General features: G+C 42.5%; 1 protein-coding gene and 1 long non-coding RNA gene across 2 annotated transcripts; both read right to left on the bottom strand.

Moving 5' to 3' along the window:
• Positions 1 to 8,953: 8,953 nt before the first annotated feature.
• LOC148149874 (uncharacterized) lies at positions 8,954 to 19,572 on the bottom strand. The gene is made up of 3 exons (XR_015757075.1): positions 19,435 to 19,572; positions 15,901 to 16,013; positions 8,954 to 9,166 (listed from the first exon to the last, which is right to left on the bottom strand). It is a non-coding gene; the product is annotated as an uncharacterized LOC148149874 (long non-coding RNA).
• Positions 19,573 to 32,981: 13,409 nt separating this feature from the next.
• LOC148149873 (ornithine decarboxylase-like) lies at positions 32,982 to 52,322 on the bottom strand. The gene is made up of 4 exons (XM_087986812.1): positions 52,199 to 52,322; positions 35,513 to 35,647; positions 33,576 to 33,657; positions 32,982 to 33,109 (listed from the first exon to the last, which is right to left on the bottom strand). Exons 1-4 carry the CDS (start codon positions 52,249 to 52,251, stop codon positions 33,011 to 33,013), a joined length of 369 nt encoding a protein of 122 aa, XP_087842938.1. The 5' UTR covers positions 52,252 to 52,322; the 3' UTR covers positions 32,982 to 33,010.
• Positions 52,323 to 60,468: the final 8,146 nt, after the last annotated feature.

Here is a 60,468-nt window from a genome sequence, read left to right as displayed (position 1 = left end):
ACCTAATCTCTCACCAACAACCCACCCACCCTTTCCAGGCACCTTCCCCTGCCACCGCAGGAATTGCAAAACCTGCACGCACACCACCTCCCTCGCCTCCATCCACGGCCCCAAAGGAGCCTTCCACATCCATCAAAGTTTTACCTGCTCATCCACCAATATCATCTGTTGTATCCATTGCTCCCGACGCGGTCTCCTCTACATTGGGGAGACTGGACACCTCCTAGCAGAGCGCTTTCAGGAACATCTCCGGGACACCCGCACCAATCAACCCCATCGCCCTGTGGCCCAACACTTCAACTCCCCCTCCCACTCTGCCGAGGACATGCAGGTCCTGGGTCTCCTCCACCCGACGCCTGGAGGAAGAATACCTCATCGTCCACCTCGGAACATTTCAACCCCATGGCATCAATATCGATTTCACCAGTTTCCTCATTTCCCCTTCCCTCACCTCACCCCAGCTCCAACCTTCCAGCTCAGCACCACCTTCATGACCTGTCCGACCTGCCTATCTTCCTTTCCATCTATCCACTCCACCTTCCTCTCTGACCTATCAACTTCAACCTCACCCCCATTCACCCATTGTACTCTATGCTACTTTCTCTCCACCCCCTCCCCTCTCATTTATGTCTCCACTCTGCAGACACCCTGCCTCTTTTCCTGATGAAGGGCTTTTGCCTGAAACATCGATTTTCCTGCTCCTCGGATGCTGCCTGACCTGCTGGGCTTTTCCAGCACCACTCTAATCTAAACCCGCCATAATCCTAGAATCCCTATGGTGTGGAAACAGGCCATTCGGCCCAACAGATCCACGCTGACCCATTCCCCTACCCCATTACAACACATTTACCCCTGACTAATGCATCCCTTACGGGGAATGTAGTACTTCTATCAGGAACAAAGAGATCTTGGAGTGCAGGTTCATAGCTCCTTGAAAGTGGAGTCGCAGGTAGATAGGATAGTGAAGAAGTCATTTGGTATGCTTTCCTTTATTGGTCAGAGCATTGAGTACAGGAGTTGGGAGGTCATGTTGCTGCTGTACAGGACATTGGTTAAGCCACTTGGAATATTGCGTGCAATTCTGGTCTCCTTCCTATCGGAAGGATGTTGTGAAACTTGAAAGGGTTCAGAAAAGATCTACAAGGATGTTATAGAACATAGAACAGTACAGCACAGAACAGGCCCTTCAGCCCACGATGATGTGCCGACCATTGATCCTCAAGTATGCACCCTCAAATTTCTGTGACCATATTCATGTCCAGCAGTCTCTTAAATGTCCCCAATGACCTTGCTTCCACAACTGCTGCTGGCAACGCATTCCATGCTCTCACAACTCTCTGTGTAAAGAACCCACCTCTGACATTCCCTCTTTACTTTCCTCCAACCAGCTTAAAACTACGACCCCTCGTGTTAGCCATTTCTGCACTGGGAAATAGTCTCTGGCTATCGACTCTATCTATGCCTCTTATTATCTTGTATACCTCAATTAGGTCCCCTCTCCTCCTCCTTTTCTCCAATGAAAAATGTCCGTGCTCAGTCAACCTCTCTTCATGAGATAAGCCCTCCAGTCCAGGCAGCATCCTGGTAAACCTCCTCTGAAACCTCTCCAAAGCATCCACATCTTTCCTATAACAGGGCGACCAGAACTAGATGCAGTATTCCAAGTGCGGTCTAACCAAAGTTTTATAGAGCTGCAACAAGATCTCACGACTCTTAAACTCAATCCCCTTGTTAATGAAAGCCAAAATACCATATGCTTTCTTAGCAACCCTGTCCACTTGGGTGGCCATTTTAAGGGATCTATGTACCTGCACACCAAGATCCCTCTGTTCCTCCACACTGCCAAAAATCCTATCCTTAATCCTGTACTCAGCTTTCAAATTCGACCTTCCAAAATGCATCACCTCGCATTTATCCAAGTTGAACTCCATCTGCCACCTCTCAGCCCATCTCTGCATCCTGGGTTGGAGGGTTGGAGGATTTGAGCTATAAGGAGAGGTTGAATAGGCTAGGGCTGTTTTCCCTGGAGCATCGGTGGCTGAGGGGTGACCTTATAGAGGTTTTCAAAATTATGAGGGGCATAGATAAGATAAATAGACAGGGTATTTTCCCTGGGGTGGGGGACTGCAGAACTAGAGGGCATAGGCTTAGGGTGAGAGGGGAAAAATATAAAAAAGGCCTTAAGGGGCAGCTTTTTCACACAGAGGGTGATATGTGTATGGAAAGTGCCAGAGGAAGTGGTGGAGGCTAGTGCAATCGCAACATTTAAAAGGCATCTGGATGCGTATTTGAATAAGTAGGTTTTGGAGGGATATAGGCCAGATGCTGGCAGTTGGGACGAGATTGGGTTGTGATATCTGGTCGACATGGGCCAGTTGGACCAGAGTGTCTGTTTCCGTGCTGTACATCTCTATGACTAATTCACCTGACCTGCCTGTTTGGATTGTGGAAAGAAACTGAAACACTCAGAGAAAACCACACAGTCAGGGAGGATGTATAAACTCCACACAGACAGTCTCCTGAGGAGGGAATTGAACCCAAGTGTCTGGCGCTGTGAGGCAGCAGTGGTATCCACTGAGCCACTGTGCCACCCAAATTAAACTAGTCTCACCTACCTGCCCCTGTCCTGAATCCCTCCAAATCTTTTCTATACAAGTATCTTTCCAAATGTCTTGTAAACGTAATTGTGTCCGCATCCATCACTTTCTCAGAATGTTCATTCCACATGTGAATGACCCTCTACGTTTGGATGTACAGGAAAATCTCTGCTGGATATGGAAAGAACTTTTGGGGACTTGGATGGAGGTATGGGTGCAGGCTTTACTACCTCCTGGAGTGGCAAGGGAAAGTGCTGGGTGCGGAGGGTGGGTTAGTGGGAGGAATGGACTTAACAAGGGAGTCATGGAGGGAAATATATCCTTGGTGGTGGGATCTGACTGTAGGTGACTGAAATAGCGGTTGTACAGGGCAACTCCCGTATCCGCGGGTCCTGTTATTGCGGTTTCAGTTACCCGCAATTTACCACAGCCCAAACATATTACAGGGAAAATTCCAAAACCAGGGGCTGCCGGGAAGGTAAATTTCCCATTTAAATGAATGGGTTTCCTACGATCTGTGGTTTCATGCTTCCGCGGTACGTTTTGGAACGTATCCCTCACAAGTACAGGAGGGCTTGTCTCCAGACAGAATTATCTCTGTGTTGGTATGTCTTGGACTGAAGTGTTCCCAGCAAACCTTGCTTTTTGGCAGATTTCTGTGCCCCGTTTATTTTGGTTGCTTTGCCTATATATTGGTGGCACGGTGGCACAGTGGTTAGCACTGCTGCCTCACAGCGCCAGAGACCCGGGTTCAATTCCCGCCTCAGGCGACTGACTGTGTGGAGTTTGCACGTTCTCCCCGTGTCTACGTGGGTTTCCTCCGGGTGCTCCGGTTTCCTCCCACAGTCCAAAGATGTGCAGGGTCAGGTGAATTGGCCATGGTAAATTGCCCGTAGTGTTAGGTAAGGGGTAAATGTATGAGTGGGTTTCGCTTCGGCGGGTCGGTGTGGACTTGTTGGGCCGAAGGGCCTGTTTCCACACTGTAATCTAATCTAATCTAATTACTTGCTTTATGATTGTTGTTAGTGGTTACATTTTAATCATTTTATTTTACTTGAGCCGTCAGAGGCTGCTACATTGCTCCTCCTTCAATGAAAAGAGCATTAGTGGATGTCATTTGTTATCTAAAGCTACAAAGCTGAGTTGGGGTTGTCATGAGAGTGAAGTGTTTATGAGGTAAAGGTGATCTGTAACAAGCTATTGTAGATGTGAATCAGGTACTTAAATGAGCATGTAAAATAAGTGTGGCACATCACAGCTACACATACTAATTTTACATGGTCACATGTAGCAGTAAGTCATTGCGATACTGCAATTATTGTAATACAGTATTCATAAAATATCACTCTATACTGTACATAATTTAGAATTAAAAAAAATCTAACATAATAAGAAGGATTAAAAAAATCGAGGGAGTTCCTTGTATCCTAGGATCTCCTAACTTTGGGCATATACACTATTTAGATTACTTAGATTAGATTACTTACAGTGTGGAAACAAGCCCTTCGGCCCAACAAGTCCACACCGACCCACCGAAGCGCAACCCACCCAGATCCATTCCCCTACATTTACCCCTTCATCTAACACTACGGGCAATTTAGAATGGCCAATTCACCTAACCTGCACATTTTTGGATTGTGGGAGGAAACCGGAGCACCCAGAAGAAACCCACGCAGACACGGGGAGAATGTGCAAACTCCACACAGAGAGTCGCCTGAGGCGGGAATTGAACCCGGGACTCTGCTAACCACTGCCCATGGTGATTGTGTCAAGCTTATGGAATACCTAGTCATTTGTCTTAATGTTTTTAAATATCAAATACACTGAATTATAATGACAGCCAGATGGGAGAGGAGATGGATCTGAATATCTGCATTCATTGATGAATAATTTGAAGACGGTTGTGCCGAGGACTGTACTTTGAGGAACCCTGGAGAGATGCCCTTCAATAACCACAACAATTTTTTGTGTCAGGGATGACTCCAACAGTGGAGAGTTTGCCCCCAATTCCCATTGACTCTGGTTTTGCTAGGGCCCCTTGATGCCATGCTTAATCAGTGCAGCCTTGGTGTCAAGGGCTGTCACTCTTCCCTCACCTCCAGAACTCAGCTCTTGTCTATACTTGAACCAAGGGTGTAACGAGGTCAGAAGCTGAGTGGCCCTGGCAGAGCCCAAACTAAACATCTCTGAGCAGGTTATTGCTGAGTGAGTGCTGCTTGATAGCACTGTTGATGACATCTTCCACCACTTTACTGATGCTCTAGAGTAGATTAGTGGGGTGATAATTGGTTGGATTGATTTGTCTTGTTTTTTGTGTACAGGACATATCTGTGCATCTTTCCACATTGTCATGTGAATGCCAGTATTGTAGCTGAAGTGGAACAAGTTGCCTTGTGGTGCGGTACGTTCTAGAGTATAAGATTTCAGCACTATTGCTAGAATGTTGTCAGAGCCCATAACCTTTGCAGTATCCACTGCCTCCAAGCATTTCTTGATATCACGTAAATCAAGACTGGGATCTGTGATGCTGGGGATCTTTGGAGGAGGCCAAGATGGATCATCCACCTGGCACTTCTGGCTGAAGATTGTTGCGAATGCTTCAAACTCATCTTTTGCACTGACATGCTGGGCTCCCCCATTATTGAGGATTTGGCTGTTTGTTGCACCCACCCTTCCAGTGAGTAGTATAATTGGTGACTAGCAGCAAGTTTCCTTGCCCAAGTTTGTCATAATGCCATGAGGCTTCATGGGGTCCAGCAGATGGAGTTTAATTTAGATAAATGTGAGATGCTGCATTTTGGAAAGGCAAATCAGAACAGGACTTATACATTTAATGGTAAGGTCCTGGGGAGTGTTGCTGAACGGAGAGACCTTGGAGTGCAGGTTCATTGTTCCTTGAAAGTAGAGTCACAGGTAGATAAGCTAATGAAGGCATTTGGTATGCTTTCCTTTTTTGAACAGGAAAGGAGTTGAGAGGGCATGTTGCAGTTGTACAGGACATTAGTTGGCCACTTTTAGAATATTGCGTGCAATTCTGGTCTCCTTCCTATCAGAACGATGTTGTGAAACTTGAAGGGGTTCAGAAAAAATTTACAAGAATGTTGCCAGGATTGGAGGATTTGAGCTACAGGGAGAGCTGAATAGGCTGGGCCTATTTTCTCAGTAACATTGGAAGCTGAGGGGTGACCTTAGAGGTTTATAAAATCATGAGGGGCATGGGTCGGATAAACAGACAAGGCCTTTTCCCTTGGGATGGGGAGTTCAGAATTAAAGGGCATAAGTTCAGGGTGAGAGGGGAAAGATTAAAAGGGACTTAAGGGGAAAGTTGTTCACGCAGTGGGTGGTGCGTGTATGGAGTGAGCTGCCAGAGGAAGTGGTGGAGGCTGGTACAATTACAACATTTAAAAGGCAACTGGATGGGTATATAAGTAGGAAGGGTTGAGAGGGATATAGGCCAAGTGCTGGCAAATGGGACTAGATTAGGTTAGTATATCCAATTGGTATGGACGAGTTGGACCGAAGGGTCCGTTTCCATGCTGGACATCTCTATGACTCTGACTCTTGCAGTAGTTCCCTTTTTACTGTCTACCAGGTCAGGACGGATGGTGATGGTGTTGTCTGGGATGTTTTGTGCATCATATGATTCTCTGAGTATGACCATGTCAGGCTGATTGACCCCCTTGCCATTCAAAAAAAATCTCTCAGCCTTGAAAATATATTCAATTTTCAAGTCTCCATTGCTCACAGAAGGAGAGAATTCTAAACTTTAACAACTCTCTAAGAGAAATTCGTCCTAATACACTACTTACTTGCTATATCTGCATGCTGACTTTTTGTGATTAGCATACAAGACAACCCAGATCTCTCTATGACGCAGGACTCCATAGTCTCTATAAATAATGTTCTTCTTTACTGTTCTTCCAAGCAAAATAGGCCATCTTTCACTTTCCCACATTACACTTCAGCTTGCACACTCACTTAACCTATTTTTGTTCCTTTGCAGACTCTGTGACCCTTCTAACGTTCAGACCTTTTCTCGCATTATCAGAAACTATGGGTACAATAAAGTTGGTTCTTTCATTCAAATTATTAACATAGATTGAACAGTTGAGGTGCCAGCGCTACAAGAATTCAAATCAATCTGTCAAATATGACTCCCTTTCATAAAGCCGTATTGACTGTTTCTAATTTTTGAAATGTTCTGCTGCTACAATGTTACTTTGGAATTCTAGTATGTCTCAATGACAGACATTGGGCTAAATGACCTCTCATAGAGACGATAGATTTGCAATTTTCTAATCTGTGAGGACCTTTTCAGAGAATTTTGCAAGATTACTAATGCATCCACCACATCAGCAGTCACTTCTTTTAAGAGCCTAAAATGTAGGTCGTCAGATCCAAGGGATGTGGCAGCTTAATATCCAACAGTTAACCCATTACTTTTTATCTGATGATAATGAATGATTTAATTTCCCTCTAAATCTCTACTACTCTTGAATAGCATTTTGTGTTTTTACTGTGAAGATGAAATCAAAATACTTGTTCAAATCCTCTTCTATTTCCTCATTTCCCATTAATGCCCACAAAACGAAAGACAAATGAGTAAAGTAACTGATGCTCATTGTTACTTAATGAAAACCTAACAAGATTATCGTCCTGTCTGAGCCCAAAGCACAAGGTTTCTGTGTGGAACTGAGGCACATTGTGCTTTTCTGGAGCTAAAACATGTACCAAATTTTAGAAATCATCTCATAAAGCCTTCATAATTATGACAAGTGGCAAAAAACATGCAAACATGAATATTTGTTTTGCCAATTATAGCATTTTGATTTGTATAAAACAGATGCAGAATACTTTCTTTCATGACATGATGTAATACAAGAACTTATGGGAACAATAAGTCATTGGAATCTTTACTTCAGTTGGTCAATAGGTTGCGAATCACCTTGTAGATTTGGATTATGATTAATACAGGGAGTAGGAAAATGCAGTACAGGAAGTAGGAAAATGCACAGTACTATCCTATTGACACAAGCACAATCTTGCACAAGTCTTTCTTTAAATTCTAAACATTTAGTAAAATCCAGAAATTGAATGCTTGATGAATAGAATAATCACTTCTACCTAACAACATAATAGAAGACAAGAGAATACTAAGCTGGGAAAGTGCTGGAGAAAGCAGAATTCTTTCAATCAGTTTGTTGATGATTAAATTATCCCATTAAAGTAACTTGAGTGTCCATTAACATGCATTTAATTTTGAAAACCAAACCGTGTAGCAGAAGAAAATTTATTTTTAGAACTGCTTTTGTGACTCTCTGACTATTCATCTGGAAGGTAAAACTCGGAAAGTAAAAAATTGCCATAACAAAGAAGCTAAACATTTAACATTGATTGTTAGCAATTTCATTCATCCCAGTATATCAACAAGGTGTAAATTCAAGCCAAGCTGAATATATTGTCTGTTTATACAAATGTTGGAGGAATAAGAGTTATTTTCATCATTCATATTGATGATAAAAGAGATTTGCATCACTGTTTCAAAAGAGAGAATTCTTGTTAAAACAGTGCAGACCACACCTAGAATACTCTGAACAGTTTTGATACCCTTATCTAAGGAAATATACCATGGCATTGGAGGCAGTGCAGACATTCACTAAATTTATTGCAGGTTTGGAGGGGTCACAGTTTGAGTACATTGAGTCTGTACTTATTGGGGATTAGAAGAAGGAGTGAAGCCTTATTTAAACAAAGTTCTTTAGCAGACTTGACACGGGAAATGTAAAAAGGTTGTTTTCCCTTGTGGGAGATTCTGGGAACAGGGCATAATCTCAGACTATGGGACATACATTTAAGACAGGGATGAGGAGGAATTTGTTTTGTCAAAGGGGAGTGAATTTGTGGAATTGTTTATCACAGGCTGGATCATTAAGAGTGTTGAAGGCTGGGAAAGACAAATTTTAGTCAATAAGGGAGACAATGATTTTACGAAAAAAGCAGGCAAATGGAGTTAAGGATTATCCGTTTAATCATGATCGCAGTAAGTATTAAAGCAGCCATGATGGACCAAATGGCTGCTTCGAACCTAAATCTTATTGTCTGATGACCAGATGTTGAGGGTCTACATCATCCTGTTCTTCCACTGGAGATTGTATTTCTCTCTTTATATTTTGAAGGGTTTCCCTGTATAGAAATTTCACAGATTAAATCCCAAATATTAATATACAATAAACATGTCTATGTAAATAAACTGTACAAAGGAATCTATTTGCAATATATCGTGACAATAAGATGTAACGTAATATCCAGCATCATATTTTCTAAATTTATGGGGTGACATTCTCTTTCCCTTACCAGGCATCCTCTGATATTGCATAGTGTGTTGGGACTGCATGAAAGCCATTGAACATGGTTGAGGTGCTGATGGTGTATGCACCATTGTTTCGAAAGAGCAACCAGTCTCCAATCTCCAGTTCAGGCAGCTTCCAAGTATCGGAAATATGATCCCATGCATCACAGGTGGGTCCCCAAATCCTGGTGTTATACAGCTTTTGGTCAAGGGAGTGTTTCTGTGAGAAATAAATACCAGGTCAACTTTCTTAAAAATGTAATCTGTGGGGAAGTGAATGGAAGAAATTTATGGAGAGCTGTAAAATGTAAGGCTGATTCACTACCACCCATTTTGGATCAGCACGCAAAGACAAGATCATGTATATGTTGGTCATTGCTATTTCCTTTCTCATTGCTATAAATTTATGGGTTCTCATTCCTTTGTTAATGACTGTATGAGCATGTTTAAGTTACAAAGCTAAATACAGATGGCAAAGGCTGTTTCCCAGCTGAGCTCAACTTTGCATTAGGTACCCATGTCACTTTAGAGCATTCTCCTAGCTCCTGAATACTCCAGAGGTTTTTTTAATGTCCCAAGTATCTGTTCATTGTTCAGATTATCATGAATTATTTTCACATATAGATCGGTGGTTAGGAAGGCATTTAGCATGCTTGCTTTGATTGCTGGGACCTTTGAGTATAGAAGGTGGGACATTACGTTGCAGTTGCACAGGATGTTGGTGGTTGGTGAGGTCTTTTCTGGAGTACTGTGTCCAGTCTGGTCACCCTGTTATAGAAAGGATATTATTAAGCTGTAAAGAGTTCAGAAGACATTTGCCAGGATGCTGCTGAGAATGGAGGACTTGAATTATACGGATAGCTGGGATTTCTTTCACTGGAGCATGGGGAGTTGAATTATGTGAGAAAGGTTTATAAAATAATGAGGGGTACAGATAAGGTGAATGGCAGGTTTCTTTTCTATATGAAGGGGGATTTCAAGATGAGAGGGATTATTTTTAAGGTGAGAGAAGAAAGATTTTAAAAAGACATGAGAGGCAATTCTTTTCCACAGAAAATGGAACATGTGTGGAATGACCTTCCAGAGGAAGTGGTATAGGCAGGTATAATACAGCGTTTAGAAGTCTTTCATGTAAGAACGTGAATAAGAAATGTTTGGAGGGATATGGGCCAAGCACAGACCGGTGGGAGTAGTTTAGTTTGGGAATATAGTGAGCATGAACTAGTTGGACTGAAAGGTCTGCTTCCCTGCTGTATGATTCTGTGATTCTATCTTTGCACACTAGATTCTTGCCCGTAAGTATTTTGTGCACAGGTTCCTTTGTCCATTGTTGTTGAATGCGATACGCTCAAGAGGCAGGAGTAGGCCATTCTGCCCATTGAGTCCACTGCATCATTCAGCATGTTTCTGGCTGATCTAATGATCCTCAACTCTACTTTCCTACCTTATGCTTCTAACTCTTGATTTCCTTTCTGATCAAAAATCTGTCTGGATCAGACTTGAATATATACTTAACAATCTAATCTTGACCTGCGTGGTAAAACTTTCCATAGCTTCACCATCCTCTGACAGAAAAAAAAATTCTTCCTCATTTTTGTCTGAAATGAGGATTCCATACTCTTAGATTTCACCTTCTGGTCCTCGACTCTTCCACAAGGAGAAAGAACCTCTTCATGTTTACCCTGCCAATCTGATATGCTCCGATAAGGTCTCCCCTTATTCATCAAAATTGCCAAGTGTGGGTGTCAAAAATGATGTATTGGCAAAATAGCCCTCACCCTGACGCAGTGCCCTCCATGCCTTGACATTATTGATGACTATTGGGCTATGGCAATATTCCTTAACTATTCTCATTTTATCTAAGAACAGCAGGCTAATAAGGGGGCATCTTCCCTGAGATGCTTCGATGTCCAGCCAAAGTGAGTGAGGGTCCCCCCGTGTCCAATCATTCAAGTAAGATAGCAATGAGCTTAATGGATATTGATATTTGCCAATCTGTAAAGTAACTGAAATGTAGTCAATTTAATTAGGGGCCGCTTGCGATAGCAGATAAAAGAATTAAAACAGCTGTTTCGTCTTCGAAATATTTGCTTAGTAAAAAGCAGAGGAAGCATTCACATAGGAAACAACAGGCGGGGCAGAATGTTCAGTATAATGATGGCTTTCTGACCTATCCAAGAGATTGGAAGTACCTCCCATTTATGAAGGTCCTGCTTGATTTTGTCGAATAAATGTGCAAAATTGGCTTTAAGTAGCCGATCAAAAACGGAAGTAATAAATATACATATATAGAGAAAGCCCTCCTGCGACCCTCTAAAGGGGAACCAAGATCCGCCTTCAGGACCAGGCACTCTCGGGAGACCACCCATGGGCATGGCCTCTGACTTCGCAAAATTGATCTTACAACCTGAGAAGCCACCAAATAAATTGATGCATTGTATCATGTGTGGCACTAAGACTGTGGGTTTGACATGAAGACAAGAACATCATCCATATACAGTGCGATCTTATGTGACTTCATCCCCACTTCTGGAGTGGTTATATTGGGATCTGTGTGTATTGCCTCTGCCAGCGATTCGATCACCAATGTGAAAAGCAATAGTGACAAGGGACAGCCCTGTCAACTGCCCTTACAAATATTAAAATTGCTTGACCGTACACCTCTTGTCGCAGTCCTCACCAATGGATCACAATACAAAACCTCTAACTACCTAATGAAGGTCTCTCCCAGGCCAAACTACTTCAATGTATGAAAAAGATATGGCCACTTGACCCTGTCAAATGCCTTTTCAGCATCGAAGGAGATCACCAATCCCTATACTGATTGTTGTTGACATACGTGAATCATGTTAAGTAATCTCCTGACATTATCAATTGATGTGCGATCCTTTATGAACCCTGTCTGGGTCCTCCTTAATGATGGTAGGCAGTACAGTTTCTAACCTTAATGCCAGAGTCTTGGATAGAATTTTGAAGTCAACATTCAGGAGTGAAATGGGTCTTTAGGAAGCACAGTCCTTCAGGGCCTTCCCTTGTTTAAGAATGAGAGAGATGTTCACCGCTCTTAGAAATGGTGGGAGGAGGCCATGACTATGTGAGTCGTTAAACATGCTAAACATCGACCCTGACAATATACTTATAAATTCCTTATAGAACTCATTGGGGAGACGGTCAGGACCCGGCATCTTCCCATTCTGGAGCTGCCTCACAGCCTCCTGTACCTCTTCCTCTGACAATGGGGCATTGAGGAGAGACTCTTGTTCAGGGCTCACTCCCGGAACATCTAAATTTTTGAAAAAAGACTCCATCCTAACCCGCCCACTCTCTCAGCTTTCAGATTGGTATAAGTAAGAGTAAACATTCCAGAATGCTGGATTAATCCTTTTAGAATCGAAAGTCAAATTTTCTGTGTCGTCTCTGATTGATTGACATAATGGCTTGAGGGAGCCATTATGTTAGGTACTTGTCCGACTTACCCCCATGCTCAAACAGCCTTTGACTTGCAAATGAAAGCTCCTGCTTGACTATCCGTGAGAATATGGAGTTCAGCGTAGCCTGAAGTGCCGTGATTCTCTGTGGTTTAACCACCGGAGCGCCTGTCAAAGTACGCCTTTTCAGCTACTTTCAGACACGTCTCGAGCAAGCGTTGCTGCTTGCCCATCTGTCACATCTTACTAGCTGAATAGGAAATAACCACCCACCTAGCAATGGCATTAGCTGGTTCCCAAAGAATGGTTGGGCTACTAGCTGAGCCTGAATGAATATCTAAAAAAGTCCTGAACACAGTAGAAAATAATTCAATAAACTTGCTATCCTTGAGGATGAAGGGGTCCAGTTGCCAGTGCCTCAAGCCTACCACCATATCTTTACTCCTATCCACTAAATACACTGGGGCGTGATTGGAAATAGTGATATTGCCAATTGTACATGATGCCATCAAGTCCAGATGTGCTGTGAGGGTCAGACAAAGATCAATCCTGGTATGGCATTTATGTGGGTTCGAAAGGAACGTAAAATCCCTGCCAGTACGGTGAAGGGGTATACAAATATCTATCAACCCAAATTCAGCACATGAATCCCATAACTTTTTAGATCGCGAAGAAGATACTGGTGGGCCTTTGGGCAATCGGTCTACCATAAGTTCTATGAAACAATTGAAGCCCCCTCCTATGTTGATGTGTTGAGATGCAAGGTTAACTAGTCTAGAAAGTGTGTCTGTCAAGAATTTAAGGGGATGGGCCGGGGACAATAAACATTTAAGATCCTGTATTCTTCCCCATGTGTCAAAGTTTTAAGGATTACAAATCTCCCATGTGTGCCTTTAGTGTACTCTAATAACTTAAATGGGAGTTTCATACTAACTAAAATGGCCACCCGTCTACTCGTATTGAAAGATGAGAAATAAACCCGGTCATACCCATTTTGATGCAGCTTCAAATGTTCTGTATCGTCCAAGTGTGCTTCTTGTAATAAGGCAACATCCACCTTCTCCCTTTTAAGGCTGAAAAGTACTTTCTTCTACTTGACAGGGAAATGACTCTACTTAACATTCCAGGTGTACCACTTAAACACATCCTTGGCAATAACCTTCCAATGCACCATCTCGACTTCAGAGAGGAAGAACCCGAACAGCAGTTTGCTGAGCTTTAATGCAAAAGAATCCACAGAACCCAAAAACTACACAGACTAAAGTAATCGACAAAACTTACAAAAATTACGTACAGCAAAAACAGAAAAACAAAATATTGCCAAAGACACTGATTGGAGGAATTTACCCCCCATTTATAGGGGGTATTTACATAACCTACAATCCTACTAACCATCCCAACTGCCCTCTCAACTTCTACCAGTTAGGGTCACGCCACATAAACCAACCACCCAGTAGAGACAAAAAAAACACCCAAGAGCAAGGTTAGTACTATAAATAAGTAAACTAAAAATAAATATGTCACCAATCCCTTAACATAACCTAGAAATTAAAGATAAATACTCTATCTGTCCCGGACATCATTTCACGCAACTTATTACCAGAAAGGAGACTCCACCAACTCCTTGTTTTAAAAAAAAAGCAAACCCGAACAGCTCCCGTCCTCTACGCCTTTCAGCTGTTTGACTTAAGTTAATGTGTCCACAAAGTTCTTTGCTTTCTCTAGTGAGTTGAAGAAATGTATGGATCCATTATGATTGATCCGAGGCACTGCTGAATATCTTAAAGAATGCTGGATGCCAAGCTCTCTCAACCTAGGACTTCCTTTTCCAGACCACTGATGCTGAGAAGTCCTGAAAAAACATGACCCTGGAGCCGCCACGTACCAATGCCCTCTGATCCCTCCCCTGCTTGTTTTTATCATGATGGTACCTTACCAGGACAGAGTGTGGGCACTGATCCGCACCTGGTTTTCGTGCTGCGATCTGGTGGGCTGTTTCAGTTGTTATCCTTCCCTTTTCACCCTCCAACCCAAGGAATTCCAGGAACCACTTCTTGAAGAGCTCCGCCGGCTGCTCACATTCCGTCCCCTCCGGTATGCCAAAAACGCGCAGGTTCTTTCTTCTGCCTCTGTTTTTGAGATCATCTACCAGATCCAACAGACCATGGACCTGTGTTTCCAGGGCTTCAATCCAGCAGGGGTACAGTCCCCTGCAGCCTGGCGCTCAAATTCATTGCTCCTTTTTCCCAAGTCTTGCAGCATAGCAGATACAGGAGCCAGCTTCTCCTCAATTTTTTCCTGGATCTGCTTCCCCAGGACTTCGTGAGATTTAGCTAGCTTCTCAACCAGGATCTAGTGAGTAAGCAAGCCCGCTACTTCAGAGGGCTGGACCATGGCCCCGGCCCAAGGCAAGCTTCTTCCTTTCTTTGGCAATTTCCAGCTGCAAGAGCATAGGTAAGTAGATTTTTTTCAGGTTTCTTCCTCCTTTACTGTGATTTTACTCACAGTTAAGTGTTTGGGATGGGTTCTGGCTCTGTCATGTCGATGTTGCAGCTCGGAGCCCAGCAAACGTGATCCTATCAGGATGCTACCATCTTGGATCCCCATGGTCACATTATTTACTCCTTCTGTGACATATGTGTCAGCTGATAAAGCTTTCCTTCCTTCTTAAGAAGAAATATTCCCTACTTCAACTATTCCCTAATGTCAAAGAGTGCATTTTCTGGCAACCAATTAATTAAGCAATTTCAATTAATCTTCAATAGTTTTAGGGTTAGGGCTAACCTCTACCCTTACTCCTATTGTCACAGCTTTTAAAATGCTCTCTGAAAAATATTCCAAAATATCAGGGAAGCTTCTACAATACAAAAGTTTTGTTTGTTATTTCTATGGTCCTATATGTGATCCAGCACAACCTCAGAGGTCTATTTCTGTACTGGACCAGCTCATCTTCACCATCCATATCCTTGTTCTCTTGACTATTTCAACACTGTCCTAGCTGGTTACTTCTATACTCTGTAAATGTGAGCTATTTCAACACTCAGCCTCCTGTTCACCCTTCACCATTGGGCCTACATTGTACCGAGGACAGGAATGTATTGATTTTAAAATCTTCATCATTGTTTTCAAATTATTTGGCCCCATTCCTCCTCATTTCTGTAACCATCCAGCTTTGCATCCCTCACTGATCTCTGAGCTCCTCTGATTCTGGCTTCCTTTTTTATGTTTTTTTTCTTACATAAGTCTGATTTTAATTCTTCCAATATTCTCAGCTGGAACTTCAGCTGCCTCGGACTTAAGCTTTCAAAGTCCCTCAAAAAACAGTGCAAATTTCCCAATCTCTCTATTTTAATCTCTTTTAAGAAGCTTCTAATAACCTAAGTCTTTGAACATGTTTTTGTTCACTTCTTGTTGGTGCTAAATTAGTAGAAATAATTGATCTTTGGTAGGCTGCAACAATTTACAACAATACAACATTATCCTTATACAATGCTTATATTATAAAAGTAATTTCTAAAACTCTTACTTCATAGAGGGTTGGCTTCAATAGTTCACGATATTTTGCAAAGTTATTGAAAGAACCATATAGTCCATCATTTAAATAATACATCATGGTCTTCTCATTCCCGGCCTCCTCATCTCAGGAAAAAAGACTTATTGTAAGACTCACAAATAGATTTCTAAATTGCCATTGTGATGGTCAAAAAGGATTGTGAAGGTAAAGAAGAAAGTTGTTGTTCTTTGTTGACATTTGTGCAACCTTGTCTCCCACAATCAGGAAAGATGATTGGTAGAACAGGTGCCTGATTTTTATTTTAGTTTCTAATGTTTTCCATTTCTGGATGGAATTTTCTGCTTTGAGTGCAGCCAGGATGCAGCATTACTTCTCAGTTGTCATTGCTTACATGGGCTGCATGTGTCCAAATTATTGGATTGTGAACTAGAAAGTTTAATGATAGTAACAAATAAGTGGAAAAGTACTCTATTGTTCATTTTGATGTTGCACTTAACAAACAGTGCATACTCTTACCCTCTGCTGACACGTCTTTTCATGCGAATTACAACAGGCTACATTCATCTACTATATAGAGTTTGATAGGGTAGGAGAAACAATTTTCATTGTTAGTTTGACAAAAGAATTGGATAAATACTTGTAAAGAAAAGAATTGTAGGGTTATGAAGAAAAAGAACAGTGGGGAATGAAACTAATTAAAATGCCAGCACAGACACAATGGACTGAATGGCCTCCTTCTTTGCTATATAATTTTATGCTGGATGCATCAGATGCTCGTCTGATCCTGTCTGTTTCAGAAAACACATATAAAATAAGTTACTGAACAACAATGAAAGACCAATTTTAAAATCAGATTGCTATCCCTTGCTACTGATTTCCACTATGACGAGGCACTGCATTTCTGACCAAGACTTCTGAATCCAGCCTCTTCAGAAATGTGGAGCAGACCAAATATCAGCGTCCTCCTTCGTCAAGGAAACCAAACCTGCTCCCTTATGGCAGTAGATGGCATATTCTGGTATTGGTTCAATCACCAGCATATTCAAATACTTTGGAATATTTCAGCAGCTTTCCAGTGTGTTAGTGAATGAATGTGAATTGGTGAGTTGGCATGATGGTGGAATGGCAATTTGGCAGCTGAATGGGTTGGTGAAGTGTTTGGCGGTATTGGGTAGAGTGGCAGGGAGTGAGGTTGAGCTGAGGAAGATGGGATGAGACATATGGTCAAGGTGAGGATTTGGAGGAGAGCATATAGGATTGGAACGTCAAGACAACAGGGGTTTGAGGAAGTTGGAGGGTCAGAGGGAGCAGGTGGATGGTCAGAGGTCAAGGTTCAGCGAACGGATGTTGGGTTCAGGAATGCAGCTTATCGTAAATATGATTCTTTTCTTCATATACTGATGACCAACCAATTCTTTATTCATGCAAAAGCGACTGTGACAGTGGCGGCCGAGGTGGCTGGTGAGCTCTGAGCGGGTCTGTAGCAGCAGTGTTAAGGAACGATCTGGCAGAGGAGCCAGCACAGAGCCCAACATCAGCTGCATTAATTGAGGCAACATCAGCCCAGTGGCAAAAGATGATGCCTGTGGAGCAGTGCACTGGCGTCACTGGCAAAGCAGTGGCAGAAGGATTATGGACTCCCTTTAAGTATATCATTTTTTTTGTTATTCTTAAACTATTTTAAATGGCACTGGATTATGGTGACAATGGAAACTTTTCACTTGAATTTTACAGTGAAAAATATAGTAAAATAATCAGACAATAAAATCCATCTGTTTATCCCTTTTATTATGAGCAAGAACAGCTAATCCATGGATTCCTTTGTATTCACTTTGCTAGTTGCTTCCATAAAAAAACAGAATCTTCCTTTTACAAAGCTATGTTGATGCTTCATGTTGATCATGTTATGAGTTTCTATCAGTTGCTATAATCTCCTTAATAATGGAATTCAGCAATTCCCCAAGGGATGTTAGGCAATGGCTACCTACTTTCTTGAACAGAGATGTTACATGAAATATATCCCAATCTGGTGGCATCCTTCCAGAACCTAAGGAATTTTGATTAAACCTAAGATTAAAATCCATACATTCACTACCTCAGCTGAGATTTTACAGTCGTCCTAGAAAGCAGGGCACCCAGTCCTGGGGACTTTTCAGTCGTCATGTTGTTTTCTGACCATCTGTTCTCTCTTCTAGGTTGCTCCCTCCCTTTCAGGCTTCATTTTCAAGTATCTTTGAGAAGTCTTCTACAGTGAAGACAACTACATAATTACAGCTCCACCATTTCCCTACTTCCCATTATCAATTGATGTGCTGAATTCCAGAAGTGAGGCAAGGCTGACAACCCTTGACATCAAGACTACATTTGACTGAGTGTGGCATGAGGGGGCCCGAGCAAAACTGTAATCAATGGGAATCTGGGAGGGGGTGAGATTTATTGCTCTAGTTGCTCTTGAGAAGGTGGTGGTAGACTATCTTCTTGAACTACTGCAGTCCATGTGTCAAGATATACCAACAATGCTATTAGAGAGGGTGTTCCAGGATTCTGATCCAGCAACATTGAAGGAATTGTGATATATTGCCAAGGTTAATGGTGAGTGCCTGAGAGAAGAATTTGCAGGTGGTGTTCCTATGTATTTGGTACCTCTTCCTTCTAGATGGAAGTGGTTTTGGGTTTTGAAAGTGCTGACTACGGAGCTTTAGTGAATCTCTGCAGTGCATCTTGTAGATGGTGCATACTGTGCCGCTGAGCATCAGTGGTGGAGAAAGTGGATGTTTGTGGATGTGATGCCAATCAAGCGGGATGTTTTGTCCTGAATAGTGTCATGCTTCTTCAGTGTTGTTTGCGCTGCACTCATGTAAGAAAGTGGGGTGAGTTCCATTGTACTCTTGTGGATGGTGGACAAGCCTTGCGGAGTCAGGAGATGAGTTATTTGTATATAGAAATCCTAACCCTTGATCTGCTCTTTTCCCGATTGTATTTAGTTTACTTTGTGGTGAAAGGTCAGTGGACTCAAATTGTTCACTGTGATTTCTCCCACTGATGCTACCAGACCTACTGGGTGTTTCCAGCAATTTCTGTGTTTGTTTCTAAATATCAGGTAAGTTAGATCTCTCCCAAACCCTCTAACTCCGAGATGGAGACATTTGCACAGATCCTGGCACTGTGGCTCAGCGGTTAGCACTGCTGCCTCAGAGTGCCAGGGATCTGGTTTTGATTTCAGTCTCAGCAGTCTGTGCATACACCACATATTCTCCCCGTGTCTGCGTGGGATTCTTCTGGGTGCTCTGGTTTCCTCCCCATTCCAAAAATGTGCAGGTTAGGTGAATTGGTCATGCTAAATTGTCCATGGTGTTCAGGGATGTGTAGGTTAGGTGCATTAGTCAGAGATAAATATAGTATAATAGGGGAGGACAATAGGTCTCAGTGGGTTACTCTTTGGAGGGTCGGTGTGAACTTGTTGGGCCAAAGGGCCTGTTCCAACACTAGGGATGTAATGATTCTATGATCCTAAAATTTTTATCTTTTGATGAAGATGAAAATTACCATTGGAGCTGGCTTGAGAATTTTCAATTATTTTTCTAGCGATGATATTCACAACCAGAGTGAAAGATGAGGTCACATAATACCGGCCTGGTTCAGCGATTATCTGTACTTCAGTTTTGTCAGGAAAATAAATGTCCAATGCAGGATTGATCTTGGCTGCTACCTAAAACAAGGAAAATAATGAGAGATTATGGTCAGATATTCACATTTTTGGATCATTGGAATCTCTTTTGGGGTAGAAGTGACCTGTACAAGAAGGATGGATTGCACCTAAATTGGAAGGGGACCAATATACTGCCAGGGAAATTTGCTAGAACTGCTTGGGAGGATTTAAACTATAAGGTGGGGAGGGGGGGGCGGGGGGTGGGACCCAGGGAGATAGTGAGGATAGAGATTGATCTGAGACGGGTACAGCTGAGAACAGAAGTGAGTCAAACAGTCAGGGCAGGCAGGGACAAGGTAGGACTAATAAATTAAACTGCATTTATTTCAATGCAAGGGCCTAACAGGGAAGGCCGATGAACTCAGGGCATGGTTAGGAACATGGGACTGGGATATTATAGCAATTACGGAAACGACTCAGGGATGGGCAGGACTGGCAGCTGAATGTTCCAAGATACAAATGCTACAGGAATGATAGAAAAGGAGGTAAAAGAGGAGGGGGAGTGGCATTTTTGATAAGGGATAGCATTACAGCTGTGCTAAGGGAGGATATTCCCAGAAATACATCCAGGGAAGTTATTTGGGTCGAACTTAGAAATAAGAAAGTTATGATCACTTTATTGGGATTGTACTATAGACCCCCTAATAATCAGAGGGAAATTGAGAAACAAACTTGTAAGGAGATCTCAGCTATCTGTAAGAATAATAAGGTAGTTATGGTAGGGGATTTTAACTTTCCAAACATCAACTGGGACTGCCATCGTGTTAAAGGTTTAGATGGAGAGGAATTTCTTAAGTGTGTACAAGACAATTTTCTGATTCAGTATGTGGATGTACCTACTAGAGAAGGTGCAAAACTTGACCTACTCTTGGGAAATAAGGCAGGGCAGGTGACTGAGGTGTCAGTGGGGGAGCACTTTTGGGCCAATGACCATAAATCGATTTGTTTTAAAATAGTGATGGAAAAGGATAGACCAGATCTAAAAGTTGAAGTTCTAAATTGGAGAAAGGCCAATTTTGACGGTATTAGGCAAGAGCTTTCGAAAGCTGATTGGAGGCAGGTGTTCGCAGGTAAAGGGACAGCTGGAAAATGGGAAGCCTTCAGAAATGAGATAACGAGAATCCAGAGAAAGTATATTCCTGTCAGGGTGAAAGGGAAGGCTGGTAGGTATGGGGAATGCTGGATGACTAAAGAAATTGAGGGTTTGTTTAAGAAAAAGGAAGCATATGTCAGGTACAGACAGGATAGATCGAGTGAATCATTAGAAGAGTATAAAGAAAGTAGGAGTATACTTCAGAGGGAAATCAGGAGGGCAAATTGGGGACATGAGATAGCTTTGGCAAATAGAATTAAGGAGAATCCAAAGGGATTTTACAAATATATTAAGGACAAAAGGGTAACGAGAGAGATCAGCAAGGCGGCCTTTGTGTGGAGCCACAGAAAATGGAGGAGATCCTAAATGAATATTTTGCATCAGTATTTACTGTGGAAAAGGATATGGAAGATATAGACTGTAGGGAAATAGATGGTGACATCTTGCAAAATGTCCAGATCGCAGAGGAGGAAGTGCTGCATGTCTTGAAATGGTTAAAGGTGGGTAAATCCCCAGGACTTGATCAGGTGTACCCGAGAACTCTTTGGGAAGCTAGAGAAGTGATTGCTGGGCCTTCTTGATGAGATGTTTAGAACATAGAACATAGAAGAATACAGCGCAGTACAGGCCCTTTGGCCCTCGATGTTGCGCCAATCCAAGTCCACCTAACCTACACTAGCCCACTATCCTCCATATGCCTATCCAATGCCCGCTTAAATGCCCATAAAGAGGGAGAGTCCACCACTGCTACCGGCAGGGCATTCCATGAACTCACGACTTGCTGAGTAAAGAACCTACCCCTAATATCTGTCCTATACCTACCACCCCTTAATTTAAAGCTATGCCCCCTCGTAATAGCTGACTCCATACGTGGAAAAAGGTTCTCACGGTCAACCCTATCTAAACCTCTAATAATCTTGTACACCTCTATCAAGTCACCCCTAAACCTTCTTTTCTCCAATGAAAACAACCCCAAGTGCCTCAGCCTTTCCTCATACGATCTTCCTACCATACCAGGCAACATCCTGGTAAACCTCCTCTGCACCCGTTCCAGTGCCTTCACATCCTTCCTATAGTATAGCGACCAAAACTGCACACAATACTCCAGATGCAGCCGCACCAGAGTCTTATACAACTGCAACTTGACCTTAGGACTCCGGAACTCAATTCCTCTTCCAATAAAAGCCAGTACGCCATATGCCTTCTTCACCGCACTATTTACCTGGGTGGCAACTTGCAAAGATCTGTGTACATGGACACCAAGATCCCTCTGCTCATCCACACTACCAAGTATCCGACCATTAGCCCAGTACCCCATCTTTTGTTACTCTTACCAAAGTGAATCACCTCACACTTAGCTACATTGAACTCCATTTGCCACCTTTCTGCCCAGTTCTGCAGCTTATCTATATCCCGCTATAACCTGCCACATCCTTCCTCACTGTCAACAACTCCTCCGACTTGCTCACCCAACCTTCTAGCCCCTCCTCCAGGTCATTTATAATACGAATGCGGATAATACGAAAGTCGGAGGAGTTGTTGACAGTGAGGAAGGATGTGGCAGGTTATAGCGGGATATAGATAAGCTGCAGAACTGGGCAGAAAGGTGGCAAATGGAGTTCAATGTAGCTAAGTGTGAGGTGATTCACTTTGGTAAGAGTAACAAAAGATGGGGTACTGGGCTAATGGTCGGATACTTGGTAGTGTGGATGAGCAGAGGGATCTTGGTGTCCATGTACACAGATCTTTGCAAGTTGCCACCCAGGTAAATAGTGCGGTGAAGAAGGCATATGGCGTACTGGCTTTTATTGGAAGAGGAATTGAGTTCCGGAGTCCTAAGCAATGGTCCCAAAACAGATCCTTGCAGAACACCGCTAGTAACGGCACTCCAAGATGAACCTTTACCATCAACTACTACCCTCTGTCTTCTTCCAGCCAGCCAATTTCTAATCCAAACCTCCAACTTTTGTATCATCGATAGTCACAGGTGAGGTACCGGAGGACTGGAGGTTGGCAAACGTGGTATCACTGTTTAAGATGGGTGGTGAGGACAAGCCAGGGAACTATAGACTAGTGAGCCTGACCTCGGTGGTGGGCAAGTTGTTGGAGGGAATCCTGAGGGACAGGATGTACATGTATTTGGAAAGGCAAGGACTGATTCGGGATAGTCAACATGGCTTTGTGCGTGGGAAATCATGTCTCACAAACTTGATTGAGTTTTTTGATGAAGTAACAAAGAAGATTGATGAGGGCAGAGCAGTAGATGTGATCTATATGGACTTCAGTAAGGCGTTCGACAAGGTTCCCCATGGGAGACTGATTAGCAAGGTTAGATCTTATGGAATACAGGGAGAACTAGCCATTTGGATACAGAACTGGCTGAAAGGTAGAAGACAGAGGGTGGTGGTGGAGATTTGTTTTTCAGACTGGAGGCCCGTGACCAGTGGAGAGCTACAAGGATCGGTGCTGGGCCCTCTAGCTTTTGTCATTTACATAAATGATTTGGATGTGAGCATAAGAGGTACAGTTAGTAAGTTTGCAGATGACACCAAAATTGGAGGTGTAGTGGATAGCGAAGAGGGTTACTTCAGATTACAACAGGATCTTGACCAGATGGGCCAATGGGCTGAGAAGTGGCAGATGGAGTTTAATTCAAATAAATGTGAAGTGCTGCATTTTGGGAAAGCAAATCTTAGCAGGACTTATACACTCAGTGGTAAGGTCCGAGGGAGTGTTGCTGAACAAAGAGACCTTGGAGTGCAGGTTCATAGTTCCTTGAAAGTGGAGTCGCAGGTAGATAGGATAGTGAAGAAGGCGTTTGGTATGCTTTCTTTTATTGGTCAGAGTATTGAGTACAGGAGTTAGGAGGTCATGTTGCAGCTGTACAGGACATTGGTTAGGCCACTGTTGGAATATTGTGTGCAATTCTGGTCTCCTTCCTATTGGAAAGATGGTGTGAAACTTGAAAGGGTTCAGAAAAGATTTACAAGGATGTTGCCAGGGTTGGAGGATCTGAGCTACAGGGAGAGGCTGAACAGGCTGAGGCTGTTTTCTCTGGAGCGTCGGAGGCTGAGGGGTGACCTTATAGAGGTTTAGAAAATTATGAGGGGCATGGATAGGATAAATAGGCAAAGTCTTTTCCCTGGGGTCGGGGAGTCCAGAACTAGAGGGCATAGGTTTAGGGGCAACTTTTTCATGCTGAGGGTGGTACGTGTATGGAATGAGCTGCCAGAGGATGTGGTGAAGGCTGGTACAATTGCAATATTTAAGAGGCATTTGGATGGGTATATGAATAGGAAGGGTTTGGAGGGATATGGATCGGGTGCTGGCAGGTGGGACTAGATTGGTTTGGGATATCTGGTCGGCATGGACAAGTTTATTAGATTAGATTACTTACAGTGTGGAAACAGGCCCTTCGGCCCAACAAGTCCACACCGACCCGCCGAAGCGTAACCCACCCATACCCCTACATTTACCCCTTTACCTAACACTACGGGCAATTTAGCATGGCCAATTCACCTGACTTGCACATCTTTGGACTGTGGGAGGAAACCGGAGCCCCCGGAGGAAACCCACGCAAGTTGGGCCAAAGGGTCTGTTTCCATGCTGTACATCTCTATGACTCTATGACTCTATAACTAGCATTTGGATTTAATTTAAAAATCACATGATATCAGGTTATAGTCCAACAGGTTTAATTGGAAGCACTAGCTTTTGGAGTGCTGCTCCTTCATCAGGTGGTTGTGGATGAAGGAGTAGTGCTCCAAGAGCTAGTGCTTTCAATTAAACCTGTTGGACCATAACCTGGTGTTGTGTGATTTTTTTTTAAACTTTGTACACCCCATTCTACCACCGGCATCTCCAAATCAGGATTTAATTTAGTTTGATTTAATTTATTATTGTCACATACCAAGGTACTGTGAAAATTATTGTTCTGCGTGCTTACCATACAAATCATACCTTACATAAGTACATCAGGATAATAGAACAGAATGCAGCACATTGCATTATAGCGAGGGAGAACGTACACAGAAAAATTAACTCTAATATGTGAGAGGTCTGTTCATAAGCATGATAACAGTGGAGAAGAACATGTTCTTAAATCTATTGGCTTTAAGCAAATTAATAAGGATAGCATAAATGAAATTCTCATGGAATTTAATGAAGGATAATGGATTAATGTATTCCATCATTCATAATTAATTATTATTTGACAAAGTATGACATTGCTTTTCAGAATGATCTCTTATGAGCACAGAAATGACCTTTAAGCTGTTATTTTGTGTCACAGCCAATAATGGGTTATACTGCTTCATGACAAAGGTGCAACCTGCATTGCCAGAAACATACTGCATTAATATTGCTGGGAATTCCTTAAATAGAACTGACCTAAAACTGACAATATTCAACTACCGACACAAACAAAGTTTGCTCCAAATGCTGAGACTATGCCACATTTTGCTGGAGAAAATAAAAATTTGCAGAAACAAAATAAGAGTGGGGGTTCACTGAATTGTTCTTATAGTAAGCAAACACATGCAACGCAAGCTGAATGATTTCCTTCTGTCCTATTGTCATTCTGTTTTATAAGAAGCTACTTTTCAACGGATGATATACTGCATAGATTGGAGAGGCACTGTGTTTCCTTTAACAGCCTGCACTACCTCAATAAATACAGTGGCTACAAGAGCAGATCAGAGCCAAAGAATTCTGCCTCTGTGATGTACTTCTGTCCCCCCAAAGCCAGTCCTTCATGGACAAGATACAAGTCATGAATGTGATTGAATATTCCCCACTTGCCTGGATGAGTACAGCTCCAACAACTCTCAAGAAGGTTGACAGCATCTAGGACAAAGTATCCCGCTTGATAGCGTCACCTCCACAGGCATCTACTCCCTGAAACATGGACTTGTACCATCTACAAGATGCAGTGCAGAAATTCACCGGTAGACACATGAGAACACTACCAGCTGCAAGTTCACCTCCAAGCCACTCCATGGTCCTAATGTGGAAATATATCACTGTTCTTTCAGTGTCACTGAGTCAAAATCCTGGACCTCCCTCCCTACCATCATTGTGGGAAACTTACAGCACAGGACAATAGTGATTCAAGATGGCAGCTAGGAATGGGTAATAAATTCTGAACCAGCCAGTGATGCCCATATCCCAGGAAAGAATAAGGAAAAAGTGTGGTTCTGGGGTTATGGTTGTAAGGAAAGTCAGTGGTGATGCGGATTACATTTAGAGCTGAAGGCTAAACTTTCATGGGTCAGTCTTTTTCAGTTAGAATCCTGGTCAAATTACGCAATGTCACCATCATCTTAACTATAGGTTGTCCTGTACGTGGTGAAAGTGGAACCAAACTGCTTCCTCTGGGTATCATCTAATTCGTAGTGTCTATCTTTGAAATGAGATAAGAAATGTCTCTCCAGTCAGTATACTTTTCACAACAGTGACAGGGGTACAGACACCTGTAGGCATTGTTGGTTAGAGATAAAACATCTTTGTTGCTGAAATTGGTAATCTGAACGGGTACCCAACTTTTTCTCCCACAGTGATGTGGGCAGCTTCCTGAGTTATTCCAACTGGGAGTTCTTCCACATGTGACATAGACTGATGTCAATCAGTTGGAGACAGCTGGCATGAGCCTTTAGGCGTAATTGTTGCATGGGTGAGAAAAGAACATGCAGATTTGCTGGTATTTGAATACTCATAGCGCCCTGGATATGCCGAGTCTATGACCTTGCCAGAGCATGTTTTCCAAGGACTCACAGATATCTCTTGATGCAGCATGGGTACTCTCCACTGCCTTACTTCCATTGGAGTATTATGTATTAGAAACCTCAGGCTCTGAAAAGGGTGATACAAGACAGGCAGGGTCAGTTTGATGTAGCCATGATAAGGAACGTTTGACCCTGTTGAAGCAGAGATATGGATACCCTCAAGGCTCCGCAATGAGACGAAATATGCCCATTGACTCATCAAAGACTCTGGCTTTTAACTGAGTAAAATGGAGAAGGTTTATTCAAGATGACAACGACCACATTGAGAGTTTGAGAAACCTTGTTGAGAATGTGTACTGTGAGGATGAAGTATCTGGGAGGAGAGAAATCTTCAAACAATCCGTCTCCCCAACCTTTCATGCCCCTCCTGCCCTGTATATAGCTGAACCTAGAGATTACACATCTGAGTAATTGGTCATTCTAGAAGGTACTGAACAGGAATGGAATCGAATTATCTACAATTCCGAGGAATTGCCTTCAAAAGAATGGTTCTATCAGAGACTGGTTGAAAGGGCAGGTGCCCAGTTCACTCCGAGGAGGCAGGGCAGAAATATTTGTGCCCGCAGTTTAACTCTATTTATATCGTTTAATCTGCTGAGGCCATACTCAGGAGTCACAGGAGGAAAAAGGAAGTGCAAATGGATTGAGACATCAGCTAAGCCTCCAAAGTGTTTTCATCGATCTGCTCAGAGAATATATAATTCCTACAGTGTGAAAGCAGGCCATTTAGCATATCAAATCTACGCTGACCCTCTAAAGATTATCCCACCCAGACAAGGCCCACCCCCTCTCCCGTTCTTGTAACCCAGCATTTCCCATGGTTAATTCACCTGCCCCGAATACTATGGGCAATTTAGTATGGCCACTACAACTAACCTTATATCTTTGAATTATGAGCTGAAACTGGAGCACTGGAGAAACCCATTCAGACACTGGGAGAATGTGCAAACTCCAAACAGCCAGTCACCTAAGTCAGGAATCGAACTCACATCCCTGGCACTGTTGGAGCAGCACTAACCCACTGAGTCTCTGTGCCACCCATTACTGCATCATAGGAATCCACCTGGTAAACTTTGTTGCACTCACAGCCATAATCACAACCTCCTTTTTCAGATAATGAGACCAAAAATGCAAACAATACTCCAGGTGTAGTCTTACCAAGGCCATCCGATTGCAGCAAGACATCCCTGCTTGTGGACTTGAACCTTCTTGCTAAGGCCAACATATCATTTACCTTCTTTATCCAGCTGCGCCTGCAGGCTTACTTTCAGCAACTGGTGTACAAGAACATCCAAGTCTTGTGGCACTTCCCTCTTTTCCAATCTATCAACATTCAAATAACGATCTGCCTTCCTGTTTTTACTACCAGTACCTTACATTTGCCCACATTCTCCATCATCTGCCATGCACTTACCCACTCACTGAACTTGTCCAAATCACACTGAAGCATTTCTGCAACTTCCCACTCAACTTTGTGTCATCTGCAAGCTTGGAGATATTACATTTAGTTCCCTCATCTAAATCGTTAATATATTGTGAATAGTTGGTGGACCTAGCACTGATCCATGTAGTAGCCCACTGGTCATTTGCTAGTATTCAGAAAAAGACCAACTTATTCCTCCTGTTTGGCAACCAGTTCACTATCCATTTCAGTTACAGTATACTCCAACCCCATGCATTTTAATTTTACTTGCTAATATCTTACAGTAGGCTTTCAATAAGGTATCATGTAAGTCCAATTAAACCACGTACACTGGCTCCCCCTTATTAACTCTGCAAGTTATATTCTTGAAAAGCATGTTCTCCCTTTCCAATCCAGTCACTGTTTACCAAGTGCTCTATTATTAAATCTTTTATAACGGTGGAACAGTTGGGTGGCACAGTGGTTAGCACTGCTGCCTCAAAGCGCCAGAGATTCGGGTTCAATTCCCGCCTGAGGCGAATCTCTGTGTGGAGTTTGCACATTCTCCCTGTGTCTGCGTGGGTTTCCTCTGGGTGCTCCAGTTTCCTCCCACAATCCAAAAATGTGCAGGTTAGGTGAATTGTCCATACTAAATTGCCCGTAGTGTTAGGTGAAGTGGTAAATGTAGGGGAATGGGTCTGGGTGGGTTACGCTTCAGCGGGTCGGTGTGGACTTGTTGGGCCGAAGGGCCTGTTTGCACACTGTAAATAATCTAAATCTATATAACGGACTCCAGCATTGACCCCACTACTGTTGTCATGATTTCTCTCTACCTCCTTTATTAAATAGTGACGTTACATTAGTGACCTTAGTGTAAATCCTAAATAGCGATGCTCTAATTTTATAAGATTGTTTTGGATAGATGTGCAATTACACCTTTGATTAGGTTGATCAAAAAATATTTGCCAGCTAAATGTTAATCCATTGGTTTCTACAGCTCTTTAATTGTTGTCTTAAATGGAGCTGTTTGCCAAAACAATCTTGTGATACACAAACAGTTTATACAGTATACAATGTCCTCTGTATTAACACACGGCTGCCTTCATTTCTGCAGAATGAGTATTTATCCACTTCAAACAGTACCTAATGCCACATTTTATTATGTTTAGCGTAGAATTTTATGTATTTGATCATGAACAGCTCAAAAAAAAATCACTGAACAAATTGAATCTGGAATAATTTGTTAAATGCATTTGCACACACTTATTCCCTAACGTCATCTGCACTCATTGCTTTTGAGTAAATAAGGGCAATAAAAATAATTTAGACGATAGTGGAACTTATGGGTATGTTAGGCATAAAATTTCATGATCAAAAGTGTATTTTTACAGCAGCATTTAAGGTAAAAAAATTTGAACACATCAAAAAAAGATCAATTTTACTTTCAGTAAATTTTTGAAGCTCAGTTTCAAATGAAGTGCTGTAAATTCAACATTGCCTTCAATTTACAACAGCATATTATTCTTTACTTCGGATAAATATGTTATGTTAATAATCTTGTGAAACAGAATATGCAAATTGCCACATTCAAATAGCTGTTTGAATGGAATGCCAAAATTAGGTTGGGCCAATTAGTGAAATGTTAAACAAATTTCTGAAATCCAATGCATAAAATAAAACGAATTAGGCTGCAGGGCCAGGGATGAGGCAGGGGTGATCAAAAAATATTTGCCAGCGAAATGTTAATCCATTGGTTTCTAGAAAAAGATTCCTGTTAACTGGTGTGTAATTGCAAAAGTTCCAATTGCAATCAATTCAAATTCTCTTTTTGGGTTAAAAAAAGGTACTGTCCGTGAGGATTCAGTTAGAATGGTAATTCTCTAATTTTAGTTACATTAAGTCATGTGTAAACAAATATTTCTTTTACACCTATTGATTGAATTGGAATTTCAGTTGAAAAAACAATTAATTTCATGCAGCCAAAATATTAATTTTACAATGAAATGCTTAATGCAGAAATGCTGTAGCAGGACCTGTTATCACATGCTTCTGGAGCAGCTGGGTCTTGAAGCCAGGCCTCCCGGTTCATTACAGGAAAGAATTCATCAAATAATATAACCAGTCTCCAATTTATTTTAACCAATAACTCATCCACTTTTTTAAATGCAACCTATTTAATCCCAATGGGAGACTGATTAGCAAGGTTAGATCTCATGGAATAAATGGAGAACTAGCCATTTGGATACAGAACTTGCTCAAAGGTAGAAGACAGAGGGTGGTGGTGAAGGATTGTTTTTCAGACTGGAGGCCTGTGACCAGTGGAGTGCCACACGGATCGGTGCTGGGTCCTCTACTTTTGTCATTTACATAAATGATTTGGATGCGGGCATAAGAGGTACAGTGAGTAAGTTTGCAGATGACACCAAGATTGAGGGGTAGTGGTATGGTATGCTTTCCTTTATTGGTCAGAGTATTGAGTACAGGAGTTGGGAGGTCATGTTGCGGCTGTACAGGACATTGGTTAGGCAACTGTTGGAATATTGCGTGCAATTCTGGTCTCCTTCCTATTGGAAAGATGTTGTGAAACTTGGAAGGGTTCAGAAAAGATTTACAAGGATGTTGCCAGGGTTGGAGGATTTGAGCTATAGGGAGAGACTGATCGGGCTGGAGCTGCTTTCCCTGGAGAGTCGGAGGCTGAGGGGTAACCTTATAGAGGTTTACAAAATTATGAGGGGCATGGATAGGATAAACGGGCAAAGTCTTTTCCCTGGGATTGTGGAGTCCAGAGCTAGAGGACATGGGTTTAGGGTGAGAGGGGAAAGATATAAAAGAGACCTAAGGGGCAACGTTTTCACCCAGACGGTGGTACGTGTATGTAATGAGCTGCCAGGGGATGTGGTGGAGGCTGGTACAATTGCAACATTTTAGAGGCATTTGGATGGGTATATGAATAGGAAGGGTTTGGTAGGATATGGGCTGGGTGCTGGCAGGTGGGACTAGATTGGGTTGGGATATCTGGTCGGCGTGGACAGGTTGGACCGAAGGGTCTGTTTCCATGCTGGACATCTCTATGACTCTAAGTAGACTAGGCACCCCCAAGACTAGTTTTTATGATGATAGTGAGCAGAGTCTTGGCCACTGATAGGAATAACCTGCTCGGACCATTTATTAAAGTTTTCCAAACAGTTAGCACATTCCAGTAAACTTGTGATTGCTGTATCGGAAGATGTTGTTTCTGAATCAATCACAAGACGTTTAGTTTTCCATTGTCTAACCCGCAGGACTAACAGAGTCTCAGAAAATGATAACTTGCAAGTAATTTGCCATATTTACTTCACAGTTTCAGGTCTTGGCCTCCTGCTCTTTCAAATCTGCTGAGTCCCCAACGCTTCCCGTTGAATTGTATAGCCATGCTATTGGCATATTTGCAGTTGGGAGGCACATGTAAAATAGGCTAAACGATCCAAATTTCTGCTCAGTCACAGCCACCCCACCCGTCAAATTTAATACATTTTGGAAGATGGAGCATCGTGCAGCCTGTTCCCTCACAAACCAATCACTAGCAAAATTAAATGTCTGTACACAGACCTGCTGTAATACAAAGTATGGCTGAGAAAGGTGCAACGAAGAAGGCAAGCCCACCATTTTATCATCCCAGCTATAAAAATGGGAAGGAAGTGGCTGCTGTATTCCAGTTGAGGTTCCCCACTCCCAGAACATTCCTTCCCCTTTCACTTTAGCCTCCTAAACCTCGATGTGCCTCCCATTCTTTTCAGGCTTTCTAAAGTCTCTGATCCCTTCTTGACAATAAAACATGAACTCATAGTAGACTGGTATACATGTTGGTCTTCCTTCACAAGATGTCTTGTAGTCTCAGCAGTAGCCAGTGCTAATCCTGACACTGCCAGGACTGTTCAGAAAGAAACTTTGAAGATTAATTCAAGAGTAAAAGGGTAAATGGAGCTTAAAACAGAGGGTAATGTGAAATTTAAAAGAGCAAATGTGTGTGTATATGTGCTTGTGTACACACATTCAATTTCAAATGTTAATAAAAGAATATTAATGCAACTTCAATATTATTTTAAAGATTTGTATTCTATGTTGAAATGTATGTGTTTTTTGTAGTGTTTAGATTTTAAACTAGTGATATTTTTGTGTAAGGTTTATAAATTAATTCGGTCAATCCTTCCTGAGCTATGAATTTTAAAGCAAATGTGTCAGGGGGCAGGTGACTGCAAGGATGCCAAATGTTAATAGGAGTCGAGAGTGTGATGTTGGAAAAGCACAACAGGTCAAGCATCATCCAAGAAGCAGGAGAATCGATGTTTCGGGCATAAGCCCTTCATCAGGAATGAGCCTCAATCTTATGCCCGAAATGTCTATTCTCCTGCTCCTTGGATGCTATCCGACCTGCTGTGCTCTTCCAGCACCACACTCTCGACTCTGAACTCCAGCATCTGCAGTCCTCACCTTCTCCTCCATGTTAACAGGAGTTTGCTAACACTGAGGAGGTTTGCAATGAGAGAGAAAACACCAAGCCATCAGAATACAGATTTTGCAAGCATTTCTTTTGATATTGTCAGATGTTTTGGTTCAGTTTGATGGAGATTTAATTGGGATTGGAAGTTTGTGCAGTTTATCCTAGACAAGAATCTTGTTCAAAGCAGTTAAAGAGAGTAAATGCCCCCAGTGAAAGAGTGCAGTTTGTGAATCATCCATTCCATCAGTGTTTGCTTAGAATTTTGCAATAATTAAAAAGTTTAGTCTCTCAGTTGTGGGAGTATTCAAGGAAAAAGACTTCACAATCCACAGGGCAGGAAGTGAGAAGAAGCAGTTAAGTCAAATCTATAGATTGAATAGGAAGAAAAAGGTTCTTGATGTAGTGTGAAGGGATGGTTAAAAGATTGGACTTTGTTTTGCTCTGTGTTTTGAATCTTTCGAATTTTATTGTGTTTGGATTGCTTGGTTTGTTAAATTTTATCTTTATTCTTTGTGTAATAAATTTCTGTTTTATAGTTAAAATCACATCTGCAGCCTTATGTGCTTATGTTTCAATGAAAGCATGAACAAATATGAGCAATCAAGCCAGGTATCATTTTGGGGTCTGGATTGTCCACTAGTAACATTAGCAGGGATCATAACTGTTCCACCTCTTCAAATGTAACTTTGTCTTCTCCAGTTCCTGGAAAACCACCTCCAATATCAAGTAAATACATCTGAAATCCAAGATGAATCTGTAAAATAGGGAAATAGGTATCCAATTTGGACATAATAAATAATGATCAAGCATCAGATTTTCTCTAATTTCTCATGCAATTATACACCACGGTTAATGGGGTTCACAATGTTGATTCATCACCTCCATATCAACCCTCATTGTTTGTAAATTTAGTGGACAGTTATTGCAGTTGGTTGCCCTTCCTGTTTTACCTCTGCTGGGTTCAGCAACTGCAATATAATCACCTGGATTTATCTTTAATGTAAAATTTACTGTTTTTATCTCAACCACCAAGTGTTGTAGTCTCAAAGTTCAAGAGGTTATGAAGTTTGATTTTATTTTATAATTGTAGCAAAAGGATAATTGTGAAATAAATGCACCGATTGCTAAAATGACACAAACTGTTTCTGGTTTCATCATAAACGTATCATTGAAAATTTCTTCTTGTTCATCTTTCAAATGAAACTCCAAGTAAAACATACCCCAATATCAAAGACAACACGTGCATCAGCTATAGCCTGAGCAAAAATCTTTGGATCAGTACAGCCACTTCCGACATGAAAACTGTGAAAAGAAGAGATATCATCAAGCTCCAACTGAAATCCAGGACTTTTAAAATTTGTTTCATGAGATGTATGGTTGCTGGCTTGGCCAGTATTTATTGCCCACCCCTAATTACCCAAGTGTTGACATGGGCTTGGAAACAAATGTAGGCCAAGCTAGGTAAACATGGCAGAGTTCCTTACCCAGATTTTGTGAATTAGATAGGTTTTGCAACAATCAATAGTGTTAAATTGTCAGTGTTAGACGAGCTTTTTTATCACAGATGTTTATTGACAACAAACGTCACTCTCTGTCAGAGTGAGATTCAAATCCGTGTATCCAGAACATTAGTAAGAAGTTCTGGATTACTTGTTCAGTGACTATGTCACACCTAAGGAATATACAGACATTCATTTTCTATAAATGTGTTCAGCATCAGCGCACAGTTTGACTGGAACTCTTAGCCACATATATCATTTCTAAACTCAAATGTAGCTTGAACCTGCCAGCAGTGCACACAAAGATGCCCAAATTCCCATCTTTCAAAATATAGCACACTGTATTTGACCTTAATCTTCTCCATCTATTTCAGAATCCTACTTTCCTCAAACTACATAGGCTGCATATCAGAAATAGAGGGCTTCATTTTGCAGACAGAGTCCAGAACCAGACCACAAGTAGTTTTCTGGATCCAAGTTTGCTTATGGTCATTGTGCAGGAGGCACCCAATTACTGTTTTATCTCTTCAGTCATCACCCAGCTCAGGATGGCAGCCACATTCAAGAGGCAAAAGCTTTATTGACAGACCCTATTAGATGGACCTCCATCAGCTGTCAATGTGGCTGTAGGCAGATTGATTAATAACTGAGTGTACAAGACCCTTGTGCATGGTTTGCGGTCATGGAAGTGCAGATCAAAGAAGCAGCATAAACATCCTCAAATTTATGTTAGGAGGAGTAAAAATTGCAAGAAATGTATTATTTCTGGAGAACAACAGGAGGAAGCCATCCAGCCCAATTAGTAGGGCACACATGACTAAATGATGTTAAAGGAGTGAGAGGTTACAGTGTGGGATCAGTATCTGCATTAAGTACAGGAAGTCCCTCAATTCCTCTCTGATCTATCACAAATTGAGTAAGATGCTGGGCCCAGTGACAGCCATGAAGTAGCTGCATGATTTGAACCTCACCACCTGACAAAGGAGCAGTTCTCAGAAAGTTTGTGACTTACATAATCCTGTTGGACTGTAACCTGGTGTCATGTGATTTCTGACTTGGACTTCACTGAGCAGAACTGGATCTCAAAACAGCCATTGCTCAGGAAAGTTGAGGACATGTGTGACCATGTCAACCTCACCTGAGGGAAGGTCTCACTCTACTGCAGCATTTTGAGAACGTTGACTACTTGCTTGAATTAATACATGCAAATGTGTCTTGTGATGATCAGTTAGAGATTATTGCAGCCTTAAAGACTCTTGATCTTTACACAACGGGGATAAAGTGTATGCATTACCTGCCAGAGGAGTGGGAATGGGCAGCTAACCTAACAATTTTAATGCTCAGAGAGAAAGAATGTTTACCTGTCATTGGCTTTTTGCAATACGGCCTCGTGTAACAACGCAATAAAATAAATAATTTTGTCGCATTTTCACATCATCATTGTAAATGGTGCAAATCTTGTGATTGAAGCAGCATCTTCCTACAAAGAGGGAATAATAACACTGATAAACTCTTACCTGGTGTCTGTAAAATCAGAAAAGCGACCCAGTAAATTCAAGAGTACATACAGATAGACAATCAATGCTGCCTTTGCCAGCGATCCTCACTTCCCATAAAAAAGAATTAAGAATAAAAAAAAGCAAAAATATGTGTCTTACCTAACACCAATGATGTCCAAATTCAAAGCCTTTGCATATTCCATTAGCAGTCTGCACTCACTTAGTGATGCTCCAAACTTTTCACTCAAAGGCGAATGGGATGTAAAATCATTTACAGCAATGCGCAGAACCATTCTAAAACAGCAGTAGGAAAATGAATTTAGCATTGCTGAATAAAACAGAATTGCAAGAATCATCTCAAACATGGAGATCAAACCAAACTGAATGACAGTGTTTATTACCTACCATGTCTCTCATACGTGATTTCTGCTCATCTTACAATGCGCATTCCTGAACAACTTGCCTGTCTGACAAAATGTTGGCACCTCTTACATTTATGCCATGTTTAGAAAGCCACTGTCCACCTGGATGAGCACTGGCAATCCAAATTTGCGCAGCTCAAACAGAGATTCAGTGGTAACATGGCAGAGAAGAGTTATTAAACTGGAGCGGGCTCAGAAAAGTTCACCAGGATGTTGCTGGGAATAGAGAGTTTGAGATATAACAATAGGCTGGATGGGATGGGAAATTTTTTCACTGGAGCTTAGGAGGTTGTGATTTAAGATCATAAGACACAAGAGCAGAAGTTAGGCCATTCAGCCCATTGATTGTTCTCTGCCATTCAATCATGGCTGATAGGTTTCTCAACCCCACTCTCCCTCTTTCTACCCATCACACTTGATCCCCTATCTATCTCAGGCTTAAATACACATAATGACCTGGCTTCCACAGTCTTCTGTGGCAGTGATTCACCATTCTCTGACGAAAGAAGTTTCTCCTCATCTCCATTCTAAAAGGTCTTACTTTTACTCGAAGGCTGTACCCTTAGGTCCTAGTCTCTCCTACCAAAGGATGCATTTTCCTTGCATTCACTCTGTCCAGCATTCAGTATTGTGTAAGTTTCAATTAGATCCCCCCTCATCCTTCTATACTCCATCGAGAATAGTCCCACAGTCCTCAAACGTTCCTCAGATGTTAAGCTTTTCATTCCGAGGACCATTCTCGTGAACATCCTTTGAACATGCTCCAGGGCCAGTACATTCTTTCTGAGATATGGCACCCAAAACACCGCACAATATTCCAAACGTGGTCTGACCAGCGTGTTACAGAGCCTCAGCAAAGCATCCCTGCTTTTATATTCAAAACCTCATAAACTTAATGCCATCATTGCATTTGCCTTCCCAACTACTAACTCAACCTGCAAGTTTACGTTGAGAGAATCCTGGACCAGAACTCCCAACTCTCTTTGCACTTCACACTCTCAATTTTCTCCCCACTTAGAAAATAGTGGGGATGCCTGTATTCTTCCTACCAAAGTGCATGACCTCACACTTTTCCATGGTTTACGCCATCTGCCACTTCTTTGCCCACTCTCCTAACTTGTCTAAATCCTTCTGCAACCTACCTGCCTCCTCAATACTACCTGTCTCTCTACACATCTTTGAATCTTTTGCAAACTTAGCCAGAATGTCTTCGGTTCCTTCATTTAGATCATTAATGCAAAAAGTGAAAAGTCCCAACCCTGAACCTTGTCACTGGCTGCAATCCTGTGAAAGATCCCCTTATCCCTACTCTCTGCTTACTGCCAGACATCCAGGCTTCTCACCATGCTAGCACCTTGTCTCTAATACCATGAGCCCTTATCTTACAGAGGAGCCTCCTAAACTGCATCTTATCAAAGGCCTTCTTGAAGTCCAGATAAATAACATTCATCGACTCTCCTTGGTCTGACATGCTCATTACTTCCTCAATGTTATGGTCCTGTTACGCAACCACCTGATGAAGAGACAGCACCTCAAAAGCTAGTGCTTCCAAATAAACCTGTTGGAATATAACCTGGTGTTGTGTGAATTTTATCTTTGTCCACCCTTGTCCAACACTGGCATCTCCAAATCAAAGAATTCTATCAGATTTGTCAGGCATGATCTCCCCTTGATGAAACCATGCAGAATTTGCCCAATTTTACCATATGCTTCCAAGTATTCAGAAATCTCATCTTTCACAATGAATTCCAGTATCTTACCTACAACTGGATTTAGGCTGATCGGTCTGTAATTTTCCACCTTTTGCCTTACCCCCTTTTTAAACAGGGTTGTAACGTTCACAATTTTACAGTCCTCTGGGACCCTCCCTGATTCTAGCAATTTCTGAAAGATCACCACTAATACTTCCACTATCTCTTCAGCTATCTCCCTTAGAACTCTGGGGTGTAGTCCATTTGGTCCAGGTGATTTATCCACCTTCATGTCATTCAGTTTTTCTAGCACCTTCTCCTTGGTGATGGGCACCATACTCAGCTTTGTCTCCTCACTCTCTTGAATGCTTAGGATATTACTCATGTCTTCCACTGTGAAGACTGATGCAAAGTCTTTGGTACCTCAGCCATTTCCTTGTTTCCCACTAAAAGTCTCCAGCATCATATCCAGCGATCCAATGTCCATTTTTGCCTCTCTTTTGGCATTTATATATCTAAAGAAACTCTTACAATCTTCCTTTATATTACTGGCTAGCTTACCCTCATATTTAATTGTCTCCCTCTTTTTTTTGTTGCTCTGTTGGTCTTTGTAAGCTTCCCAATCTTCTGGTTTCCTGTTGCCCTTTGCATCAATGTATGCTTTCTCGTTTGGTTTCACGCTCTCCCTGACGTCCCATGTCAGCCATGGTTGCTTCATCCTCCCTGTACCATGCTTCTTTTTCATGGGGATGAATTTCTGCTGTGTCTCTGAATTACTCCCAGAAACATCTCTCATTGCTATTCCACTGTCTTTCCTGCTTGGCTCCTCCCCCAGTCAATTTTACCCAGCTCCTCTCTCATACCTCTATAACTGCCCTTATTCAGCTGTAATATCGTTATCTCCGATTCTATCTTCTCCCTCTCAAATTGCATCGTAAATTCAATTATTATCACTGCCTCCTAAGGGTTCCTTCAACTTCCGCTCCCTAATCAAGTCTGCCTCATTGCACAACACTAAATCTAGTATTGCCTGTGTCCTGTTTGGCCCCACCAAAAATTGCTCAAAATCAGTCTCGTAGATATTCCCCAAATTCCTTTTCTTGCAATCCAATACCAACCTGATTTTCCCAGTCCACCTGCATATTGAAATCCCCTAAGATTACTGTAACTTTGTCTTTCCTACACATCTTTTCTATCTCTTGGTGTGTCTTGCACCCCAGCTCCTGACTCCTGTTTGGAGGCCTGCACATAACTCCAACTATGTTTTTTTTTTAACTTTTGCAGTTCCTCAGTTCTACCCACACAGATTCTACACCATCTGACCCTACTTCATTTCTTACTATTGATTTAATTTCATTTCTTACTAATAAGGCAACCCCACCCGGCTGTCCACCAGCCTATCTTTCTGATAGGATGTATATCCTTGAATATTCCGCTCCCAATCCTGATCTCTTGCAGCCACATCATACTTGCCAATTTCGAACCATGCCACGAGCTCATTTAGCTTAATCCTTATACTGCGTTCACTCAGAGAAAACACATAGAATATAGAACAGTACAGCACAGTACAGGCCCTTCAGCCCTTGATGTTGCGTCTGCCTTTTATTCTACTCTAAGGATACCTACATACTTTTCATTGTACAATCTTCCATATGCCTACCCAAGAGTTGCATAAATGTCCCTAATGCATCTGACTTGACTACCACTGCTGGCAGTGCATTCCACACACCCACCACACTCTGTGTAAAGAACCTACCTCTGACATCTCCCTTAAACCTTCCTCCAATTACCTTTAAGTTATGACAGACACTTCTGCCATGGGAAAAAGCCTTTGGCTATCCACTCTATCTCTGCCTCTCAACATCTTGTACACCTCTCATCTTTCTTTTCTCCAATGAGAGAAGCCCTAGCTCCTCAACTTTTCTCCATGAGACATGCCCTCCAGTCCAGTCAGCATCCTGGTAAATCTCCTCTGCACCCTCTCTAATAGGTCCACATCTTGCCTATGATGAGGTGATCAGATCTGAACACAATATTCCATGTGTGGTCTAACCAGGGCTCAAAAGAGCTGTAGCATAACCCCACAGCTTATAAACTCAATCCCCCTCTAATGAAAGCCAACACACCATACACCTTCTTAACAACCTTATCAACTTGGGTGGCAACTTTGAAGGATCTATTGACATGGATCCTGAGATCTGTCTGTTCCTCCAGCCTGCCAAGAATCCTGCCTTTAACCCTGTAATCTGCATTCACATTTGACCTTCCAAAAAGAATTACTTCACACCTTTGCAGGTTGAACTCCATCTGCCACTTATCAGCCCAGTTCTGCATCCTGTCAATGTCCTGTTGCAATCAGCAACAACCTTTCACACTATACACAATTCCACCAACATTTATGCCATCGGCAAACTTACTAACTCACCCTTCAACTTCCTTGTCCAAGTCAATTATAAAAATCACAAAGAGCAGAGGTCCCAGAACCCATCCCTGCAGAACACCCTGGTCACTGAGCTACAGGCAGAATACTTGCCATCCAGCACCACCCTCTGTCATCTATAGACCAGCCATTCTGTATCCAGACAGCCAGATTTCCCTGTCTCTTATCAAACTATGGTTTTCCAAGTAATCATAAATCCTGTCTCTCAGAATCCTCTCCAATACTTTGCCCACCACTGACGTAAAACTGACTGATCTGTAATACCCAGAATTATCCGTAATTCCTTTCTTGAACAAACATTGCCACCCTCCCGTCATCTGGTATGTCTCCAGTGGACAGTGAAGATGCAAAGATCATCATCAAAGGCGCAGCAATCTCTTACCTCACTTCCTGTAGTAACCAAGAATATATCCCGTCTGATCCAGGGGATTTATCTATTCAGATGTTTTTCTAAATTGTCAGCACATCTCCCTTCCAAACATCAACCTGTTCTGGCATATCAGTCTGTTTCACGCTGTCCTTAGAAAAGTCAAGGTCCCTCTCAGTAGTGAATACTGAGCAAAGTATTCATTCAGGACCTCTCTACTTTCTCCAACTCCAAGTGCAAGTTCCCTCCACTATGCCTGATCAGTCCTGCCCTCACTCTGGCCATCCCTTGTTCTTCACATAAGTGTAGAAAGCCTTAGGGTTTTCCTTCATCCTACCTGCTAAAGCATTTTCATGCCCCGTTCTAGATCTTCTGAGTCTACTCTTCATTTCCTCCCTGCAATCCCCATTCCTGTCCACACGGAGAGCAAAGCTCTTGACCTGTTGAACAAGGACAGGGGAGGACTCTCCTGCACCTCTATCTCTTGGACCCCTCTACCTGTCTCACTCACAGCGACACCCTCCTGTCCTTGATCATAGGCCAATTTGGAGTTAGTTAGTCTTAGGGGTGTGACTGTCAGTTGAAACACAACATCCAGGTAACTCCTTGATCTGTCACAATGTTTGAAGCTCAGACTCCAGCTGATCGACTCTGAGCAGGAGTTCTTCCGGCAGCCAAAATTCACTAGAGAGCTGGTCACTGGGAACTTCAAATGGGGTCCACCGGCTCCCACATCATGCAGAAACAACACATCACCTGACCTTCCATCATTTTTTTAGTTGGGAATCTTTAAAAAGAACTTAACTGTTTTTATATCTCTACGAGGGTGACTTTGTAGAGGTTTATAAAATCATGAGGGATGTAGATAAGATGACTACCAAAGATGTTTTCCCCAGATTGGGGAGTTCAAAACTAAGGAGCGTATTTTTAAGGTGATGGAGAAATATTTAAAAAGACATGAGGGGTAACTGTTTTGACACAGAGAGTGGTTAGTATGTGAGATGAACTGTCAGAGGAATGGTAAATGCAGGTACAGTCAGAAACATTAAAAGACATTTGGTTAAGTACATGAATTGGAAAGGTTTGGAGGGAAATTAGCCAATTACAGGCAGGTGGAATTGGTTTAGTTTGGGAACATAGTCAGCATGGACTGGCTGGACTGAAGGATCTGTTTCTCTGCTGTATGAATCTATGGCACTCTGTGTAGAACATCAATACTTCTTGATCTTTTGGGTAATGGAGAAACAGAGTGGTTGGATATATCAGACTTTCTGGATTCTTGTGGTGCAGAGAGGAATTGGCTGCTTGCAACTGTCTCTGCACGTTCCAGCTAAATGGGGAGAGGTAGAGGAACGAAGGCTTACGATTCTAGCAAAGTGCAGCTGATGAGTAACTATCCCATAAATTCATGATTTGCTGGGTTGCCATCATCCAGGAAACTGTTTGTCCTGAACTCTATGCCACCTAATTTTGACATGTTCATATTCATCTGTGGCAATTTCCCCAGGTGGTTTACTCTCCTGTATCCTGGGAGCTGGCATATATCTCCCTACCCCAATACTGTATGCTCTAAGCCCACGCACCTTCACTGCTATTTTAAGTTTGCCAACTTACTGTCTCTCCAACTTGCTGTTCTTACAGGTTCATCAAGCACTGCCCACCCTCATCACGCTTCTCTCATTTTCTTCCCTTTACTTGCCCCTCATCCAGCTCTGCCAGCATTGCCCCTGCTCGCAGAGCTGGATGAGGGGGAAGTAAAGCGAAGGGTGGATCCCATTGTGGTTCCCAGTGACCAGCTCCTTTCACACCCCAGCATCTCACCATGCTCAAGTCTGCCAAACTCTCCAGCCCTTCTTCTCTCATATGTCTGCCACTTAGCCCCACTATCAATCCATGCACATGCTGACATACCAATTTCAATGCCAAGGAGACCTTTAAATTATTTGTCACCTTGAGCATGTCATGTCAGTGAATTTCATCAGAATCTGGAGGCCACCTTGGAACAGGAGAAAGAGGAGGCGGGGACGGCTTAAGGAGCAGGCATTCACTCCCGACAGACTGTTCAAGAGGGCTTGTGGAAACTCTGCTCCTCGTGTAATAACTTCCCTTTGCCAGTCTCACTTCATCCTTTTACTGTTTTGATGCCTGTAAATTTCCTTGCATGTTGGCTGCCAGTGTCTTCTCAAATCTTTTCTTTGCTGTTCTTGCAATATTATACTGTTTCCTTATATTTCTATACTCAATGATAGTGGAGTATCACATTAAGTTCATATTCCCAGTTTAGGGAGAAAGTTGAACAGTCAAACTGAACTTTCACTCCTAAACAGAAAGTTTTCATACAGACTTTAAGGGATGTGATCTGATCATTTGCACTCACTGTTCAGTAGCAAAAGTCAAGAATGACAATTTAACAAGTATCATAACTTGCAATTACATAGTGCCTTTCAAAGCAGCAAATATCTCAAAACATAGAATCCCTGCAGTGTGGAAACAGGCCCTTTGGCCCATCAGGTCCACACCCACTTCTGAAGAATAACCCACCCAGATCTATTATCCTACCCTATTTTTCCTATAGTTACCTCTGACTAATGCACCTAACCTACACATCCATGAACAAGCTAGCATGACCAATTCAACTAACCTGCACATCTTTGGATTGTGGGAGGAAACCAGAGCATGCAGACACAGGGATAATGTGCAAACTCCACACAGATGTTCACCTGAGGCACACAGACATTCACCTGAGGCTGGAATCGAACCTGGATCCCTGGCACTGTGAGCAGCAGTGCTAACAACTGAGCTACCATACGACCCCAGTGCGGAGGATTTGTAGTGGAAGATTTTGGTGAAATGTCAGAAAGCATTTTGAGAAGGGTTTACGAAGAGGGTGAATGACGTGAGGCATAGAGTTTACAAGATAGAGTTCTAGAAAATGGAGCATGACAACTTATGTTTTCTGCCATTTGTGACAGGGAATACAGAGAACTGTGCCTACGAGATTGGAATTGAAGATGTGAAATCTAGTGTGACCTGCATTTTTTCATTTGCAGTTCAAAATTATGATATAGGAGCAGTATTAGGATGTTCAGCCCATCTTGTCTCCTCCATCTTTTATTCATGACTGGTATGATTCTTAACCACATCACCCTGCCTTCTCCCCAGTAACCAATCTATCTCCGACTCAAATACACTCAATGACTTGGTGTCTACATCCTTCTGCAGCAATAAGTTGCACAGATTCACCACCACGTGGCTGATGCAGTTCTTCTTCATGTCAGTTCTAAAGATCATCCCTTCACTCTGAGGTCATGCCCGTGAGTCTTAGCCTCTCCTACTAATGGAAACATCTCCACATCTAGTCTATCCAGGCCTCTCTATAAGTTTAAATGCGATTTCTCCCCCTCCCACCCTCATCCTTCTAAACTCTATGAAGTACAGACCAAGAGTCTTCAACTACGGCTCACACGACAAGCCTTTCAACCGCAGGATCATTCTTGTAACTTTCCTCTGGATCTTCTCAAACGCCAGCACATCCTTCCTTAGATACAGGGCCTGAAATGGCTCACAATATTCCAAATTTGTAGTCTGACCACAACCTCAGCAATACATTTCTGCTCTTATATTCTAGCCCTCTCGAAGTGAATGCTAACAATATATTTGTCTCCTAACTGCCAAATTAATATAAGTGTTAACCTGAAGAGAATCCTGAACTAGGACTAGCAAAGCCCATTGTGCTCTAGTTTGTCCTCATTTAGAAACCACAGTGTATAACCTCAAACCTTCCCACATTGTCTTCCATCTGCCACTTCTTCACCCACACGCCTAGCCTGTCCAAGTTCTCTTGCAATGCCCCTGCCTCTTCAAGACGACCTAACCTCTAACTGTCTTTATATTATCTGCAAGTATAGTGACAATGCCCTCAATTCCTTTGTCCAGATCATGAGTGTATAATGTGAATAGTTGTGGTGCCAACACATACTGCTGTAGAACTCCACTTGTCACCGGATGCCATCTTGAATAACACCTCTTTATCCCCACTCTCTGCCTTTTGCCATTCAGACAATCTTCTGTCTATGCCAGTATCATACCCCTCACACCATGGGCTGTTATCTTATTTAGCAGCCTCTGTGCAGCACCTTGTCAGTGCGGTGAGTGAGTTCATAGTCCTGAACAAAGTTTCTCACGCATTCTTTAGTTTTCATCTATTTTAATTATGCAACTGAGCTGTTGTGTACAATTTACAGGGAATCCTGTGATGGGAAGACAGAAGTCCTCAGCAATGGTGAGACCTCCTGTATTATATGCCTCTGGGAGTATGCCTAATGCCTAGCTGCATTGCATGCCTAATGCTGGAAGCCAGGTGCTACCTCTTCAACTGCCGTGCTTGACCCTGAATTTAACAATGCTGTAGATGAAAGGCAAAGCAGCTGCTGCTTCCAGGTCAGAGATCTGGAGGTGCTAGACAGGAGGGCTATCCTTGTTTCTGCAGACTGATAAGGAAACCATGTCAACAGACCCAGCCAGGCTGGACCCAAACAGCAGCATGTGTCAGTGAGAACATTACTGATGTCTTGCCCTTTCTGAGGGTATCTTCTCTTTGACTCTGCCAATGCACATCTTAACTGGTTTGGCCAAAGAAGAGCCCAGTCACTCATTTGGATATTGGGACAGTCCAGCAGGCAATCGACCCACTCAGTCTCATTGTGATGTGCTGTGCAACTCTACCATTACCACCAGTATTAAGCACAATCTTTCATGCATCTTCTACAACTAAACTCCCTTACTCAAGCAGCACTGCCATTCAGTGAACTGCTGCTTAGATGAGGCCTGCACTGAACAACCTCAGCTCTGGCTCCACCTTCAGGAAGCTGATGAACCATCAGAGGATGCACTGGGAAGGCTTTCACCTGCATCCTCCAAAAGCTCAGCGAATTTCATCTCATCTTTGTAGATAAGTCTAGTCAACACAATCTGGTGATTACACCATTGATATCTCTCAGCAGCTGGTCAAGGAAGGTCTCTGACAGTCACAGACTGCCAGAGGATTGGGAGCTGCACAGCAACAGGCAGAAGACACGCCCTTGTCCTTCCCAGAAATGGCTTGGTCAAAGTACAGTGCCAGGCACCAGTAGATAAAGTGGTTTTAGCAAAGATACTCAGTAAACCGAATGAATACTGGAAGTGTCTATCAATGTTATCAGTGCTGTGCTGGCTCTGTCATGCAGACACCTTGCTGTGTCCAGGAATTGGTTGGTGGCCAGCATGAAGACCCAGGACCAGAAGCACAGACTGCATCTGCCGATATGAACACAGACTTTCATTCCACCATGCTAGCTGTGAATGCTCAGCATTGATAGCAAGGCAAGAGGGAGAGGAGGAACCTTGACCTCACTCCAGGAGCATACATACCAACAAGGATGTGCCTATAACTGGCCAGGAGACTGTTAGCATGCCTGGGCCATCTCGGCTGAAAGGTATTGGTGGATGACCTCTAATATCATCAAGTTCAATAGGGTCAACCACAGAGGAAACTCCCTCCGTGCTGGTACACATGAGAGCATTCACGCCAACTAGTCCACATCAGTAAAATTGAAGCTGGCCTTTGAACCCTGTCCTTATGTATTCTTCAAAGTGAAAAACACAATGTCTCAATATTTTGGAAATATATTCTGCAGGAAATGGCTTGCTGTTTAGCTTATTGAGCTTGTAGTCTCAAGACCACAGACTAGTCTGCTTTGGATTTCCTCTTTCACCTTTGAAGGAACATTATTGGAAATTCCTTTCACATCCACAGGTGTGACATTTTGTGGGTATCTCTCTCTGCAGACAGCTACGTATTTTACATCTACAGCCATTTTTGGCTGTACAAGCCCTCTTTTAAAAACATATTTGGAATTACAAGCGAAAAATATCCCCAGCACTTCAGAGCTGTGATCCATGGTCATGACAGTTGCTGAGAATTGCTTATCTCTCATATAGACTGCAGGAAGCTTCAAATGTCAGGTATCCTTAAATACTGACATTGAGGACAGCAGCCAAGGTGTTCAATTTTCATGTAGAAATCATGGAAGCTAAACACAATCAGTGGAGACTTTACTGGGGCTTAGCCTGACATATCAACATATACACCCACCTCATGAGTGAGAATACAGAATCAGTAATGATTCTACACATATCTGCAGTGGAGAGTACATTTTCTGTCACAGGTTTTCAAGGCAGACCACTGGCATTCAAGGTTGGGAGATGTATAATGGGCAGTTCACAGACCCATTCACCTCAGTACAATTGTCAGCCAAGAGCAACTGCAAAAGCTGCTGCATCTGACAGGTTTAACACTGCACTGGAGAATGTTCATGCATTTCAAATTTAGCAGTCTACACAAGATGTAAAATCTGAAGGGTTACTGATGATGGAAGAGACAAAACAAAATTTCTCAGGATTGCTGACAACCTGGCTGGCAATGATTCTTGAAATGATACTCAAATCTCATAGCCAAACAGATGTGAGAGCTACATATACTTAGATTCATGCAATGTTATTGAAGTGTCTTACTACTTTTCCATAATGTTCATGCAATGCACCCATGTGCGGATATCTGAAAGAAGGATCAGATGAGTGGTTCATGTACTCAATCAGATGGATGTCAAGGCATTTATTCAGCAACATGAAAGGTCAAAGACGGCTAAATAATAACAGCAAGGATCTCAGTGCTTGGGCTGATTGACTCTCTTCGACAAATGAGAAGAACTTGAACAGCCTGGGGATCTCTGGTCAATGAAGTTCACCTCCATTATCCTGACTTTCGTCCACATCCCACCCAATGCTGTCGTGAAGAGTTCACTTGATAAAACATACAATGCTGCAAACAGTCTTGAGATGGAATTGCTTGAAGCCTTGTTCATTGTGGTCAGTGACTTCAACCAGACCAACCTGAGGAATGTGCTACTAAAATTCCACCAACACCTCTCCTGTCCTACCAGTCATCCAAACATCCTTGACCATTGCTTCACAACCATAAAAGATGCCTACCGTCTATTTCCTGTCCGCATTTTGGAAAATCAGAACACAATGATGTGCTCTTCCTCCTGACTTACAAGCAGAAATTGAAGCCTGAGGACACAGAGAGTTTTGTAGTGCAGGTCTGAGGATACAGAAGGGCTTCTATGGGACTGCTTAGAGTCAGTGGACTGGGCCAAAGTCAAGAATTCAGTGGCCAACCTGAACTAGTATGCCATTACTGTCACAGAATTCATTAGTCAGTGTGTAGATGACTGGATGCTGAATTTGTTAATTCAGACATTATTTGGATTAACCTGAATATTTACATCCAGGTACAATGTTCATAAGTCCATCAGGAATGCCAAGAGGCAATAACAAACTAAGCTTGAGATCTAGACTAACCACGTGGACACGGACCATTTTGTGCAAGGCTTATGCATCATTGCAGCTACAAAGCAAAATTAAACAGAATGATGGGCATCAGTTCATCCCTACCTGAATGCATTCTACGCTCACTTTGAACTTAAAGACAGCGAAACAATGTCACCTGTCCCTCCAACCTTGGATGCACCTGTTCCTATTAGATTGGCCTTCTTCAGGGTGAACCCAGGGAAAGTGACCAATCCAGATGAGGTGCCCACTGTGCACTCAGGTCTTGTGTGGACCAGCTGGCTGGAGTATTCGCAGACATCTTCAACCTTTCTGTAATACGATCCTTAGTAAATCCTCATCTGCTTCAAGAAGACAACCATAATCCCAGTGCCAAAAAAAAATCATACAGCATGTCTCAATTACTCCCTCAATATTGCTCTGACATCCATAATTATGGAGTGCTTTGAAATGTTGGTCATGGCTCACATCAACCCCAATCTCCCAGATCAGCTTGATCCTTTGCAATTTACCTATTGGCGCAACAGGTCCATGGCAGACATTATCTCCCTGCCCTTACACTCATCCCTGGAACATCTGGAGATCAAGGATACCTATGTTAAGCACCTACTAATTGACTACAACTCCATAATCAATACCATAATTCCAAACAAACTCACTTCCAAACTTCTTGTAATTGGATTCTCAACTTCCGACCAACAGACCTCAGCCAATAAGGAGACGCAACAACATCTCCTCCCAAATAATCTTCAACACCGATGTCTGTTAACAAGACTGTGTACTCAGCACTTTACTATTCTCCTTATGTACACAGGACTGGGCAAATTCTGCACCAACTCCATTTACAAGTTTGCTGACAACACCATCATTGTAGGTTGGACCTCAAACATTGAAGAGACCAAGTACAGCATGAAAATAGAGTGCTAAACAGCATTGTGAAAAAAACATCAATTTCTCCATCAATGTCTGTAAAATAAGGGAACTGGTCACTGACTTCTGAAAGCAGAGTGGAGGGCATGCCTCTGTGTGCATCAATGATGCTGAGTTGAAGGTGGTTAAGAGCATCAAGTTCCTGGGAGAAACCATCACCAACAATCTGTCTTTGTCCACCTACATTGACACTATGATCCAGAAAGCACAGCAATGTCTCTACTTCCTCAGGAGTTTAAGGAAATTCGCAGGCACATAACAAATCTTATAAATTTTTTTAGGTAAACTATAGAAAGTATCCTGCCTGGACACGTCACAGCATGGTATGGCAACTGCTCTTCCCGAGACTGAAAGAAACTACAGAGCGTTGTTTCAATCCATCACACAAACCAATCTCCTATCCACTGACTTCATCTATACTTGCAACTGCATTGCTAAACCAAACAGCATAATCAAAGATCCCCCGGCATCCGCTTATACACTTTTCAACCCTCTTCCATCAGGCAGAAAATATAAAAGCTTTGTTCACGTTTCAAAAGATTCAAGAACGGCTTCTTCTCTGCTGTTATCTAACTTTTGAATGGACATCTTTAAAGTTAAGTTACAGGCATAGAGTCAAAGAGATGTACAGCATGGAAACAGACCCTTCGGTCCAACTCATCCATGCTGACCAGATATCCTAACCCAATCTACTCCCATTTTCCAGCACTTGGCCCATATCCTTCTAAACCCTTCATATTCATTTACCCGTGCAGTCACCTTTTAAATGCCGTAATTATACTAGCCTCCATCACTTGCTCTGGCAGCTCACTCCATACATGCACCACCCGCTGCGTGAGAAAATTGCCCCTAAAGTCCCATTTATATCTTTCCCTTCTCACCACAAACCTATTCCCTGTAGTTCTGGACACCCCCATCCCAGGGAAAATACTTTGTTAATTTATGTTATCCATGTCCCTCATGATCTTATAAACCTCGATAAGGTCTCCCCTCAGCTTCTGACACACCAGGGAAAAAAGCACCAACCTATTCAGCCTCTCCCTTTAGATTAAATCCTCCAACCCTGGCAACAACCTTGCAGACCATTTCTGAACCCTTTCAAGTTTCGCAACATCCTTCCGATAAGAAGGAGACCAGAATTGCATGCAGTATTCCAAAAGTGGCCTAACGAATGTCTTGTACAGCTCCAACATGGCCTCCCATTGCTGTGACCAGTAAAGGAGAGCATACCAAACGCCCTCTTCACTTTCCTATCTACCTGGGACTTCACTTTCAATTAGCTATGAACCTGCACTCCTAAGCTTCTTTGTTCAGCAACACTCCCCAGGACCTTATCATCAAGTGTACAAGTCCTGCTCTGATTTGCTTTTCCAAAATGCAGCACCTTGCATTTATCTAAAATGAACTCCATATGCCACTCCTCAGCCCATTGGCCCATCTGATCAAGATCCCATTGTACTCTGAGGTAACCTTCTTCGCTTTCTGTAGGTGAGTGATCCTGGTGTCACATAGAAATGTGTCCATCTCCTGTCTGACTGTTTAGTACTCCCCACAGTCACAAGCTGCTTTCGTTTCCATCTGTTCCAAAAAGCTCCAATCCACAGAAAGAGGCTGGGAGCCTGTAACTGAGCTCCAAAGACCTCGTGCACCAATATGTAATGTGACCTACATAGAGATTGTCAGCCCATAGGCTCGTGCTGACGTCAGTGTGCTCTAAGAAAATAATATGAAGTGGATAGTCTGGCAACTTTCAAAGTTGTGAGTGCTAAGAAGACAAAGTAGGAGACAATAAATACATGACCATTTCAATCAGAAAATTTCTTGTCAAAAATTTTTGTACATTAACACGACAGACCATGAAGGGACACGCACACTAGAACGAGCCATCAACATCAAAAAACAGCAGACCAAGACAAAGAAAAGTCTATCCCTACAAGAAAACTTGGACAAGCTCACACAGAAGAACACCGCAGAGAATTCAGAAGCTTGGAATAAGAACCTATCAGACCGACCACTAACAAACACGGAAAAAGCCATCCCAGTAAGAGGGATGAACTACAACTACAGGGATGTAGACAAAAAAAGGACTTCTTCGCAGCATTACCTGATAAACACAGTCCGCCGATTCCGAAACAACAAGCCCAAACAAGTAAACACAACATAGCCAGAAACTCTAGCCACACTACCATACATCAAAGACATCTGAGAAATGAATACCAGACTACTCTGACCCCTTGGCATCATGGTAGCCCACAAACCTACCATCACACTGAATCAGCTACTGGTGAACCTAAAGGTCCCTACACCAACAACCAGAAAAATAATGTCATTTTCAAAATACCCTGCAAAGACTGTAAACAAACACTACATTGGACAGACAGGCAGAAAACGAGCCACCAGGACACATGAACACCCACTAGCCACCGAAAGACATGGGCCCTTCTTCAGGCTTATGCCCGAAACGTCGATTCTCCTGTTCCTTGGATGCTGCCTGACCTGCTGCGCTTTTCCAGCAACACATTTTCAGCTCCGATCTCCAGCATCTGCAGTCCTCACTTTCTCACCGAAAGACATGACCCACTATCACTAGTATCCTTACATATAGCCAAAGAAGGACATCAATTCGACTGGGACAACACATCCATACAAGGACAGGTTAAACATAGACACGACATGAATTCCTAGAGGCCTGGCATTCAAACCAGAACTCCATAAAGAAACACATTGATTTAGACCTTATTTACCAACCTCTGAGAAAAAGAACCAGAAATGATTTCACTCACCTTTACAGACCAAGACACAAATAGAAAGTGGGGCATACCACCAGTGCTTCATTGGAGTCTCACTGATGATGTTATCTAGCATGGTGACGAAACATCTGAAAACAAACCTGCCACCTCAGCAAGCATACTTACAACTTGAACCTCAACCTGAACTACAAATCTTCTCAAAATTCACAAATGAACATTTCAGCATGAAAGATGAATGACTGTCCCTGTGTACAAAGTGACCTGTCAGACATTCAAGTCATTGGTGTCATTGAACTCCAAAGTGTTTAAGGGCTTCAGTGGTGTGTGAGTTGGTCCCACAGCAGGCATAATGAGGTGGTGAGATTGATGGTTTGTGATTGCAACTTGCATGGATGTAGATTCAAGGAAGATGATGGCCATAGAGCATGCAGCAGTGTAGTTCAGTAGTAGTTCATGATAGCCAAGGCAAGCATTCTGCAAGCTGGAGTCACTAGGTACCCGTCCCGAATTATCTATTGAGAATTTGCACCGATGATTCCTTAGTGGAGGAGAGGAGGATTGGAAGTGAGGTCTGAATAAGATGGGATTTTAATGAGGTGCAGATGCATGAAAATATTTTCCCACCTTTCGTACCACTGATCAGGCCATAACAGAGAGGAAAACTCCACTAATAGTTACTGTTTACTTGACTCAAGGTTTGCAGCGATATGGAAATAAGAATGATTACAATGCATTTAACATGTTCTGCACAAGGACCAGAGAAGCTATGCAAGAACAGGCATATATCACAGAAATAAACTGAAATTGCTGAGTTTAACATGCAATTCAGGCAGAGAGAGAGACGCTGCCTACTTACTTGGCAGTTGGATACACCATTGCAACTTTGAGCAGTTCGTCTTTGTTTCTCATGTCATCATCTGCATTCCACGGCTGACAGCATATTTAAGATGAGAGACCTCCTTGCAGGGATTTGCATAAATGATTCTCTCTGCCGGCACAGCAATATCTAGTATTGTCGCAATTTCATTCTGGTTGGGAAAGAAAAGCAAGTTAGTTTACATAGTAAGCAGTGTTGTTCCAAGTTTTGAATGTGCATTTGCCACATATTAGAGCCATGGAAAATAATTTGAAAGGGGTGTGGAAACCGTAGTCTCAGCATTCACAATACGGTGATCTAAATGAGTGGCCACATTGGGCCTCGAAGTCATGCACCATACAACACCTCACGGTCTGCGTTACTGTGGTAATTCATTTTGATGAAATGTAATGAAAGGGATATGGTGTGAGGCAAGTATTGGAGATGGTATGTAATCGATTGTTCTTCTGCATTATATATCCACCACACACTTAGACCCATGACTTTTCTTTGTAAGGAAAAAGTCAGCAAATTAAAAATAACCAGGCAGCATCTTTAAGAAAACAATTTCAAACTTAGAAAGCCAATCAGGCACTGTAATCTTTTTTTGATTGGTAAGTTTATCCAGGGTTAAACAACAACCTTTGCCACTATGGTAACTGTAGTGATTGTCATGAGGTGAGTCAGGTGGGTTTCATAGAATGAGTTCCCTCGATTTGGGCTGTTCATCTGGTCCATCAAGGAGCCCTGTCTGATAGATAAAATCAGGAGCGTTAAAGGTTCTGTTCACTCTGAAAGCTATCTCTAAGGAAGCTGGATTAGTGTCAAGGACTCTCCACATGTAAATGAAGGGTGACTTGGTGACAGGATACCAGCCTCTGCAGAGTTATTTCAATAAATTTCTTTAATAAATTCAACAATAGATGTGAACTTTTGTTTTTAATTCATTTATGAGATGTGAATGGTGGTGGCTAGGTAGCACTTATTGACATCTCGAATTGCAATGAAGAAGGTGGTGGTGAGCTGCCTTCTTAAACTGCTGCATTCCTCACGGTGTTGGCACACACTATTCATACTAGTAGGAAGAACACTGCAGGATTTTGACCCACTCAAGAGAAAGAACAGCAATGTAATTCTAAGTCAGGATGGTGTGTGGCTTGGTGGGCAACTAGGAGACAGTAGTGTTCATAAACTTGTTGTCCTTGCCTGTATCGATGATACAGGTTGTGAGTTTGGATACTGCGAATTCACCTAGCTTTTCCTAATCTATACATTCTTGTAGACTGTAAGATTGTGTGATTTAGACTTTGGCCTGCAAGTCAGGCTAATTAAAAGTAACAGTGAAAATTTTATTTGATTAAAGAATCTCAAACTTACACCTTCTCGATAGAAAAGCAAGTAAAATTCGGACTCTTCACTAACTATTTTAATCGTAAAACCCAACCAAGAATCATTGTATTACATATCCACGCAGTTTCAACCATCAATATAAATTATAGTCTATCTCTTGATGAGCTGAGGTGAACTGATGATTTGTTGGATTTGCTGCAGTTGAGGTCGCTCCATCAAACATTACCTCCTTGAAGGCAGGGGATTTCCCATAACCTAGCAGATTGTGTTTCACCAAAGATCACAGGGTCATTTCAGGGTGACCATGTTCATTCCTGGGCAAATGTGGGAGTACTTTTTGAAACCCCTGCATTGAGAACTCCAGCATGGTTAGAAGGATACCTCAGGACAGCTGGTCTGAATGGTAGAGAGTTGCTCATAAATCCTTTTTCCACTCCTTACAGAATATCAGCCACTCCACCCTGCCTTTGTTGTTTGCCAACCAACCAGTAGACACTGCTGCCACTCACGTTGAGGTGGTGCAACGAATACATTATACCACAAAAAAAGAAACTCATTAATAAACTTCTGGCAGGACAGAAAATCCCATGTCACACCATTATTTCCATCCTGCTCTTGGCATAACAAGAATTTTCACAAGAACCAGTACAAAAACATCCCAAGTTCCGATTGATTCACTCCTCCCCAAATAAATTGAGTTGTAACACCTCAAATTGTTACAATCACTTTTCTGATGGATTTTTAGATCTTTAGTCCACTGTCTTCAACCAGAGGACATCCCCCTTCCACAAACTGCTTCTGTAGTTTGCATAGAATTTGCAGTTTCTTCTCCCTGCTAAGCACACTGGCTGTTGTCGTTATCCAATATATACCGGTACTCAGTATACAATACATACTCAGCTCAGGCAAGAACTTCAAAAAATTGCCTCTGATTGAACTGTCATTTTTCATTATTTATACATTTTTGATCTGCATTGACTCATAACACTCGGCAACGCTGACAAAAGAACTTCAGGCTCCAGCAAAGACCGAGATTTGACTGACTAACTACCAAAGTTTGGAGCATTTGCAATCACCAACAACATGATATCACAGCAAAAAACAAATGAACTGTGGGACAGTCACCTATCACATCACCTCTTCATCCACAGAATTTGTTTATATTTGGTTATACTTTATACCCATATTTCTAAAGAACTATCTATGCTGTGTGTGCTATTTGCAAGTGAATTAATGCATGATGGATTTAAAGGGGATATAAGTCTGCATATTAATAATTAACAATTCATTTTTCTACTTGTTAAAGAATAAGATTTATTTTCTTCTTTATTGATGAAGCCTGATGTGAGTCACTTTATCCTAGTCAGCAAACAACATCTTAGTTATTCAACTGGTCACGTGTATATTTGTGGTAGATCATAGAATAGTGGAGCATGATTATCAGCACGCTCTTACCCCCAGCATATTGCCAATCCACTACATATACATAACCTGGACATGGTGCACAAGGCATGATGGCATGGGGTGAGGGCCAAAGTTCAGTCTCCTCAAATACTGAAGGACCCCTTATCTGTAGCCAACAAGACCTGGACAACATCCAGGCTTACAATAATAAAATAGTGAGTAATATTCATGCCAGGTAATAAACATCTCAAATAAAGAGTTTAAATTATCACCCCTTGACATTCAATGATTTTACAAATACTGAATCACCCATTATCAACATCCGAGAGGGGTTCCTATTGACCAGAAGCTTACTCATATTTATATGGGCCTGATGTGACAGTGCCGATGTTGGACTGAGATGGACAAAGTCAGAAATTTCACATCACAGATTATGATCCAATAGGTTTAGTTGAAATTACAACCATTTGGAGCATTGCTCCTTCATCAGGTGAAATTCACCTGATAAAGGAGCAGTACTCCAAAAGTTTGTGATTTCAAATAAACCTGGAGGGGTATAACTTGGTATCATGTGATTTCTAACTTTATATGTACCAGTTATGTTCAGACTGTGGCTACAAAGAACCAGTCAAAGCCTACGAATTCTGTGGTGAACAACTCACCTCCTGTTTCCACAGTGACTGTCCACCATGTACAACTCTGGAGTCAGGTGTGTGATGGAATACCTTCCACTTATCTGGAAAGTTCCTCCATCATCTCAAGAAGCTCATCTCCATCCCAGATAAAGCAGCCCACTTGTCTAGCCCCCATTCCATTACATTCAGTCTCTTCACCACTAACGCAGAGTGACAGCTGTATCATCTATAAGATGTACTGCAGTAATACAACTTCTGGTAGCATCTTCTAAACCTCCTAACCCCTATCCTTGGAAGGACATACCAGCACCTGCAAGTTGGCTTTCAATGTATGCATCACCCAAATATGAAACTATCTTGTTATTCCTCAATACTGCTGGGTTAGCACACTGGAATTTTATTCATAGCATTGTATGCACCTATACCGCTCGAACTGCAGCAGTTCAAAATGGCAGCTCACCACCACTTTCTCCTGGGTAGTTAGAGAAGGACAATAAGCACTGGTCTAGCCATTGATGGCCACATCTCATGAATGAATAAAAGAAAATTCATGATTTTAAAGTCCTCTATTTTATGTTTTGTGTTGAATCTTATGACTTTTTAGCTAAGTCTGATTTGTGCTGAATTTTTGGGGGATTTTTCGGCATGAGGCTCTGCTAGTGTTTTTTTTTATTAAAGTAACCATGTTAATTGCCTTATAATGTTTCTTATACCCAATTTCTGTTCATCTTACAACTCACATTCTCACAATTTACCTGTCTGTGCTTTTCTGCCAAAAAACTGGCACCTCTTACATCTGTGCCATCTCTAAAAAGCCACTGTGCACCTGGATGAGCATGGGCAGTCCAAAGCTGCCCAACTCATTTAAAGACAGAGTTGGAACATGGCAGAAAGGGAAAGGATATTATTCAACTGAAGAGGGCTCAGAAAAGATTAACCAAGATAATGCCAGGAATGGAGGGTTTGAGTTAGGAAAATAGGCTGGATAGGTTGGGACATCTTTCACTGGAGTGTAGAAAGTTGAGGGGTGACTGTTCAGAGGTACATAAAATCATGAGTGACATAGATAAAGTGAATAACAAAGATCATTTCCCTCGGTGGGGGAGTTCAAAATTAGGAGGTGTATTTTTAAGGTGAACAGAGAACGATTTGAAAAGGACATAAGGGCAACTTGTTTTACACAGAGTGGTTTGTGTGCGGAATGAATTGTCAGATGCAGATATAGTTACAATGTTTAAAAGACATCTGGACAAGTACATGAATAGGAAAGATTTGGAGGGATATGGGCCAAAGGTAGCTAGGTGGAACGAATTTAGTAGAGGAAAATGGTCAGCATTGACTAGTTGGACAGAAGGATCTTTTCCCATGCTGTATGACTGTGTCTCTATAAAAGTAACCTGGAGGACTTGGTGGTCTGGAGGAGAGGTGTCGTCTTTCCAGAGAACTGGCAGAGGAGGCTGTACTGCCTGCCTGCCAGCCTAGTCCATGGTTGCCACCTCAGAATTGCATTAAGCAATTTCTCTCATTTGTTCTCACCACTGAACCTCCCATGGCATCAACCTTGAATGCCCTCAATGCTGCCACCTCATTGCTTTGGGAAACCTTGTTTTTCCTTTATTCATTCTCCGGATCGCTGGCTAGACAGCATTTATCGCCTAGGCCTAATTGCCCAGAGGGCAGTTAAGAGTCAATCACATTGCTGTGGGTCTGGAGTCAGACGTATGCCAGACCAGGTAAGGCTGGCAGCTTCCTTCCCTGAAATATATTAGTGTGCCAGATGGGTTTTTCCCAACAATTGGCAAGGATTCATGGTCATCATTAGACTCTTAATTCCAGATTTTCATTGAATTCTAATTCCACCATCTGCTGGGGTGAGATTCGAACCTGGGTCCCCAAAACAATGGCTGAATCTCTAGATTATCGGCCCAGCAACAATACCACTAGGTCATCACCTCATCACCATTGGCCCACATGCACCAGGACAGTCAACCATCTCACTTATTCCTCCTCTTTCTATTGATTGAGAATACAGCCCACAGCTGAACAGCATAAACCCATGTGGGTGTCCACATCTAGTTCCTCACCCTTTATGAGGAGAGAATCCTTGTCCTTGCAGGAGATGATGGGGACCATTCCTTTGTCATTGAGATGGCCATGTGAAATGACTGCCAAATGAATAAGTATCATTCTTCATTCCTTCGCCATTCTTACAGTAACAATGCTGTCAGTCTCATTCACTGCACATCACTTCAAACCACCGGCCACGATACCATCTTTCTCTTGTTCTCTGACCTCTGCAGAGAAACAGCCCGATCCTCTGGAAGTGCCGTCCTGGAGCTCTGAGAATGGAATTATTTAAGGGCCAGAGGAAATTCTCTTCTGAAGGAATGCTCAGGGGGAATAATAATCAGAGAGAGTGTAGGAGCACAATCTGGTGAACACATCACAGCGACAGCTCTACAGAAAGTGGAGCTCTAGATGGAGGTCTGTGCCGCGAGTATACTACTGCATCAACTGGAAGTAGGGAAGGTACAATGTGTAGGCAAGGCTTTGTGCCATGATGAGACCTTTGACCCTCCTCACACAACATCCCAAACAGTCCCTCTGTGCGTACCCATTAATGAATCAATGCTGAGGAATGTCAGGAAGTAGGGAGTCTGCGTGCTTGTGTGCTGTACATTGTGAGGGTCTATGAACAATGTTCTCTCCCTTTAAAAGCCCTATGATTGGTGGTTGCAACAGACCTTCTCTCACATGTGAGTCAAATCCAGGTGGGTTTAGCTATTTTCTTCCCCATTGAGCACTTTCAGTTGCCAGCACGATGTAAGGTGACATTGAGTGTTCATTTACCTCAGCCTGAATGTGTTGGTGAGCCGCAAAACATGTACATCCCCTTTCTATTAGCTCATCCAGAACACCCATAGACTTTACATTGCCATAAATCTCCACTCCAACTTTCACGTGTCCGTACACCTGTCTATCTTTAACACCCAGACATTGGCATATGAGGTAACCATACTAGGTGGAGTCATACATTGCTTCTCCCACTGAAACCAGGTATTCCTGACTATGGATGACATCCACCTCTCACATTACACTCTATCCAGCCATATTTTAATGTATTCCCCTCACCCAACCCATTGTTCTGCTACCATTCACAATTGTACTTGAAATAACTCCACAGAGACTGGTCTCCTGTCACCAAGTCACCCTCTTGATTACGTGCATAGTACCTTACACTGACCTAGCTAGCACAGAGCTAGCTCCTAGGTTAAGCAGAAATCCTGTCAATCCTGTTTATATCTGTCAGCCAGGACTCCGTTATTGAACCAAGTTGACTGCCCCAATCAGGGAACTCATATTCTATGAGGGCCACCTGACTGACCTTGTTCCAATCACAATAGCCACCCTTGCTCCACATTCTGGGACATAGGCCCATTCTTTTTCCAGTGACATCCTCTGGGGCATTTTCACACCAATCTGATGCCCCTCACTCTGCCTTAGATGCTGGGGGCATGCACCAGACCTTAGCCCACCTCTTGCATCTAGAGAGTCTCAACCAAATATCATCTTCAGGCAATAACAGTGTCAATATTGCAACATCTGCCATGTCGCTCTGATCCTCGGAGGTTTCTTTGATGCTTGGCAGACAGGAAGAACCCATGGGTTCTCTCAGTCTTGCCAGATGTTCAAGGGGCCAGGTGTGTTTTGCTTCTGCCCTGTTTGTACGGTTACTGCTTTCATGTGGTCTACATGCCTGTTCAGGTCTGTCTCCCCTACCAGAGCTTAAGCTTGCATTGACCATGCCTCTTACCCAAGCAGGGTATTCCCATGATTTTTACACCAACTTTCATGCCCTGAAGAGAACTGCCTCCCTCACACAGATGGGTCTTGTGTCCAGCACTGATTTTCCTGATGGTGTGGCATTGTCTGCCACCACCCACACAGGTCCAGGAAGATCAGATTTTACCTGATGCGGAGTCTTCTCCCGATTAGTAACTCTTCTGGAGCTATCCCTGTAGTTGAATGATATGTATCCCAAATAGAAACCCGACAGTTTGGCTTCTTTAATCGTTTCAAAGTTTGGACTTCTCTTTCTGCCAGATCTTTGGACAATGGATGGTATGGAGGTGTCCTTGAATGCCTTTTGGAAATCATTGAACTCCTAGCTGATAAATAATGGCCTGTAGTCTGTGACCAATACATCCGTTTGTCTATTACAAAGGATGTTCATGGTGACTAAGAACATTAAGCGCATGGAAGAATCATCAAAGTTGATATGTAACGGAATCCAAGGTTTACCTGGCCATTACAACAAATATGAGGGAGCTGTTTGGCAGTGATTTTTGACCATGTTGCACTCTTGGCACTGCCCTACCCTATCCTTGCAGCTGTGTCTGCATCCAATCGTGACTACGAGGCATAACCTCTCAACAACATCTTCATTTTGGAACCTCAATGACCCTGACGGAGTTCAGCCAGTACCTGGTGGTGTTCTTTGCTTGGGACAATTATTCTTGCTCCTAATTATTTGCAGTCCTCTCTGGTGATCTCGTCTCGACACGTCCAGTAAGGTTTCAGTTCTAGTTGCGATGGCAACTTCTGTTTCCCCCATCAACACCAGCTATTTTAGTTTGGCCAGGATGGGACCTTTTGTGTCGACAATCTGGTATTGTCAGCAGTGACCGGAAAGGAGTCCAGAAAGTGTAAGACCAGACTGGACTCTTCCAGTGGTGTCACCAGCAGTAGTGTATCTGCTAGTGGAAAGCAGCTTAAGACATTCACCACTTGACCATCTGGCCACCTGGACGGTGTTCCAATTTGTAATTGTAAGCACTCAGAATAGGAGCTTCCCACTGGATTTGACCTGAAGCTATGGGC

Source organism: Chiloscyllium plagiosum, unplaced genomic scaffold (assembly GCF_037043375.1).
Source record: "Chiloscyllium plagiosum isolate Xiang-an unplaced genomic scaffold, Cpla_swu_hap1 HiC_scaffold_5, whole genome shotgun sequence".
Lineage (NCBI taxonomy): Eukaryota > Metazoa > Chordata > Chondrichthyes > Orectolobiformes > Hemiscylliidae > Chiloscyllium > Chiloscyllium plagiosum.
This window is presented reverse-complemented; position numbering and strand designations above follow the sequence as displayed.

What these genes read in the sequence shown, in the direction of transcription:
- LOC148149873 (XM_087986812.1), bottom strand. Translation starts at nt 52,251, where the DNA reads ATGAGAAACAAAGACGAACTGCTCAAAGTTGCAATGGTGTATCCAACT. An exon ending in TTGGACATCATTGGTGTTAG is followed by an intron (nt 33,658 to 35,512) that starts GTAAGACACATA and finishes TTCTTTTCACAG; the next exon opens with TTTTCATGTCGGAAGTGGCT. An exon ending in GTGTTGTCTTTGATATTGGG is followed by an intron (nt 33,110 to 33,575) that starts GTATGTTTTACT and finishes CCTATTTTACAG; the next exon opens with ATTCATCTTGGATTTCAGAT.